Source organism: Lytechinus variegatus, chromosome 1 (genome assembly GCF_018143015.1).
Source record: "Lytechinus variegatus isolate NC3 chromosome 1, Lvar_3.0, whole genome shotgun sequence".
Taxonomy (NCBI): Eukaryota; Metazoa; Echinodermata; class Echinoidea; order Temnopleuroida; family Toxopneustidae; genus Lytechinus; species Lytechinus variegatus.
Window position 1 is genome coordinate 22905834 of NC_054740.1, and position 72089 is coordinate 22977922.

The 72089-nt window shown below is 36.4% G+C and overlaps 1 protein-coding gene and 1 long non-coding RNA gene across 2 annotated transcripts in view; one reads left to right on the plus strand and one right to left on the minus strand.

The window, feature by feature from the left end:
* The first annotated feature begins 496 nt into the window (after positions 1-496).
* Positions 497-52094, plus strand: LOC121409454 (TBC domain-containing protein kinase-like protein). The gene is made up of 21 exons (XM_041601388.1): positions 497-618; positions 6826-7045; positions 20875-20947; positions 22672-22786; positions 24866-24939; positions 27931-28222; positions 31212-31273; positions 31647-31798; positions 32419-32554; positions 33340-33489; positions 35321-35417; positions 36660-36794; positions 37617-37806; positions 38540-38590; positions 39563-39646; positions 41363-41485; positions 42741-42902; positions 44342-44523; positions 44812-44987; positions 48710-48869; positions 49934-52094. The coding sequence occupies exons 2-21, from the start codon at positions 6853-6855 to the stop codon at positions 50042-50044; spliced, it is 2718 nt and encodes a 905-aa protein (XP_041457322.1). The 5' UTR covers positions 497-618; positions 6826-6852; the 3' UTR covers positions 50045-52094.
* A 13306-nt stretch (positions 52095-65400) lies between these two features.
* Positions 65401-72089, minus strand: part of LOC121409464 — a 7092-nt gene continuing 403 nt past the window's right edge. Inside the window, exons 1-3 of the long non-coding RNA XR_005969160.1 lie at positions 71328-72089; positions 69807-69960; positions 65401-67897 (exon numbers count right to left, since the gene is read on the minus strand). The exon at positions 71328-72089 is cut by the window's right edge and continues 403 nt beyond it. This is a non-coding gene — a long non-coding RNA (uncharacterized LOC121409464). The remainder of the gene's footprint in view (positions 67898-69806; positions 69961-71327) is intronic.

The window sequence follows — 72089 nt, forward strand, 5'->3', positions numbered from 1 at the left end:
CGACCCCTCCCCCCCCCAAAAAAAAAAATATATATATATATAATAATTCATAATTATACATAAATAATAATAATGATAAATTAAAATGAAATAAAAAGGAAGAAAATACTGGAATATGATGGATCAATTATTAGTCCGACCAGGCTCCCATCAATTTACATTTAGCAGCCATATAAAATAGATTTAATACAGGAGGCCCGGACGGTAGGTCTAAATTACATTAAATGGTGTTTTAAACGTGTTTGTTTAATTAGTGCCTGTGTGCATGAGAGCGGATGTGATGCTCTGTCTCTAAATTTCGGCATCCAGTCAAGTTTAGCTCAGACACGCCCCTCTTGCTCTCCGCGCTCGAGCTCCTCCTCGGATCCGAGCTTGACTAGCTCTGGGGCGCTGGCTGGCATGGGCACGTCCGAGCATGGATGCTGGCCAATGGCCTCGGCCTACTCTACCGTCCGTGCCGGCGCGGCCGGCCGGCTAGCTTGTTGACCGATTTTTGCTGATCGAGCCAGCCTGGCGTTAACCTAGTGCTTCAAATGTCCAACAGAAAAAACGCTCATAAGCAAGCATAAAATCGAAGATCTTAGCTATTCTGACACTGATGAACTGAGAAAAATTGTGGTAAGAATTTAGAACTAAATACGCAACATATTTTGTGGTCAATCTGTACTTTTTCCCGTGTAAATGATGCATGTACCGGTCGTTGAGTTGTGCACACGGGAGGTCATTCAATATGAGTAGTCAGTACGGTGCCGGTGTACATGCGATTCTCATGCACATGTTTTCAAAGTGGGTCGTCACAATTATGTGATACAATCATTTGAATTGCACATGAGCTAAATCAGTGGATTTAGCATGTGTGTGCGTTGGAGAAGATAGTTTAGTAGCTCGCAGGAGTTTGGTGCACAAAAAAATTACCTAGCAGTTTTTTCTACCTTTGAGTTCGTAACACCAAGTGTCTACCTTATGTTGTAAATTGAATAAAAAATCAGATCGAAAATCGGATGGGCAGTTAATAAGCTTCTGAATCGAAATCGAACCGGCGATGTTTAAAAACAAAGGAATAAATCAAAATTTTGTTTGCGGTCGCGCGCATCTTCCTGATAAAGTTCCAAACAGTAGAGGCGCTGGTCCATAAATTGGGATTGTCCCAGAAAACAAGGATATCCTCATAAACCAAGACAAATTGTGTCTTGATAAATTGAGACTAGTGCTGCAAGTCAGGCGGCGTGTTCGGGTTAGGCAATTTTTTTCCGAATTTCGGTTCGGGGTTCGGCAATAAATGCCAAATTATATTTAACATATAAAAAAATAAAGATCGCCGACCCACAAACAAGTGATCTCCAGCATGATCTATCATATATTTATAATAAATTTTGTTTCTAAAAAGAATAGTTATGAAAATTGTTGAACTTTCTTTTGTTTTAATCTTTAAACAAAAAATAAGTCATTTCTACTTTCTTTTTTAAAATGAAAATTAAAAAAAAGAAAAAATATTGATAATGAGAGAATCAGGACAGAAACAGAATTACAAAGATCAGAATATTTTTTTCATGATTATTTCAAGTAGCTATGATCATGATCGATTACGATTAGGCCTGGGAGTAAACATCGATTGATCGAATGGTTCGATTGGCATGCCGCCAATCACCAATCGAAAAAAAAAATAGAAAAATTTACACTAATCGAATGTTCGGTAGATCCTGATTATGACATTGGGATAACTCGAATACCCAAGTAATAATAACAAAAACAAGAAAACAACGATGACAAAGGTTTTTTAATACTTCATACAGGTTTAAAAATTATAATGTTACCGAGGTAATTTTTCAAAAATGATCAATGATTGTATCACATTCACAGTTACACACCAACATGAAAGCGCTCCGAAAATTTTAATCCCACCCGACCTTGCCGTCGATACACAAAATAAGTCATTGTCTGCGTGCACAAAACAATAAGTAAACACACAACCAGCTCACTTGAGCTGATTGGACCTTCGGATAGCCAATGAAACTTTGGGAAACAAAGAAGAAGGCAGTGGTTCCCTTATCAGGAAAGGTCATGACTTCAGAAATGAATTGACCCCTCCCCCATCTGTGTGTGTGTGTGTGTGTGTGAGAGGGACAGAGAGAGAGAAAGATAGGGTGGGAGCCGGACAATTCCTTTCATGTTTCAAAACAATGCAACCTTTTTATATCCCCTCACACAATGAAAACGACATTCCAACATGCGCCCGTCTTCCCCAGTACTTTCTCGACTAGTCTCCAAAAATAGACCCAGTTATACATGTAGGTTCAAATGATAAAAAAATCGTAATTTTGAAGGTATTTCAAATGAAATATTTTGCAAATTCATGAAGTATTCTTTGAGATTGACCCCAGGTGAAGCATTTCACTTGAAAAATTTCATCCCTTGCCCACACCATTTTTTTTTTTAAATACATGTGTAGCATCGTGGACAGTGCCACAAGTGGGGGCGGAGAAATGGTGTGGGCAAGGGATGAAATTTTTCAAGTGAAATGCTTCACCTGGGGTCAATCTCAAAGAATACTTCATGAATGAGTTGTTTACGTCTTTGGGCTGATCTGGGCTGATTCATTCATATGAAGGGGTATGGCACTTGGAGGGATGTATGCATGATGCCAGAGTAACAGCATTGATTTAGGAAAGATAATCATTGGAACAATATACTGAAAGATTTAATCTCATTTCATGTAGTTTCTTTTGATATAAAAATCACGGAAACAAGGGAAAAGGGCCTACTTTCATTTATGCTAAACATGTGACTTTGATGGAGATTTCTTCATGGGGGGGTCACCATAAATTAGGTCACCTATTGTGACTTAAAAGACGTGATTCCCCAACGAACAATCGAATCATTCAATTATTTTTTCAGGAAATAATCGAATGGTGAAAATGACAATCGTCCCAGGCCTAATTACGATGTCATTGCCAACGCAGCTTCTCAAATTGGAAAGTGTTGGTCGGGAATGTCGAAACAGTAGACTTACAACCTCCACTCAACTGTTATACCAGTAAAATTCACGTTCCAAAGAATATGAGTGTTTTAGAAAGTCCCTATTTTCAAAACTGGAGAAATCTGGTCAATGAATTACTTTAAAAAGATAAAATATCAGTCCATTCTTTGTCCAGAAAGATCGACGCTACGTGACTTCAAACATATTTCCAACACGAAAATGAGTACATGGGACTACACTGTATTTTAGTGTTGTGAAATCACCCGGCGTTGATCGTCAGAACTAAGACGGAACTGATAATTTATCATTTCATTTTCAGTAATTGACCAGATTAAACCACTTTTAAGAAAATATTGACAATGGAAAAACGTTTCAAGTTCGGAATACGAATTTTACCTGTATAATAGCAACCGAGAGCAGGTTGTTTGGACTTCCTGTTTCAACTTTCCTTACCAACCATTTCCGGAACATCGATCAGGGAACATGCGTTGATTTGGTTTGAATTTTTATATTTTCTGTTTTTCACCCTCATTTCTTCATCTCTTATTTATTTATCTTTTATATTAATATGGAAATTTCAGAAGGTGGAATATATATACTTTACCATTACTTTGTCAGTCACAAGGAATTAATTTGTCTTGTCTTTTTCTTTTTTTTTAAATACAAAACAATTAAATGTACGTCCGATTACAGCAATACGTAATTCAACTACACTTTTTAACTGAGTTAAGCTTAAAATGTCCCCACATTTTATAAGGAAAAAAATATATTCATGTTTATAAAAAAAATTGAAAATGATAAAAATTTAATCAAACACGAGACCGAAACTGTCATACTTTGTCATTTACGAGGAATGAATTTATGTCTGGTTCTTTTTCTTTATTAAATACAAAATGATTAGGTCCGATTACGATCACGATCGATTATGGCAATACGTAATTACACCACACTTTTATACCGAGTTAAGCTTCAAAATGTCCCCTCATTTTATCAAGAAAAAATATATTTATGTTAATAAAATATTCTTAAGTTGATAACAGTTCAATCAAAGACGTGATGGGAGCTATCATAGTGGATTTTAAAAATATATTGAGTGGAATTCTCTTTGTGCACAATCACTAACCAATATTTTTTTGTTCAATTTTATACTTAAATCTAGTATGTAGTCATCACACTTACGCATTGCATGTTAACATTTTTTTTTTTACCGAACTTCCGAACCAGGCCTTTGTGTTCGGTTCGGTCCGGTTCGGAAGTGCCAAGTTCGGCGAACTTCCGTTCGGTTCGGCGGTTCGGCTGCAGCACTAATTGAGACTGGGTGGCTCCTTGTTTATGGGGACGTTTTTTTTTCACTTCGCCCTACGGGACAAAGACAGCAATTACGGAAATTGAGAGTGCTAAAAATAGATTCAGTGACCTCAATTCCCCCCAGTTCACCGTCTATTTTTCATGACTTACCGTCTTCCAATAATCTTGTCTTGAAACCTGATATGTTTACATTGACTAGCACTCTTGATTGGTGTCGGCACTTGACAGGTGATTGAACTTTCCTAGATTTCTTGTGTGAAGAAATCCTTATAAACTGAGACAGTCCCTGTAAACTGGGACGATCCCAATTTTCTGACCAGCGCCTCTACTGCCAAAGATGAATGCATTGGAATGGGAGTCGCCAACATGCGAGATCGTTTGAAACATGTTTTAAAAGGGGTTTGAGGTGTTACTGCTTTACAATAAAATGAGTGATTTTTATTGGAAAGATTAACGAATGTCTGACACATCTTCCGAGCAAAGACGCAAAGGAAAATAAAATGAAAATAATTCTCATAGATCACATGTCAATAATAAACGATCGGCGGGACCTCTTTTATAAGTATTTTTTTATGAGGTGCTAGCTATTTAGAATTATTGGAATGATCTTGTTCGATGTAAGAGTCGCGCAATGATGTCTATCAATAATACGACCTTGTTAAGTTCACAGCGGTGTCCGCTAACACCATGCATGCCATGAGGTTGACAAGAAGATGTCTATCATCATAGACGATGTAAGAGAGTAGCGCAGTGATGTCCGTCAATAAGAAGACTTTTTAAGTTCACGGCGGGGTCCGCTATCACCACGAGGTTGAAAAGAAGATGTATATCATCATAAACGATGTAAGATAGTAACGCAACGAGCTCCGTCAGTAATACGACCTTTAAAAATTTCACGGCGGCATCCGCTATCACAACATCGTCAGAGAAATAGCTAGCACCTCAAAAATAATCTTGAAATATGTTCTGAGCGATCATGCACTGTAACTAGATCTATGGCATATGCTGATTTTTTCCTTCAAGGGGCATGATCGAAGATCAGCAAGTGATCGCTGATTGTGGTGAAAATCGAATGGAATCGGTAGCCGGTTGCAAAATCGGTTACAAGCTTATGTCTACCGAGGGGACTACTAGGGCGTGAAACAGGCACAAAACGAACAACAACAACAGCAGGAGTTTGGGTGGCAGTGGATAGCCAGGACTGGAGGCTTCTACTTCTAGAGAGTAAAAATCATTTTACTAACATATGCTTACTCTCCATGAAGCTAGGAATTCCTTCCCATTCATCTGCACGTACCGGTACCGCCCCAAAACCTAAAATTTTCACCCCTGAGATTTGTACTTTCCTTCTTAAGTAAAACAATCTAAATCATGTATAGTCTGCATGACATATCATGGGATACAACTCATTTCCGACATTTCTACACTATCAATTTTATTTTTAAACAAGAATTCATCAAAAGAATGAGAAAAATATTGTGAAGAGATGGAAGAGACTTGCCTGATGTTTATGCCGCTATCTTGTTTCCTATTGTTCTTCCCCAACGTTACGCAACGCATAAAAAAGTTAGTAGTAGGCTACGGTTAACTTTTAGACGGTGAACTCGATTGGATATTCCGAGTGACAAAGTGACAAAAGTGGGATTTTATGGGGGAACTATAAAATGCATGCAACATCACAATCTTTAAAAACAAAACTAATATTCTTACTTTACACAAAGTTTCACTTCTTTCCCATGCTTCTATCAGTCTCAAAACTGGGGATTTAGAGCCAAAATGAAGTTCCTCACACACATAAATAAGTCGCTGCTGATTTCAAAACATTGCGTGCGGATGCGCGAGGTACCGGGTTCGGTCCAAGCTCAGACCCTCGCACCTTTGTCACTCGGAATATCCGATCGAGTTCACCGTCTCGAAGTTTGGATAGGTGGAGCGAAGTGTAGCGGTCGTGAAGTGGAGTGGAGCCTGCATGAACTTCGCTCGAGGTAGGTTAACGGTAGCTCTACAACACATGAAGGACATATTTTTCCTCATCTAGAACACGGTAGTCAGTCAGACTCTGTTATATTTTGTTACATATCAAAACATCAATTGAATGACTGGTTATGGTGGTACTAATTAGTTTTACATTATTGTTTTTGATACTGAAAATACATGTAATTCACTGCAACAACTTGCAAAACTGGGATTTGGTTTAAATAATTATCAGGGAATTTTATAACTTCATCAGGGAAAAATCAGGGAATTTGTTTTCTTGAAAAGCTGGGAACCCTGATTGCAGTCTATACTACAAGGGGAAGACTGGACAGTACATAGAACATGCAATGAAACGCTTGGGAAGAACGCCCTACAGCGTTGAGTAAGTAACAACCTTTTTTACCTTTGCGTATCGCGATCTGGTTGTGTACAAAACACGATTATGAGAGAAATGGTGAAGGGGTGAAGGAATAGATTTTCACATTTTAAGATTTTTTTTCTTCAAATATTTTTTCTTAAATTCGAACTATTTCAATATTTTCCTCTCTTTTTTTGTAACAAAGACTAGTGATCTTGACTGAGTGTTTGCCATGCAGCCAATCGGGGATGCAGAGATCGGAGTGTCAACATTCTATGCCTCTAGGTATGCTAATGACCAGTGTGGAGCGGATGGCCTCCCGCTCACTCCTAGTTCCATCAAGATTCTTGGGCGGTTCCAAGCCCTGAAGGTCCTTCACCACCCAAGACTTTGTCAGTACCTGGATGCTGTCAGGGGTAAACATGGTCAGTTGAGTGTCATATCTGATATCAGGGGCCGATTGCACGAAAGGGTCTTTGCAAGGACCGTCTTTCGTGTCGCCCATATTTTATGATGCGCCATGTGAAACGCATTTTAAATAAATCATCTGCAAACATATTTCATTCGTCCATTAAAATAAACAAATATTTGTTTATAAAATGATGTGATATATCATGAAATTGTATAAAATTTGATTTAAAAGCAAGCTAACGAATCTTATTCTTTATCATAAATTTCAGAAACACCCCGCTGATAGCGTATCATAAAAGATGGGCGACACGAAAGACGGTCCTTGGAAAGACCATTTCGTGCAATCGGCCCCAGCTCTTTATGTTTATTTAAGAATATTTATGATATTCCCGGGTGAATTGGCTCCAAATTTTTAACTGATAATGAAGGAAAATGTTGAAAAGGAAAGAGTAAAAAGTATTTTGAAAGGAAAAAGACATAGAGAGTAATATTCTTGTAGAATGAATTATTTAGAAAGGCTTATCTTGACTAATCTTGTCTTTGCAATGGTGCCTGTAAATAATGATGCAATATTGACATCAAACAAATAAAGGCACGCTGGCGTGTAGTGCAATTTAATAGGTTGAAGAAATCTAACTCCTTTGCCACACCTCATTGTGGAAATGATTTTCAATGGTTGAATGAGATGAGAGCGCTATTAGTCGGCCTTTCTTGCTATAAAAAATAGGTGTGTCTATGTGTTGGACAATGGTAATCAGAATATCAATTCAAAGAGATTTAAAGGGTATTTCCTAACTTTGACAGAGATATAATATTTTATTTTTATCTCAAAAAAATGGATCTTGGAATATTCGCATACATTCGTAATTCCGAAGGTTCGTATTTCCGAAGGTTCATAATTCCGAAGGTTCGTCAATCCGAAAACGAAATAAGGTTCGTAATTCCGAAGGTTCGTTAATCCGAAAACGAAATAAGGTTCGTAATTCCGAAGGTTCGTTAATCCGAAAACAAAATAAGGTTCGTAATTCCGAAGGTTCGTTAATCCGAAAACGAAATAAGGTTCTGTTACATATATGAATAATTGTAAAAGAATTTTAAAAGCAATTACATTTATCTATTAGTTATTTCCCTTTAAGGATAGCCAAGAATTGTAAAGAACATTCAAGAATGTCTTTTTATTATGCAGGCCTTGCCTATTTAAAAGGCCAAGGAGTTGTATTGTTATTTCTGAATAGAGATTAGGAACAATAGGCTTAGCTATGCTATTGACACTCTTGATTTCAATGAGGTCATTCAAGAGTGTTCTGGATTTTTACTGCTCCTGAAAGGAGAAAGTTCTTTTGGAAGAAGGGACTAGAACCTTCTATGGTGGTGACATTTTTTTTAGAAGCTTCTAGATTAGTTGAAACTTAGTATATATAGCTGCAGTTTCTTTAAGGACATCATCACATCATATTAGATCACACCATCACATCATATGAGAGCAGGAGATCACATCATATGAGATCACTTCACCAGATCAGATCAGAGCAGTTTATGCATCAATGAACTGTTTGCAGTTATTTTGAGAAATTATCAGTTCTCATCGAGATCATCAACATCATCAACCTGTTCAATGAACACGCTTCAACCCATGGATTGCTGAAATTGACTGTTAATCATCATCAACATCGTCTTCACGGACATTTCAACTCGTTGCAGTGACTCTTATTATTCATCGGACTTCAACCTCAGTTTCATCATCGCCATCATTGTGAATTTTCGCCAGTCAACTGGGATTTTTATCATTTGGATTATTACTTGGATATAGCATCATCACTTCGGGATTTTACATCGGACACTTCAAGAGATTTATGTAAGATCATTATTTGTTTTATTTTATGTATAATTATTTCCTGTAATAAAAAAAAGGAAAATTCAAACTTTATATTTAAAAATCTTCTGTTATTTGTTGCAGTATCGTAACAAATAATTTTGGGGGCTTGTCCGGGAAACGGAAACCAAATTTGTACAAGCCAAGGCAATTTGAAACGAAAACCAAATTTGAAAGCCAATTTGAGACGAAAGTCAATTTGAAACAAAAGCCAATTTGAATTGGAAACATTTTGGAAAGTTCTAGAATATACTGTACTGTGTTATTACGTGCTTGTATTTGTGTATATTCACTATGGCTACATTTGATGTTGAAGAATTTCTTGCGAGGACAGAATTGTCATATGATCATTTGAAGTCACTGAAGAAAGATGATTTGATAACAGTTTGTGATCATTTGGGTGTATCTCTAGCCCCAGGTTTAAAGAAGGCAGAGATAATTGACTTGTTAGCTAGTCACATGAAGCTTACAGAGGAGTCTGAAACTTCTATCAATATGTCAGAGGATGCTCAGATCCAACTGGCAAACATTGAATTAGAAAAAGAGAAAATCAACCTTAAAAAGGAAATAGAAATGGAGAAAATGAGATTAGAGTACCAGTTGAAATTGAAAGAAATGGAGTTAGCTCATGCAAATACTAACTCTACTCAAGATAAATCTCCCCAAGGCTTTGATGTGGCGAAAAATATTCGCCTTGTGCCAAAATTTGATGAAGAGGGAGTTGATACATATTTTGTGTCATTTGAAAAAGTGGCCAAGAGACTGAATTGGCCCGAGGAATACTGGACTCTTCTCCTCCAAAGTGTTTTTGTTGGAAAGGCTGCAAAAGTCTATTCTTCACTCTCTGAAACGCAATCATGTGACTATGCTACAGTAAAAGAAACAATTCTCAATGCATATGAGTTGGTACCAGAAGCGTACAGACATAAATTTAGGAACATGCAAAGACAAACAGGCCAGACGTATGTTGAATTTGCTAGGGAACAAGAAATGATGTTCGATAAGTGGTACAGATCACTGAAAGTTGACAAAGATTTTGTTCACCTTAGGGAAGTTGTCCTCCTAGAAGAATTCAAAAAGAGTCTTCCTTTTGGCATTAAATCTCACTTAGATGACCATAGAGTTACTGAAGTCAGTAAAGCAGCCATAGTAGCTGATGAATTTGAGGTCACACATAAAGGTAGTGGAGATAGGCCTCCTTTCAAGAATTATTGGAAAAAGAAAGGTAAAGGGTCATTTGAATCCCACAATAAACCTAGTGAGGGAAAATATGCAAGCAAGGACAAAGACGCTAATAAGGATCAGGCTAGTGGGGGCACAGAATCAACCAAACGGTCTGAGAGTCGTAGTTCCAAAATTTGTACTCATTGTCATAAATCGGGACATTTGAAAGAATCATGTTGGAAATTGGTTGGAATGCCAACCAAAACTAAGAAAGACATGGGTTTTGTCAAGCAAACAAGTGTTCCCTCGATGGAGTTTGTTCCATCAGAGCCCAATCAAGATGTTGAGAGTGTTTCTCTAGAATTTGCTGATAAAGTCAAACAGGTTGATGAAACTTTTAGAAGTTTTTTGCATGATGGTGAAGTATCCCCTTGTTCGACTGGTGCTGCTGGTAGGTCAGTGGTGATCCTTAGGGATACAGGGGCTGCACAGTCCCTGATGGTGCCAGGGGATTCGGCTCTTCCTCCGGAGAGTTCAGAGAATGCCAACGTCTTAGTTCAAGGTATTGGCCCAAATTTCATGTCGGTTCCTTTGCATAAGGTCGACTTAAAGTGTGACCTAGTTAGTGGTCCTGTGACTGTTGGTGTCGTTCCAGAATTACCCATGAAAGGTGTTGATTTCTTGTTAGGTAACGACTTGGCTGGAGATAAAGTTGTTGCATCTCCAGTGGTTTCGGAAAAGCCCGTTGAGGTAGCTGAAACTGAATTGTTGCAGGAAGATTTTCCAGGGATTTTCCCGGATTGTGTTGTTACTAGGTCTCAGACTCGTAGAGCTGAAAGGATGATGCGGAATCTGCTGATGTAGAGGAGAGTACTGATGTCTGGTTAGCTGAAACCTTTTTCAAGGATTTGAATGGGGATAGTGTTGAAGGCTCTGTTGCTAACAATGATAGTTTGTTTAGTAAATCCTCCCTTGTACAGGCACAACAGGCAGACCCAGAATTAAAAAGCTTGTCACAGAAAGCATGTTCTGAGGCTGAGGCTGATAAGGTTCCTGAGTGCTTTTATGTCAAAGATGACATTTTGATGAGGAAATGGAGACCTCCCCGGAGACCAGCTGATGAAGATTGGTGTATAATTCACCAGGTTGTAGTTCCTCCTTGTTACCGCACAGATATTCTGAAAATGGCTCATGAGTTACCTATGGCAGGTCATGTCGGTATTCGGAAGACAGAAGATAGAATTATGAGGCATTTCTACTGGCCTAAGATGCACAAAGATGTTGTGCATTTCTGTAAGACATGTCATACATGTCAGATTATTGGTAAGGCACAGCCTTCTATCAAGCCTGCTCCATTGATACCCATTCCTGCATTTGATGAACCTTTTACTAGGGTTCTTGTTGATTGTGTCGGACCCTTACCCAGAACTAGGTCGGGTCACAGATTTCTCCTGACGATTATGGACTTGTCTACACGGTTTCCAGAGGCGATACCTTTGAGAAGTATCACTGCAAAGACAGTGGTGCAGGCGTTAGTGCAGTTTTTCACTAGGTACGGTCTGCCGAAGGAAATTCAATCTGATCAAGGGTCAAATTTCATGTCAGGAATATTTCAGCAAGTTATGAAGGAGTTGGGAATAAAGCAGATCAAATCCTCTGCTTATCACCCACAGTCCCAAGGAGCGTTAGAACGCTATCATCAGACTTTGAAGACCATGATTAGGGCTTATTGTGAAGACTATCCCGATGACTGGGATAAAGGGATCTCATTCCTACTGTTTGCAACTAGGGATTCCCCGAATGAGTCCACAGGTTTCAGTCCATTTGAATTAGTCTATGGTCATGAGGTTAGGGGTCCTCTAAAGCTTATCAAAGAGAGGTTTATGGTTCAGGATGATGATGTAAACCTTCTAGACTATGTGTCAAAGTTTAGAGAAAGGCTCTCAAAAGCTTGTGATGTGGCTAAGGAACACTTGAAAGAGTCGCAGGGAAAAATGAAAGCTCAAGCTGACAAAAATGCAAAAGAGCGAAGTTTCAAGCCTGGAGACAAAGTATTAGTGTTGTTGCCTTTGCAAGGTGAGCCCTTGAAAGCTAGGTTTAGTGGTCCCTACATAGTCAAAAAGAAATTGAATGATGTCAACTATGTGATCAGTACCCCTGATCGAAGAAAGTCTCAAAGAGTTTGTCATGTAAACATGTTAAAAGAATACTTTGAGCGAGAGGCTAGTCAGCCAATAGGTACAACACAGGTCAAAGAAGAAGAAAAACATGTAGATGTACATGAAGAAGAATGCTATGGAAAGACAGATAATGAATTGTCTTATACAGATGTATCTAAGAACGAACCATGTGGTGTAAAGTTGTCTAACTCAGAGATGATAGAAAACATGGATGAGGCATTAAAACACCTGCCTGAATATCAGAGAAATGATATATCTGGCCTGTTAAGAGAATATGAGAATGTATGTAAAGACAAACCAGGTCGTACACCTTTAACTGTACATGATGTAGACGTAGGTGATGTAAGACCTATCAAACAGAATCCTTATAGGCTCAATCCAAGCAAGTTGGAAATGGTGAATAAGGAAATACAGTTTATGTTAGATAATGACATAATCGAACCGAGTCAGAGTAGTTGGAGTTCTCCCATTGTAATGGTTCCAAAGCCAGATGGCTCTCAGAGATTTTGCATTGATTACCGAAAGGTAAATGCAGTAACTAAGACTGACTCGTATCCAATTCCTAGGTTAGAAGATTGTATTGATAGGGTTGGAAATTCTGCCTATATCACAAAGATAGACTTGCTTAAAGGATATTGGCAAGTGCCACTGACTGACCGAGCCAAAGAGATATCAGCCTTTGTTACACCTGAAGGCTTGTTTCAATGCAAAGTCATGCCTTTTGGAATGAAAAATGCACCAGCAACCTTCCAAAGGTTGACAAATCAAGTGATTGCCGGACTTGACAATTGTGTCGTATACATAGACGACATCCTAGTATACAGTGATACTTGGAATGATCATCTGAATCATTTGAGAGCACTGTTTGACAGGCTGGACAAAGCCAATCTAGTAGTGAATCTGATGAAAAGTGAATTTGCCAAGGCAAAGGTCACATATCTTGGTCATGTGGTTGGTCAAGGGCAAGTGCTACCAAGAGAAGCCAAGATACAAGCTATCTTAGACTTCCCAATTCCCACAACTAAGAAAGAATTGCTCAGATTCTTAGGTATGAGTGGCTTCTACAGGAAATTTGTTCCAAATTTCAGTACAGTGGTTAGTCCTCTGACAAACCTGCTGAAGGCAAAAGTGAAGTATGTTTGGTCTGACGAATGTCAAAGATCATTTGAGAAATTAAAGGCCATTTTGGTAAATGAGCCTGTTTTGGCAGCTCCAAACTTCACAAAGCCATTCAAAGTAGCTATTGATGCATGTGATGTTGGAGTAGGAGCAGTATTGCTCCAAGAAGATGAAGAAGGCATCGAAAAACCAGTGTGCTACTTCTCTAAGAAACTCAATCGGTTTCAAAAGAAATACTCAACTATTGAAAAAGAGGCCCTGAGTCTCGTACTAGCCCTTCAGCAGTTTGAGGTGTATCTAACCAATGGAGAGATTACAGTCTATACAGACCACAATCCTCTTGTGTTTTTGGAGAAATTCAAAACAAAGAATCAAAGACTGTACAGATGGAGCCTAATGCTCCAACCATTCCCTTTGAAAATTGTACACATAAAGGGAAAGAATAATGTAATTGCTGATGCTCTATCAAGAGTATAAAAAGTGAAATTATTCATGATTTTGACCAAGTGTGTCATTTGAAGAAAACATCTTTGATGTTCATTTATTTTTAACATGTTCGTTAAGTACTATATCTTTGTACACGATAACTGTAAATGATTTATCAAGATGACTTTGAACAGTTAAAAGAAAAAATAATCATAAAGAAACCTTTACTACGGTAAAGCTTTCTTTTCCCCGGTGGGGGAGGTGTTACATATATGAATAATTGTAAAAGAATTTTAAAAGCAATTACATTTATCTATTAGTTATTTCCCTTTAAGGATAGCCAAGAATTGTAAAGAACATTCAAGAATGTCTTTTATTATGCAGGCCTTGCCTATTTAAAAGGCCAAGGAGTTGTATTGTTATTTCTGAATAGAGATTAGGAACAATAGGCTTAGCTATGCTATTGACACTGTTGATTTCAATGAGGTCATTCAAGAGTGTTCTGGATTTTTACTGCTCCTGAAAGGAGAAAGTTCTTTTGGAAGAAGGGACTAGAACCTTCTATGGTGGTGACATTTTTTTAGAAGCTTCTAGATTAGTTGAAACTTAGTATATATAGCTGCAGTTTCTTTAAGGACATCATCACATCATATTAGATCACACCATCACATCATATGAGAGCAGGAGATCACATCACATCATATGAGATCACTTCACCAGATCAGATCAGAGCAGTTTATGCATCAATGAACTGTTTGCAGTTATTTTGAGAAATTATCAGTTCTCATCGAGATCATCAACATCATCAACCTGTTCAATGAACACGCTTCAACCCATGGATTGCTGAAATTGACTGTTAATCATCATCAACATCGTCTTCACGGACATTTCAACTCGTTGCAGTGACTCTTATTATTCATCGGACTTCAACCTCAGTTTCATCATCGCCATCATTGTGAATTTTCGCCAGTCAACTGGGATTTTTATCATTTGGATTATTACTTGGATATAGCATCATCACTTCGGGATTTTACATTGGACACTTCAAGAGATTTATGTAAGATCATTATTTGTTTTATTTATGTATAATTATTTCCTGTAATAAAAAAAAGGAAAATTCAAACTTTATATTTAAAAATCTTCTGTTATTTGTTGCAGTATCGTAACAGTTCGTAATTCCGAAGGTTCATTAATCCGAAAACGAAATAAGGTTTGTTAATCCGAAAACGAAATAAGGTTCGTTAATCCGAAAATTAAATAAGGTTCGTATTTCCGAAAATAAAAATTCATTTTGGTAACAAAAACGATGTTGTCATTACAAGATTACACGATATTATGCAATGATAGTAATAACGATCGATGATGTGTGTTGGGGCCAAAGCATGTATTTCATTAAGAATATAGGCGCCCTGATCAAGCATAGGCTAATTTCGATTTTATCTGAGCAATTGCTGCCTATAAGCAAATGGTTTAATTAAAGATGCAGGGGATCAAGTGTGTTGGAAGCGTGTGGACAACCTCTAGATAATAGGATTTGTATTGGAGGGGATGTCATTTTTAATAACAGCTTCTGCTGGTAATAAAAATAATACTAATAATGATCCTTGTGAGATGTTGAAAGCGAATCGCAAGCTCAAACTAGTAGACATTTCATGTAACAAGACGTGAAGTGAGCATTCGGAGCATTTTTTGTAATCTTGAGAAAGATGTGTATCTTTCTAAAGAATTAATGCGAGGGCGAGCTGTAATTTGTTTATATACTGACCTGGGGCCCGTTGCATGAAACTTTTTACCTGAGAAAACTCAGGTTGTTTTTACAGGAGTTTTTGCCCTGTGCTAAAGTCAGTGGCGGAAATCAGACTAACCTTAGTTTTCATTTTTTACCAGAGTTTTCTCAGGTAAAAAGTTTTGTGCAACAGGCTTCAGAAAGTAATCTTTTAAGGACTGCATTAAGTGACTCATGAATAGAATACCGGTATATATCTTACGAACTAAATAATGAGAGCGTGAACCGCAAGCTTAAAATTTGTGATATTCCAACCTGAAAACTGGACATTTCATACTTCTTTTTTTGTAACCAGGAATAGAAAGAGTTCCTCAATAAACAATACTTGATGCGAGCGAGAAACGTGAGCCAAATTTTTCTGATTTTCCAACCTGAAAACTGGACATTCTAAGCATTCTTGTAAAAAAAAATAATAATAGCTGGGAGAATAGTTTTCAGAACTGAAGTGGCTTCCCTGGGTAAATGATATCTATATCAATATTATCATTCTAGGCCCACATGAAATTTCCAAAAGTTTGAGCACGTGATTCGCTCGCAACATCTCACAAGGATGCCCTTTTAACAGTAATTGACCAAAAAGGTGAATTTTACATCTTCAGATTTGACTTTTTCCCCCAAACCGCTTGCTCTCTACGCTCGCAGAAATGAAAAGTAAATATATAACTTTAGTGATCACTTAAAAAATTGCGCTCAATTTAGTTACTACAAAACACACAACCTCTTTACACAGATGATAATCTAATGGTGAAAATATCCGTTTGCACCAAATTGCCCCTATTGGCCCCTTTTTTTTGCTTTGCCCCCCCCCAAAAAAAAATATGTTCCGCCGCCATTGGTTAAAACACGCATCGTCTTCATGGCTAACTGCAAAAAGTTCTTAAAATGTCCCCTTTAGATCAGGTCGGGAGGGAGGCAGGGGGCATCAAAAATGAAATAAAAAACATGGAATTAATATTTTCCAAAATGGGAAAGTTCCTTCTTCAAAAATAAATATGCCGTTTTTCATGTTTTTTCGAAATAAAATACTCTTTTTAAAGTATACAAGTTAAGTTAAGTTTTCAGGCTGGAATATTGAAAATTTTCAGCTTGCGCTTCGCACTCTCATTCGATTGGTGAAATATGCATCCTAAAAAGGTCACTAAATGCTTTCTTTAACAGGTTCCTTTTCTGGTCAGTATGTTTAAGCTCGTGTTTTGCACTCGTGTTAATTCTTTAGTTACATGTAGATGCACATCTTTTTAATGACAGCAGAAATCTGCTCAGATTTTTAAAAACTAATTTTCATTTTTTATTGAAATAACCTAAAGTTTTAGCTTGTGATTCACGCTCGCAACACCTCGCAATAATGCCATTTTAAGAATAATTGACCACAAAAAACGTTATACAACTTCACCTTTGAATTTGTTTTACCAAGCCGCTCGCTCATTATACTCTCTCCCGAAAAATAAAGCCTAAATATACATTTTGCCATAATAAGAAGTCACTTCAAAAAAGGTTTGTCTCTACTTAATCACTATCAAACACGCAATGACTTTAAGCAGATGATAATCTTAAGGTGAAAATATCACCAAAGTGCCCATTTTGACGTATGAGTTTCATTTTTTGGCTTTACCCCCAACGAAAATTCGTTCGGCCGCCCTTACATTCCCATCCTCATAATAATTGAACGGCAAAAGTGTCCCCCACCCCCCTCCCCTTGCCTCTGCCTCTGCTTTCCCGGGTTTCATTTCTGTCTCACCTGCGAAGCAAAGTGAGACTATAGGCGCCGCTTTTCCGACGGCGACGGCAGCGGCGGCGTCAACATCAAATCTTAACCTGAGGTTAAGTTTTTGAAATGACGTCATAACTTAGAAAGTATATGGACCTAGTTAATAAAACTTGGCCATAAGGTTAATCAAGTATTACTGAACATCCTATTAGAGTTTCATGTCACATGACCAAGGTCAAAGGTCATTTAGGGTCAATGAACTTAGACCATGTTGGAGGAATCAACATCGATATCTTAACCTGAGGTTAAGTTTTTGAAATGTCATCATAACTTAAAAAATATATGGACCTAGTTCATGAAACTTGGACATAAGGTTAATCAAGTATCACTGAACATCCTGCATGAGTTTCACGTCACATGACCAAGGTCAAAGGTCATTTAGGGTCAAAGAACTTTGGCCGAATTGGGGATATCTGTTAAATTCCCATCATAACTTTGAAAGTTTATGGATCTGATTCATGAAACTTGGACATAATAGTAATCAAGCATCATTGAACATTTTTTGCAAGTTTCAGGTCTAATGATTAAGGTCAAAGGTCATTTAGGGTCAATGAACTTTGGCCGAATCGGGGTATCTGTTGAATTACCATCATAACTTTGAAAGTTTATTGTCTAGTTCATTAAACTTGGACATTAGAGTAATCAAGTATCACTGAACATCCTGTGCGCGTTTCAGGTCACATGTCCAAGGTCAAAGGTCAATGAACTTTGGCCGAATTGGGTGTATCTGTTGAATTACCATCATAACTTTGAAAGTTTATGGATCTGATTCATGAAACTTGTACATAGGAGTAATCAAGTATCACTGAACATCCTGTTCCAGTTTCAGGTCACATGATCAAGGTCAAAGGTCATGTAAGGTCAATGAACTTTGGCCATGTTGGGTTTTTTTTGTTGAATAACCATCATATCTCTGTAAGTTTATTGGTCTAGTTCATAAAAAGTGGACATAAGAGTAACCATGTATCACTGAACATCTTGTGCGAGTTAGAGTAGTATTCAAAGTCAGCACTGCTGCTATATTGAACCGCGTGATGCAGGTGAGACGGCCAGAGGCATTCCACTTGTTCGGATTAACGAACCTTATTTTTTTCGGATTAACGAACCTTATTTTGTTTTCGGATTAACGAGCCTTATTTCGTTTTCGGATTAACGAACCTTCGGAAAAACGAACCTTATTTCGTTTTGGGATTAACGAACCTTCGGAAAAATGAACCTTATTTCGTTTTCGGATCAACGAACCTTTTTTTCATTTTCGGATTAACGAACCTTCGGAACAACGAACCTTATTTCGTTTTCGGATTATCGAACCTTCGGAATAACGAATCGTCGGAATTACGCCACAAATGTTCGGATTAACAAACCCCTTTTCGTTTTTAGATTAACGAACATTGAGGTATAGGCAATTTACGTGTTTCGGAATTACGAACCTTCGGAATAAAGAACCTTCGGAATGACGAAGTGTAACCGGAATATTACCACATGAAGCCATGTCATAGATTCTTTCATGAAACATTAGAAAGCCTTTCTTTGTTTTAAAAGTATGAATTGATTTTCATGCCTGTCAGTATTTGCAAGTATAGCCCAACTGTGATTAGCTTTCGATGTAAGATTGAGTTAATAGTGAATTATAATAATCTGTTTAAATCATTCCAAATAGCACCAACACATGTTCATGTATGAACAGTTATTGTGTGAATGGACAGATTTATTCAGCGTTAGCATTTGGCAAATTCTTTTAGGTTCATTGCCACATATATTTCAGCATTTTCAACTTTTACCATGTTTACACTTTAATCGGCTTTTGCATCGGCTTTTTCATAGCGTGTAAACGCGATTAACTTGCATCGGCTCGCGGTTCAGAACCGGCAATTTTGCACCACCAAAGTAGTACATGTAGGTTCAGAACCGAGAGCCGATGCAGAATTAGCTTTTTTTACTATGTGTAAACAGAAAGCCAATTCTGCATCGGCAATTGGTGCGCATTTCATTTACTTTACCATTGTGACGTAATTGTAAATGCACGGATCCACCGTTGTCTTTATTATGACGTATATTGTTGGTGTGCATATCATTTCAGGGTTTTGCATCGGCTCGCAGTTCTGAACGGCAAGCTGTGACAGCGTGTAAACGCAAACCAAAAGCCGATTCTGCATCGGCTTTTGGTTCTGAACCAAAAGCCAATCAAGAGTACGCACAGTATTTATGTATATCATAAATAGTGAGTGTTCTCTGGGGAAAAACTATTAGGGGTGTGAATGAGCTTGATAAACAAAATTCAGTGCAAATTCTTAAGTTCTTTTCTCCGAAATGTATGCCCTATTTTGATGAGAAAAATTTTAATTACTGCAGTAGAACACAAAGCTTAGCAATTATTAGCAGTCATGTAAATGATTGATTGCATTGACTACAATGCACAATTAATCCTGAAAATTATGATTTAGCGTACGATTAATTGCTAACCTTACTGTTATGGGACCTAGATGATTTCCCTACTTTTTGTTATTAACTTTCTCAGTGGTATTCTTGCGTAATGCATGTTCATATTTAATCAGAATTTGTGAAATTGAAGAGCAGGGGATAAAATTGCATATGGGCTGGGAGCGATAAAGAGATCCGTGGAAATCCCATTCATTGCAATGTTAAAGCTCATCCAATGTTGCAGATTTAGGCAGTTAGTTGTGAAAAGTGACCCCCTGAAATAAAGTAAAGTTTTTGCCTGTTAACCCTAATTAGGCCAGGCTTTTTTGGCTGTTCTGTGGCCCCTCCCCCCCCCCCTGAGATGTCGGCCGCCAATCGCGCGAGTGCCGCAAAAATTTGTATGCTGGTAGTGTGCAATGTAATCTACATGGCTGTATGGTAAAAATTTTCCAAAATAATGGAATTCATAATGAATTAATTATGCTTATTTATGCATAAATCATACTTTTTGCTCTAATTCACTAAATAAAGCTCCTAGAATGCTATTCTTGGGTGAAAATATTCTTTGTAGCATCCTTAACAATTGCAATTGAAAAAAACTTCGTTTTGGGAATCGATTTTTTATGTGTTTTATTGTTTTATGAATTTTCTTATATATTTCTTTGTTTTTTAACCTTTTGTTTTTCTTTGTTTTTTCACCAGATTTATTGCGCAACCTCTTTGAATCATAATTATGCTAAAATCAATTGATTTCAGCTGTTTTAAGTAAAGATAATCACATCTTTATGAATAAGATGAGAAAACTCAATTTGCATTGACTTTGTACACAAAATCATGTTTTGGAACAATTGTTGGTCTGACATGCACTTATGAAATGTTGCGTAATTTCGGAATCGCGTACCCAGGTGTCATAAATTTGGTCTCAAAAGATGCGCGAGACTTTAAAGTATAAACTCTGTGAGTGGCGCGGTGAAAAAAATTTGCTTGACTGAATGATCGCAGAAAATGTTGAGGGGGGTTGATTCAACACCCCCCCCCCCCCCCCCCCCCGGTCATGCATTTGTTTTTATGACAGTAATTTTGCCAACAATATTATTTCTCTTCAGAACGCTTGATTATTGTTGCTGAACATTACAGCAATAACCTAGGACTTGAAGCCAAGAAAGAAACTTTCAAGGAGTAAGTATAAAAGAAAATTTGTTCTTCATAATTTTTTTATGACTTTTTGGATTCTACCAGGTATTGCCAGTAGTCTCTTATTTTGTAGCAAGACTCTTCACATTCATTACAGTCTCCATGAGGCACCCTACCAAAGTCGCCTGTGTCATTCATGCAGGATCCTACAAGTGGCCTTTCATTGCCAACCTTCACATTTGCGAGTGGAAATGTAGGAAAATTGGTGTGAGAAAACGCAAATTACATGTATATATTATAGTGGAATTCCCGTAGGCATTTGGTAAGGTGCCTCAGCCAACTCTGTTCTGACCACAAGAATCTGTTTGACGAAGTAAAAATTCATTTTCTCACTGTTGAATAAAAATGTTTTGTCAAATATACCCTGAAAATTTTAGACAACTTTAGGTGATTCTTCGACTTGTGTTATGTTGACAAAAGCAGACTTTATAATGATTTATAGATAATTTTATTCCGAATACTCCAAAACTTTAGTACAATTCTTAAAAATGGCTATTACAAAGTCTTTGATGTTTCAGAATTTGTGATGATTAGACGAAGTAGCATTTAGACCAAATAGACCAAGTGTGTTGGCCATGATTGTGTTTGTGTTGGCCATGATTGTGTTTGAAGATCTTAAACTCAATCCATCTGCTAGTAGACCAAGTTTTAGACAAATCTGATTGAGTGCATATAAAATGGGAGGATTGTCATTTACCATTAAATTTGTGATAATCAACCCACCAAATTGCCAATTTGAGATACTTATAGATTGTTATTGTTCTCATCAATTAACCCTAAATAGACTGGGCTATTTCGACGTCTAAGAAGACTGGGGACTTGCGATCGCGCAATCGATGGCCGAGATCATAAGGGGGGCTGAATGATCTCGGCCGTCGAGAGCGCGATCGCGACAAAAATTGGTACACGCGTTACTCATGGCATTATCTACAAAACTGTAAAATCTCATGTCTCAATTAATTATGCTAATTTATGCGTAAAATCATAAGTTTGTTCTAATTAATAAAATAATGTGCCTGAAATGCTAATTTTTATTTCACATACTCTAGATAGGCATCTGATCAAATTGATTTTAAAAAAATTTCAAAATCACATTTATTTTCTTATGTATTCTATTGTTTTCTAAATTTCTTATGTATTTCTTAGTTTTTCGACTTTTTGTTTTTTATTGTTTTTTCATTGGATATTGTGGGGGACTTTATTTTGTCCATAAAAAAGATAAAATTAATTGATTTTAAGCAGTAAAAGGGAAAATCATGATACATTTATGAATTTTGGCTAAGAACACTATTTGCATTGGATTTGTACACAAATTCACGTTTTTGAGTAATTTTTGGTCTGCATGATCTTATGAAACGTTGCGTAATTTTGGAACCGTTTACCCGGGGGTCACAATTTTGGTCTCAAAAGTTGCGCGAGACTTGAAAGTAAAAAGTCAGCAAGCGACGCAGTCAAAAAAATTCGCACGGCGAATTTATCGTCGAAAAATATCGAGGGGGGGGCTGATTCAGCCCCCCACCCCCCAGTCTTTTTAGGGTTAACAGTCCATATCCTTCCTTTACTTTCTTCAGGTATATTTCCACTTTCACAAATCATCAGCCCATTTTCTTCAGCCTTCGCATCATATCAATATCAAAGTTGGAATGCTCTTTAAAGGTCATCTATAGGTCTATTCATTTCCCGATTACTCTTTCCTTATTATTTTTCAGTCCAGGTCAAATTCTTTCTGTTATTCACGAGACGCTAGAAGGGCTGAGTTTTATGCACAGTCACGGCCTAGTTCACCGAGGTCTCAGTCCATCCAACATATTACTAAACCCACAGGTAAGATTGCATATCCAGGTGGTATTGGAATCACAGTTTTTAAAGACTTTAAAGGATAAATCCACCCCAACAAAAAGTTGATTTGAATAAAAAAATCCAACCAGCATTACACTGAAATTTCATCAAAATCGGATGAAAAATAAGAAAGTTATGATATTTTTAAGTTTCGCTCAAATTACAAAACAGTTCTATCCTGGTCGGTATGCTAATGAGGGGACTGAGGACATCGCTCACTTACTATTTCTCTTGTATTTCATTATATGATTTACTCCCATTTTCTCCTCATTGTCCTTGAAACAAAGTTTCATTCCTCCCTGAACATGTGGGATTACCATCGCCTAAACACTTCATGGTTCAGTCAAGTTGGTCCATATTATCAAATCTGTAAAAATTGAAATTCTATATTTCAAGCAATAAAAAAAGAAATAGTGAGTGAGGGACATCATCAACCGACTCATTTGCATGTCACTGAGTTGTGCATATAACTCTTTTGGGAATAATAAGCAAAACTTTAAAATGTCATAACTTCCTTATTTTATATCTGATTTTGATGACATTTTCAGCATTATGCTAGTTTGATTTTTCTCTTAATTCAAATCAACATTTTTCTGAGGTGGACTTGACCTTTAACACCAGTAGTTTGGAAGCGCTCACTGTTGTCAGTCTTGAAAAATGACAGATTTTAATCTGTTCAAGACGATTTAACATCACTACATGGACAGTGTACTGTAGGAGCTGTTATTTTCGCGGATTTCGCGAATTGCCGATCGGCCGCGAATTTAACAACACGCGAAAATATTGACACATTTCTTTGTCAGCGCCAATGCCCCCAACAGCAAAGCTTTGCTATAGAAAACATCCTGCATAGTGCAAAAAAGGCGATATGCACCTTTATATGTACAAAAAATAGGCTTAGAAAGTACAGTTAGTGATTCAAAAAAGTTAGCTAGAATTTCACTTTTTTTAATTTTTCAAACAAAATCAGGGCCTAAACTATTTTCTAACATTATTTTATCAATATTTATACACTCACTGTAATATTTAAATGTATTTTCCATGAAACAATTTGATTTTATTGTCATCTGATTGACTCTATACACACGTATTGGTAGCTATTTGCATACTCATTAATATTCATAAGTCACATGACCAGAATTTTGAAGGTGAACATTCTGTTCACAAAATTTCACAATTTTGCACTTTTTACCAACTTTTTGAAAAATGAATCGAACCAAACACAAATTCCAAAGATTGCTTAACCCTATAGATCCTGTGGCATGATGAATTTTTAGATCTAAAGGTTAAAAAAGTGAAATTTAAGCCACTTTTTCCACAATTTGTAACTGTTTTTACAGGGACATATTTATGTACAAAAGACATATCAGCATGGTGACTTTGAGGAGTGTAGATTTGCACATGAATTGCACTAGTTTTGCTTCTTTGAAATGCTGTGGAAATGTATCGTACATCTTCCGATCGCGAATTTAACAACCCGCGAAAAATTCTGTACGCGAAAATAACAGCTTTTACAGTATATCAAACATTTTCCATATAGACCCTAATTACTTAGTATATCAGGAGTAGGGATCAGTGGGTAATATTTGAACACACTGTGTGCGGAAAAGGTGATTTTATTTTTCATAATTCTGCTGGACCAAGATCGTCATTAACTTGCTTGAACTCAATAGAGCTCTCAATCATGATTCCGTGATGTCGGCTGTAATGCTGTGCTTTTAGTTTGGAATTGCCTTGCAACTTGTGCATACATGCATTCCAACTTGACATTCTACTATAAGGAAAAATTTTCAATTTTCTGTGTGCAAGAAGCAGAGTGGAAACTAAAGAGAATCGTCTTTAGTTAAAAAAAATCAATACCTTTCAAGGGAAACTAATTTTGTGATATTGTAATAATTATAATGGAATATAAGGCAACTGTATCGTGCACGTATCTGCCTTGTTAGGTGCTTAATGTGCTCCTACATGTACATGTGTAATTAGGGTGTTCTTCTGTAGAGGGTCATTAACACAAATTTGGCAGTATATCACAGTACTTGTTTTTGTTTGTTTTTTTTGTTATAGGGCCGGGTGAAGCTGGCAAAGTATGGACTCTATAACATCACCAACTGTGGAGCTGATGTACCCTTTCCCATTGGGTAAGAATAGAAACTACATGTATGGGTATTTCCTTGCTTAGAATTCATCCATTAAAATAAAATTAAAATAGTACAATAAATCATGTTTACTCATATTTTCTACATTTTCAGGTAAATGATCTTGTTTTACAGTTATAATCTTCATGCTTTAACCCTAAAAGACTGGGGGCTAATGATTAGCAACTGAAATCTCTCAGGGGCCCTATTGCCCTTCTCTCTCTCTCTCTCTCTCAAATCTTTCCAGTCCCAAATACTGGTAAAAATAAATCTGCCCATTTTCCTTCCTTATGCATATACCCTCATTTTTATCAAAAGTACCATTTTATAAAGTAGTAGTATTTAATCTGATTGATTTGATTTAATTTCTGATTTCATTCTATTCATCATCATCCACAGCAGCATCATAAGATATGATAGGAATAGTTTGAGATGCATTTTAAATAAAACATTAAAAAATTGAAAAGGGTCTATCAAATCTTTTAACCTTAATAAGACTTGACATTTTTTTGTGATAAATCTGTCGCGCAAATATTTTTTACCACTTCGCTCGCTGACTTTTACTTTCAAGTCTCGCGCAACTTTTGAGACCAAAATTGCAAACCCGTATACACGGTTACAAAATTATGCAACATTTTGTAAGTGCATGCAGACCTAAAATTCTCAAAAACATGGATTTGTGTACAAATCCAATGCAAATAGTGGTAATAGCCAAAATTCATAAATATATCATTTTATGTCCTTATACTGATTGAATTCAATTTATAATTTCATCTTTTTATGGCCAGAATAAAGTCCCAGATGAATTCTATTGAAAAACAATTTTTTGATAAACAAAAAGTCGAAAAACAAAGAAATACATTTATAAGAAATTTAACTAACAATAAAATATAAACATGTAAGAAATGTATTATGATATTGACATTTGATCAGAATGGTATCAAGATTCTGAAAAAAAAATCGCATTTTAGGCAAGGCTCCACATTAACTTTTTTTGGTGGTGGCCCGTTCGGGCCACCAAAACCTTCAAATAATTTTTTTTGGTGGCCCATTAGTAAAGTTTGGTGGCCCGAAAAATATAAAGAAAAACATTAATTTAAAATGAATAAAACAAATTGAAATATTCTGCAGTCACTAACATGTATCACTATTCTTTGTACATCTTGTATATAAATCGTGCTTGCTGTTATTTTACTTTGCTTATTTTGTGGTAATATATAAATTGTTCTATCATTGTAAATATGAAATTATTGAAAGAGAATAAAAGAATTGTATTGTTCCTAGGTTGTGGACTTTTAATCTCTGTATCGACACACACTCATAATGGTAAGTAAATAAATAGTGCATATAGCAAACTCAGATAGATTTACAAAACAATTATTTTTCCTTTCTTCCTTTTTGATAATAAAACCTAGATTATGCAGGCCCCTAATCCAGTTTATTTTCTCTTTTCCAGCATATTATAGCAGGAGAAAATCACAGAAAAATATGCTGCAGAATTAGAACAATGTGTAAAAGGGGGAAATAAACAAAAATCATTTTTAGAATAGTATACTGAAAAAAGAAATCAATAATTGTAAAAAATGAATAAGTGAAATAAAACAAAACAAAAAATGAAGAAAGAAAAAATGAAGAAAGAAAAAACAAAGAACAGGAAAAAAAAACATTTGAGAAAAAACAAAAGAAATGTAAGAAAAATGAATAAGACAAAATTATCAAAAAATGGGGAAAATTATCATTATTATTCAGTAGAAACATGTTCTTTAATCAGGCATATTCAATGGGAAGGGGTATAAATGGTTTAATCACTGTAAAAAAAATGAAAGAAAAAAATGAGAAAACGGCAAAAATTATTTGGAAAAAACAGTGAGAAAATTCCTTCCCTATATTCGACAAAATGATGGAAAATTCACATTTCATATCAATGAAATGCCTTCCCAAAGTATTTACTTCTTTAAGAGTGGTTTAAGAAGTCATTGGTAAACAAGAAAGAAACTGCTGATCATTTTTGGCTAGAAGAGACACAGCTTCGAAATAAACCAAATATCAACATACATACAAATGCACATACGGGACTGTGATGTACTCACCTATGTGTTTTATGTGTATTAATGCATTTGGAAATCGGTCTTTTTGAGTCAAAAGAGAGGTCATAATTCCTCCTTTTAATGCTTGCAGATAATCAGGTTTCAGTAATACGGACTGTAGAAGGGCATTTCATTGGTGTAAAATGTGACTTTGACGTACATTTTCAAAGTTCTGGGGAAGATTTCTTAGCAGTAACATTTCATATCGCAGCTCCCTGAGTCTGAGTAGTCTGCTCGCGCACAGCTAGCTGCAGTGGTTTCATGCACGCAAGCTCAGGCAGCCGGCCATGAATAATAGTTACTGTATGCTAGCGGTAGGCCTACGTACTGTCATGACTATGCAATCTTTGTGTGTGTGTATTTGTGTGTAGATTAACAAAAAAGGCGCATGACGAATTGGCTTGCAATTTGAACTGTAGAAAGTTGATAAATACATGCAAAATCGGGAGAAAAATTGCGCTACTTTGAAAATTATTGGTTGCCCGATTCGGGCCACCAAAACTTAACATTTTTTCAATAATGGTTGCCCGAGATGAATTTTTGGTGGCCCCGGGCCACCGGGCCACCGCTAATGTCGAGCCTTGTTTTAGGGGCCTTATTTAGTAAATTAGAGTAATCTTTTGATTTTAGGCATAAATTAGCAAAATTAATAAGATGAGATTTTCGAAGTATTTGATCATACTATTTTGTACATTACGCCATTGGCAACGCGCGTTTGGTTTTGATCACGCAAAATCTGGCCAAGATCATTAGGTCTCCTTAGGTGTTTAAAAAGCCCAGCCTAGTCTTCTTAGGGTTAAAGAGAATAGCATATCAAAGGTGAAAAAGACACAAATGCTATTACATGTTGATTCTTTAAAAATTAGTCACTAACAAGGTATTCCCATCTGTCTGTTATCTCTTGAAGCCAACCAAGATACATGGCACCAGAAGTGCTCGCCCCAGGCCCCATCGTACCTACCAACGGAGACACGCCCACCACGCCCCTCCCATCCAAGACCAACATCTCCTCCGGTCCCAAGGGGGATGTGTGGTCACTAGGAATGGTCATCCTAGAACTGTGCTTGGGTCAGACTCTCTGGCCAGTGGCCACCCTCCCACAGATATTGGCCAAGGTGATGCTGCTGGGGAAACATGGGGAACAGAAACACCCTCTGGACACCATACTCGATGAGCATGGGGGGCGGCAGATGCTTGAGGTGGGAACCATAGGGTTATTGTCATTCTGGTGGTCGATGGAACCTCCCAAGACTTGTGGTTCAAAGGTCAAGTCCACTCCAGTAAAGTGTTGATTTGAATAAATAAAGAAAAATCAAACTGGCATAATGCTGAAAATTTCATCAAAATCAGATGAAAGATAAGAAAGTTATGACAGTTTGTAGTTTTGCTTATCTTCACAAAACAGTGATATGCACAACTCGGTGACATGCAAATGAGACAGTCGATGATGTCCCTCACTATTTCTTTTGTGTTTATTGTTTGAATTATACAATAATTCATTTTTACAGATTTGACAATAAGGACAAGCTTGACTGAATCATATAATTTTAAACTCCACATGTTCATGGAGGAAATACCCATTGTTACACATGACAATGAAGAGAAAATTAGAATATTTCATATTTCATAAAATAAAATACAAAAGAAATAGTGAGTGGATGACCTCATCAGTTTTCTCATAATTTGCATACCGACCGGGATGTAAATGTAACTGTTTTGTGAAATCAAGCAAAACGTTAAAATGTCATAACTTTCTTATTTTACATCCGATTTCGATGAAATTTTCAGTGTTATGCTTCTTGGATTTTTCTATTTTCATTCATATCAACTTTTTGTTGGGGTGGACTTGTCCTTTAATGAGAGCTGTTAAGTAGTACTTATTTTCAGTGTTTAGTACTTACAAATGAGAAGAATACCGATGGTGTCATGCAAAATTGTCAGTTTTATATGTTGTCTTAATATGTTACAGTATATTTGTGAAAATCATGATTTCCTCACCAAGATACTGAAATTTTCTGGTTCAGATTGTGGCATCTCCGCTAAATGCCAGTGCCACATGATATTTGATTCACGCTCATGTAATAATTGGGATCTTTAGGTGTGACTCTGTAAAATCATTCTTAATATTTGTGAAAAACACCACTGGAGTCATGAGTTCGGAAGAAGTTTTTTGAGAACCATGATTGTATAAAGTGCAACTGTGAACTACCGTAAGTAGCGGTCTATTAACCACACTCTTTTCCTGGCGGGATAGAAACCTAGAGGCGGTTTATCCACGGTGATCAGTCTAAGCCAGTTTCAGCCTGAAAAAAAAAAACAAGTCCATTTCCCCCTGAACGAAGGTTTCACAGGGAAATCGGTTTTGGTTTATTTTATATGCTGTAGCAAACATGATATTTCATGTCTGTTATGATGATAAGGCTAGAGAAAGACTCAAGAAAATAATAATCAGCTGAGCTGCCCCTTTCCGAACATGTACCATAGACGTCTGCCAGTTCAAAACACATCGGCTGGCCAGTGTAGCCGCTTAGGGCAATGTCGTTTAGAGGGGTATGAGCCGTGGATAATGGGAAGCGATTCTTAACGATCTTCATCAAGAATTGTCCATCAATTTTGATTATCAACCGCACCTACCTTCATGAAACTAATTTCGACTTTCTTCTTAAGTCATTGATTCAAAGCAGCGAAATTCCCTGGAAAAGTCCAAACAGACATCAAGCATACTCGGTAATATTTTGTCACAGCCGAGCGAGAGTGAGAGCTTGCGTTGTGGTTATAGTGCGACTTAAGCTGGCACTATTCATTTTATCCCCCCCCCCCGAAGTGCCTTTGTGAAAATACTGCCCATGCGCCCCAGCTTATTTTTTTTTCCTATTTGCTTTTCATAAGTTACCACCGCACCACACAAGAGAGATCGAGACGGCATGAACGAAGCCGTAAAAAACAACTGAAAAATAGCCCATTTCTTGGTTTCTTGAACCTTCTTGTAATCACGCATCCATAATTCATGCTAAGACATCGAATACTAGACAAATTGGGAAAGTGATAGTGAGGTTGTGATGCAGGAAATGTTAATGTTTCTTCCTCTCCTATGCCGGGAAAGACAAGGTAGCATAATTTGATTATATCGTGATGTGATGTACCGGTACCATATCGTACTTTGTAATATACAAGAATGCAAGTGCTGTTAGGGTGTGTAACACTGTGAGGTGAGTGTGTAAGTGGCCAATAATGTCGGAACCTTTCTTCTTGCTATCATTTGTAGATGAAATGATCAAGAACAGCAGATTTCCGTATACCGGTAATCTCTTTGATACTTAGAAATCTTGAACGTTTACTTTCGTTTCTTGGTACCTCAAATATGCATGTAATTGTGAATAGTATTTACAGAAAATGTGATAATTTTTTTTTTATTAGTCCAAAGTTGGGGGTACAGTTTAAAGTCCATTACTTACAGTTATAGTCCTTGGTGGTATTTCACAAAGATTTAAGTTTGACTAAAACTGGCACTTTTTTTCTAATTGCGTGTGGTATACGCTATTGCTCATCACCATACTGGTCAAATTGGGTGATTCATACATGCACTACTGCTATATGCTCATACACCTGTAGCACCTCCCTCAACTCTCATGTTTTTTTAAGCCAACATGTTAATACATACTTGAGATGCAACAATCATGACCGGGGGAGGGGGTGTTTCACAAAGATTTTAGTATGAATTAGAGTCGTACTTAAATGTTGACGCGTACATGATATGCAACGGGCGATCTTATTGTTCAATACGCAGTATTGCGCATCCTCTCCGCATGATCTGACCAATGCATTCATGCCTTTTAGAACAAGCACAACCAGGCATTTAAGTGTAAGTCATACTTTGTGAAACACCCCCTAATGAGCTAAATCCGATATGGTTAAATTGCAAAAAGCACCTGAGTTGTGATCTAACGGGGTCTGACACCTAAGAGGGTCTAGATACACATTGTGCTGCATTCAAGCCAGGTGAGGTGAACGGTTACCCGGGAGGATTAATTCCTTGAATGGGCGTTAAGCAGCTTGAGCTGAAGCTCGGGTAATGTATAATGCGCTATTGAATAGGCAACTAGATTATTTATGCGTATAAATGCTTTATATTATTATTATGATTAAAATGATACTCATACACTAATTCTTTTGTATTGAATTTTACAGATGTATCCATCTGGTCTGCAGTCATTTTTGAGAGCATGCCTGTCAGCGTCTCCTCTAGAAAGGTAGCCTTTGACATTGCACTCTTGCAGTTGCATTAAACCCTATATAGACCGGGTTATTTTATTTTAAATTTACATAGCCGGGGGCTCCCCCCCCCCCCCCCCCCCGATCTTGGCCGTTGATTTACACATTCGGGTCAAAAATAGGCACACATGTCACCTATGACGTAACCTCCTAGATTGGATAGTTAATACCAAAGTTCTTAAAATTTTAAGTGATGAATAATGCTAATAAATGCATGATATCATAATTTGGCTGTAAATCTTTTTTTATATATAGCTCCAAAACTGCTATTTATTGTTCTGGATTCTGTTCATATATCAGCCTGGAGAACCCCAATAACAATGAATATGATCTATTACCATTCCTTTCCAGACCCAGTACCGCCAAGCTGCTCGAGAGCGATATGCTGGTTGGTATGAAGCCTTCTGAGCTTCTTCCGCCCAGCAGTCTGACCATGTTCAGATACCAGGGATTGAGATGCAAAGACCTTCAACTGGACACTGACCAGGATGATAGCCAGGAAGGTAAGGGCTACAACATTGAACTTTGAAGAATAGTGCCTTTCCATTCAATTCAATTTCAATCTGTCAGTCTATGATATACATAGAAGCATTTCCTTCACTGGATTTTACATGTACATTGAAAATTGCACACGTTGACGTGACTTTACACATATTAAGTAAAAGAATTAAAATAAACATTATAGAAAAATACACTGGTAGACATGACAAATAAAGTGATGATATGTATGGGAAAAAAAGAGAAGGCCAATGGTTCGGCATGTAATCAATCCGGAAAATACATGCTTGAAAAGGGCTAAGCCCCGTGTTTTTAAAAAAAAACACAGTGAAATTAGAATTTGCCTCTTGGTTTACTATAGTTAGGGCTAAAAGATAAGCCAATTTGTTATTTTGCTCGGCTGCCATTAAATGAATGGAAGCATGAGTGAGTGAGTGAGTGAGTTTAGTGAGTGAGTGAGTGAGCGAGTGGATAACTGGATTGATTGATTGATTGATGGATGGATGATTTGATTGATTAATTGATTATTGGATGAATGAATGCATGAATCTATGAATAAATAGATAGATAAATAAATTAATGAATGAATTAATTGATCAATTGATTAATTATGTTTGGTCAATAGAGGATGAGGACCACATGGCCGAGAGACCAATGAAAGAGGTTTACTATCTGTGGACGCTAGCAGGAGGAGACTTGGAAGGAGAACTTAAGAAGAAAGGCTTGCTCAGAAGTCAGCCTCCGCTATGCGCCCTCGCCAAGTAAGCATCTCAAGATGGGTTTTACCGAGGAGTCCCAAGTTTTCCGCAATACAGAAAACTGGAAAAAAAAATCACAGAATTTAGGAAGAAGCGTAATTCGATGGGAACTCACTCATTCAGACCAAGAAATTTGAATTACGAAAAATAGTGGAAATCCCACAAAAAAATGAAACTAAGTTGTGCATTAGCGAATAATCAGCCAATCAAACCTGCTAACTATGTTTGATATTTGTATGTCAAGCTTTATTTCCATGTAAATTTAAATTTTCTAATATTTTCACTATTCATAATTGCTTCATCATTTGTTAAGTAGTTATCATCAACAAACACGGAATGTGATGTTTAGAATGCCAAAAAAGACGGAATGGGCAATTTTAAAGTGTAAAATTTGGATCAGTATATATTTACTGTTGATAGTAGAATTCGTCACAACCTGATAAGCCAAAAGATGTGTGCTTCGCAAGGGGGGCATATTTTAGCCAATGAAAAAAAAAGAGTGTAAATTTTGAAAAGAAAACCAAGGTGTGAGAGAATAAGCACCTTTAAAAAACATTGATAGGTGTACAGATCTTAAATTTGAATATGTTTAGAAAAAAAGGGAATTTATAACAAGATATAACAGAATATATGAACAAAGACACGACAAATATCCAAGGCAAGTGAAGGGATATTGAGGCCAATCGAAAGGAGGCGAGTGTTCTCATTGTCAGACTGTACTTACCCCCACCACGCCATTATCTCTCTCTTTAGTTTCTCTGTTATACCCTCCTATATTTTCTCTACAGTATTGTAACGGATGATGGCGATATGCACGGCAAGGAGAGAGATACAAGCTCTCTGAATGATGACACGGTAGTCATATTATCCTTGGAGCAGCTGAAGAAAAGGCTAGAAAACATAGAGGAAGAGGCCTACTATCCTCTTCTTGGAGAGAAGTAAGTTAGACCCTTTTCTTTAATGTTCTTTTTTTAATATTAATGCATCTTGCCATTGTATGTTTTTACCTATATGGGCATACATATCCTCCTACGAAGTTGTTAGGCATTACTTTTCATCAGGGTGTAGTGAAGATGAACATCATGGCCCGAATTCACAAAAGTGGTTTTGAAAACCCACGGTTGAGTCCATGGTCTATGCAGATTTCCTCTGTACGCTTATTTTACCGCGTACAGTATATTAAAAAATGTCCAATGCTGATGCGCGCTTTTGTCACAGTGCTTCAAATTGATGCCTGTTGCCGTGGTTATCCACGCTATTTTATTCATGAGTCCACCCTTCAAACAGTGGACTCATGAATAAAATAGCGTATCTAACCATGGTAACAGGCGTCAATTTGGCGCACTGTGACAAAGGCACGCATCAGCATTGGAATTTTCTATACACGCGCCCGATACGCGCTAAATTAAGCGTAATTTATACAGGAAATCTGCATAAACCATGGATTCAATCGTGGGTTTTCAAAACCCCCTATATGAACAAAATTTTGAGTAAAATCAGACAAATAAATCACTGAAAATATTATCAAAATTGTATAAGTTATAACAAAGTTATCAAAATTTAGTGGAGAAGAAACAGTTCTATGCATGCCCTCATGGATATGGAATGAGTGAGCTAATAATGCCATCTTCCCATTCATCTTCTTTTGTATTTTATTAAATGAAATACTGTTTATTCATTTTTTTTTCTCCAAGAACATAAAAATAGGATGGATTTCTGATTTACTTTGTAACTTAACCCTAAAAAGACTGGGGGGGGGGCTGATTCAGCCCCCCCTTGACATTTTTCTCGATAAATTCGCTGTTCGAAATTTTTTGAATGCGTCACTCGCTGACTTTTTACTTTCAAGTCTCGCGCAACTTTTGAGACCAAAATTGTGACCCCCGGTACGCGGTTCCGAAATTACGCAACATTTCGTAAGTGCATGCAGACCCAAATTACTAAAAAAAGCGTGAATTTGTGTACAAATTCAATGAAAAAGGTGTTTTTAACCAAAATTCATAAATGTATCATTATTTTTCCTTTCACTGCTTGAAATCAATTAATTTTATCTTTTTTATGGTAAAAATAAAGTCCCCAACAATGTCCATTCAAAAAAACAATAAAAAACAAAGTCGAAAAACAAAGAAATACATATGAAATTTAGAAAACAATAGAATACATAAGAAAATACATGTTTTTTTTAAATATAAATTTGATCAGATGCCTATCTAGAGTATGTGAAACAAAAATTAGCATTTTAGGGGCATTATTTTATTAATTAGAGCAAACTTATGATTTTACGCATAAATTAGCATAATTAATGAGCAATGAGATTTTTTGCAGAAATTGATATTATAGTTTTGTAGATAATGCCATGGGTAACATGCATGCCAATTTTTGTCGCGATCGCACAATCGACGGTGAAATAGCCCAGTCTATTTAGGGTTAATACTGAAATGTATGTTGTTTCAAGGAGACACATTTTTACACACATGTATGAAAATATGAAATGATTTTCATTCCATGAAATTTAACAAGAAAAATAAAGGAATTGGATATAACATCATCATTAGCCCACCTATTGCATATTCATGATGGCATGTCTATGTCAGTTTTCACAAACTATTGCTGATCTTTAAGATAAAAAAACATGTTTTCAGCATGGAGTAACCTTTTTAATTTTGTGTTTATTTAATGGGGTAGAATACTTCAAAATTCATGTTTCCTTGAATTTGTAAAAGCTTTCTCTAAAAATGATTTCTCTCTGTGACTTCTTGTTTTCCACAGTCCAAATGAAGGTCTGCCGACATCTCAAAGCAGTTCTGATCTCTCCCAAGTAGCTAGTCTTCCACTCGTGATCAGAGAAAGAGATATAGAATACCAGGTGAAGGATCAAACCTTTTCTGTCTTTCAAGGCACAGTTGATGTCAAGTCATTTAATTCTCCTTAAAGGGGAAGTTCACTCTGTCTTTTTTTCTTTCAAGGCACATTTGATTTCAAGTCATTTGATTCCCCTTAACCCTATCTAGCCGGGGTATTTTGGGAGTTCATATGTCGGGGGGGCTCTCAGCCCCCCCCTCCCCGAGATCTTGACCGCGCTATCGCGCCAAAAATTGGCACGCGTGTTGCCTGAGACATAATGTAATGTATAGTAATTTATTTCATGCGAATCGCTTTTAAGTGATTATGCTAATTTATGCATAATTAGTATGCGAAATCATACTTTTTCCTCTAACTCCGTAAATAAAGCTACAAATGTACTAATTGTTGGTATAGAAACTCTTTGTGGTGTTCTTAGCAAGTGTACATGAAAAAAATTGCGATATCAAATCATTTTCTTATGTATTCTTTTTTGCAATTTCTTATGTACAGTATTTCTTTGTTTTTTTTACCTTTCGTTTTTCAGTGTTTTTTCAATGAAATTTGTTGGGGACTCTTCTGAGATCATAAAAAGCATAAAATAATCACACATTTATGAATTTTGATTGAAAACACAATTTGCATTGACTTTGTACACAAAACCACGTTTTTGAGCACATTTTGGTCTGACATGCACTTACATAATGTTGCGTTATTTCGGAACCACGTACCCGGGTGAAGCAAAATTGGTCTTGAAAGTAAAAAGTCAGCGGGTGGCGCGGTAAGAAAATATGCGCGGCGAAAATTTCGCGCGATTCATTGATGGAAATCCATCAATGTCAAAATTCTTCATAAAGAAAATGTACATGAATTCTCTTTAGAAACAAAGACGACCACACTGATTCATAGTTGCAATTAATGGGATCAATTGCAACTGTTTCTAAGATAGAACCGTGGACCCCGTCTTACAGAGAATTGTTATTGATCTGATTAACCACAACTATGGAAAGCCAGCAACATCAAATCTTAAATGCATGTTCATAATACTTTCTAGAAATGTATTCATACATTCATAGTTTTCTTGAAATTCAGTATGCTTCTCTTTGTTTACAAGGGGCATTGTGCAAATATCCTGTAGCAAAAGTTATGCCATTGAAGGATTTCCATGTAGTTGAGGTCGATCAGATCAATCGCAGCTCTCAGAATCCAGGTCTGCACTTCAATACTACATGTATAGCTTCCACTTTCTCTTTTCCTTTTGTATCAGTTCCACCGTGTGGTGTTGTTTGACCGTCTGTTGAAGGGTTATCCGTTCACGATAGGGAGGATATGGAAGGAAGCAAGGACTGATATTCCTACCATGTATAGAGATGAAACATGGGCAGCTTTACTGGGGGTTGAGGTTAGTTTTTAATGGTTTGATGATGATGTTTATGATGATGATGATGATGATGATGGTGGTGGTGGTGGTGGTGGTGGTGATGATGATGACGATGATGATGATGATGTTTATGATGATGATGATGATGATTATGTTTATGATGATGATGATTGTGATGATGATGATGATGATAATGATGATGATGATGATGATGATGTTTATGATGATGTTCATGATGATGATTTTGATGATGATGATTGATGATGATGGTGCTGGATGGTAGGGTAGTAGTGGTGGTAGTGGCAATAGTGGTGGTGTGTGTGGTGTTTTCTGGGGGGAGACAACGAAGAAAATTATGAGGTTGATGATAATGATGGTGATGAGGTTGGTGATGATTGTATTGATGATGAGGATGATGGATGATGTTCTTGATGATTATCTTTGTAACAGTTAGTAATCATGGTCAGTAATAATGGAAATAGTAATGGTTGTAATGCGGATACTGTAGCTGTTGATGTATATTTCAATAATGCCCCCCCCAAAAAAAAAAAATAATAATAATAATAATAATAATAAATAGATAAATGAATAAATAAATAAGTAAAAAATATTTTTTTTAAATGAAAAATAAATGAATGAATGAATAAATAAATAAATAGATAGAAAATGAAATAATATAATAATGAAAAAGAAATAAATAATCATAATCATGACAATAATAATGATAAAATGATAATAAATGAATATATCAATATGTTATGAATAATAGAAATGAATTAAGATTTTAAACAACAAGAAAATGATGAGCATTTAAATGTGTACCATGACTGTTTTTTAATGCAGGGCGATATTCAAGCAAACTATGATGCCATAGACAAGGAGACCCCTACAGCAATGGATAGGCAGATAGAGGTAGATATACCAAGATGTCATCAGTACAATGAGCTACTCTCATCAGACGTGGCACATAATAAATTCAAAAGGATACTCAAGGCTTGGGTTGTTTCTCATCCAGAACTCACATATTGGCAAGGTATGCTATTAAGGTTTATAAAGAATTCACAATTACAGTAGCCCTACAAAGACAAGAGTTTTCTCATCCATAGCTCATATATATTGGCAAGGTATGCTATTAAGGTTTATAAAGAATTTGCAATTAGTCATAAAAAGACAGGATTTTCTCATTCAGAACTTAAGTATTATCAAGTTATGCTTTAAAGATTTATAAAAAACACTGGGCATTTTGATGCCCAAGAAGGCGCGGGGGTGCTGATATAACGCCCCCACCCTCCATGATCTCAGCCATTGACCTCACGATAGCACAAAAATTGTCTTTTTATGAGAGGACATGAGATACAGGTTTCACAACACTATTATGAATGAATTGTTTGTCCTCTCATTATAATAAGCAGAAAAGAGATGTTTGGGATATGTGTCCTAAGGAGAGTTGTATGTGTTTGACATCACAGGCCTTGTTTGCATTTCCTTTAAGCGGATCTTCATAGCTTTAGTTTCTTATTGTTTTTCCATTTCAACTCAAACTGTCGTTGATCTTGTTCTTTCATACTTCAGCTTTCACACAAGCTATGTTCCTCCACTGCTTTTATTCTCCTTGAAGTCCATTTTACTTAATTTGGAATTAAAGTTTTAATTTTGATAGATAAAGCTTTATTTTAGAACTTTTAGCATGTTGTACAAAAAAAACTATTCATCCTAAGATTTAGCGGGGTAAGATTATAAAATAATTCACATCGATTATTTTTCAGGATTGGATTCGCTCTGTGCTCCTTTCCTCTACCTCAATTTCAACAATGAAGGTAAGACTGTTATGCATTTGTTTTGAATTTTCCTGTGATTGATATAGATATGTTCTTCACTGTATAATTAAATTGTTCAATTAAAATATTTTCTTGGGACAAGAAAATTGCCCCTCTATTGTTCTGTTGTGACAGTAAAATTCCTTTGTGAGGTCACGATAAATCGTGCTGGAACAAGATCTAAATGTTTGCCCGCACAGTTTTACGCACTTGTGTTAAAACAAGCATAATCTTGATTTTTTTTTTAATCAAAATTATTCTTGTAGAAGCGTATGGCTATCGGTTTCTTTGTTTATAGGTGGCTCTCGATGTGGAATATAAAGCATATAATAACCTCCTGATTTCAGGTGATGGGGTAAACTATCACTTCGTCAGCAAGTTGGATGTACTCGATCTGTTTCCTCTGCTTTGCCTCGGAAAGATAGCTACATCTACATGTAGCTTGTTGAGGAATGTAACAGCTATCTTTCGGCAGCTTCAGATTCGGAAAGATAACTACATCCAGCTTGCCTCAAAAGTGTTAGTCTCCCCATCTGCCTCACCAACGGTGGTTATTTGCTTATCAGTGTACTAAATGCACCAAATAATTCTACATAAAGAGTGTGCTCATTTTGTAATATTCAAAAGAATTGATTTGTTTATACTGTACTCCTAGTATTCAGCTTGAATTAAGTGCCCTGTGACTTAGTGGGCTGTATTTCAATGCATAAGATATGCATACATGTAGGCATTATTTTGGATAGTAGATTCAAAACTACCACTGAGAATGTGTGTTTAAAATTTGTTTGGCATCTTAAATATAAAAGATATATTTTCAAAACGGTAGCCCTGATTTTCAGGTGTTTTTCATTACTTGATCACGTAATACGTGTAATTGATCGGATTTGTGTAAATGTATAAATGTATCTCTAAAGGGAAAATCATTCAATGTGCATGTCAAAGTGACATGATTTTTTATGCCTTTTATTTCAGCATTAGCCTATGCTTGCCTGAAGGCCTTCATCCCCAAATATCTCTACAAGTTCTTTATGAAAGACAATTCTCCAGTAATCCAAGGTAAGAAAACAGGCAATAGTATTAAAATAATACATGTCACAGAGGGCATTAGTGAGAAATATCTGCACAAGGCAATGTACCTTTAGAACAGTTCTAACACACCCAAGGCATACATGTATCTGAACGTGTTTGGACTGTTGCATAGATATCAAGGGCTGGTGATAAATTAATTTCCAAGCAAAATGATATGTAGTATATGTTTTTTATAAGATAGTGATATGAATCCTCGTTATTTGATGAACCATCTTAATTTCAAAACCATTACCACTCATTATTATACAAATAATGCACTTAATCGCGTGCATGCAGGGCCAAATAATGAACGATGTGCGAGAAGTTAGAGCCAATGGATATTCCGCACCGAGGTCCACAGGACCGAGTGCGGTATATCCATTTGGCGAGTCGAGCACAGAGTTCATTATTTAGGTCCTCTATGCACAAGAATGCGTGCATTGTTTGTTTTATACAATCCCTATGCTACTGAGTTGCCCCAAATGCTATATTTTATCTAAATTCTAGATAATTATAGATAATTCCAGACCTCGCACTATCCTGCACTCTGACGTCAGAATGCAGGATAGTGCATTTGGTATGACTTCAGAGTGCAGGATAGTACTTTTGGTATGACTGCAGAGTGCAAGATAGTGCATTTTGGATGAAATAGTGCAATTTGCTGAATATCATGTGATCCGATTTGGACCAATCAGATTACAGAACATTCTTGGGGGTTGTATAAATTTTACTTACAGCCACTTATCACTGCCTGTCATTAGTACTTGTTTCGCTGTCTATTTCAAAATGTCATATGAAGAAATAGTCATTACAATACACATTCATGTAACTAAACATTTTTTAAGGTTTCTCAGTAATATATCATGCCTTCAAGAAAAAAAGAAAAGAAAGAGTAATACAAACAAAATTATATATTGAAGTAAAGCAAAAAAGGAAACTATGGAGTAAAGCCATGCAAGTATACTGTGCACTACAATTTAATGCTCAGAATATTTTTATATTGACAAGCATGTTTAAAAAGCGTTCGTACGGAGAGTTGTACTTGTGGAGCGTTGTGGCCCAGTGGATTCGTCTTCTGACTTTGACACAGGGTCGTGGGTTCGAATCCCAGCCATGGAGTAATTTCTTTCAACAAGAAATTTATCTACGTTGTGCTGCACTCAACCAAGGGGAACGTTTCATAAAGCTGTTTGTAAGTTAAGAGCGACTTTAAGAATGACTGGTGATCCTTTCTTACGTGCTAAACATTGCCAATGAATATACCATTTACAACAAGAAGGGATCACCAGTCTTTCTTAAAGTCACTCTTAACTTACCAACAGCTTTATGAAACACCCACCAAGTGAGGTGAATGGATACCCAACAGGAATAATTCCTTGAATGCGTGAGCGCTGGAAGGCAGCTCGAGCTAAAGCCGGGGTAATAATAATAATAACAATGCGCCCCGGAATAGAATATTTCTACATAGATGGCGCTATATAAATGCCTGGTATTGTTATTATTATTACTTTTGTGCCATCACAAATGCATCACAAAAAAATTCAGCATTGCACATGCTATCAGCACAGTACTCTGTCATGAGGATTCCTGCCTATTTTGATGAAGCTGCCTGTCGTTACACATTTGAACTATCATGAGATACGTGATGATGTCCAGAAAAATAATTATTCTCCTATATTTTTTCTTTTTGTTTTGTTCTTTTAGAATACCTTGCAGTGTTTTCCCACATGATTGCATTCCATGATCCTGAGCTGAGTAATCACCTGCAAAGTATAGGTTTCATCCCTGAACTCTTTGCAATCCCTTGGTTTCTGACCATGTTCTCACGTGAGTATCTCATCTCAGGATTTTGAATAAAACTTTGGTGTGAATAGTTTGAAATGGGGAGGGTCCACTACTAGGCCAAGGGTTCATCCACTACTAGGCCAAGGGTTCATGAGGCCAGTTTTCTCATGTTGCATTTTGTTCTATATATAAAGATGTTTTTGTGTAGGTAAATTGAAGAAGACGTCTGGTTTAGTGTATTCTTAAATGTAAACTGAATACATCCTCAATCGCTGATGTGGTTTATGGTACACCATGTGGAGTGTCATAGAAACAGTGGATAGAAGAAGAAAAGAAATGGATAGGCGAGAAAGTGGAAATTTGAGAGTAGAGTAATCTTTCTTGAATGTAGTCCTGAAAAGGACTGTAAACCAGAAGATATTGATGAGTTGAAAACAGCTTGAGTAGTAGAATGGATAAGGAGATGTTGGCTTGAGTTGGCGAGTAGAGATGATGAGTAGAAGCAGTAGAGAGACTTGACGTTTCTGGCTGGTTGACTGTCCATCATCCTACTACTCAAGCTGGTTAACGTTTTCTAAGATTTTGTTCCCTTATTGCTTACAGTCCCGATTTTACACTCTGAGAATTCTTTTATTGATTTTGTATTGAATGCATTTGTACGTGTATGCAATTTCTCCTAGTGTGTTGTAGACGTACATGTTTCCTCTCCATTACATCTTGCATTTCTGGGACACCCTCCTATTTGGTACATTTTCATGTAAAGCCTGGGCTATTTTTAAATTGCAAAGCCCAGGGGGGAGCAAAAACACCCCCCTCCGATAGTTGATCGTGCAATCGCGATGAAAATTGGTGCACTCGTCTCAAATGACGTAATCTCTACAATTTGATTTGTCAATTGTACCCAAATCATTCAAATTTATTTTTAATTCATTGATTATGCTAATTAATGGATAAAATCATATTTTGCTTTAAATCTTTAAAAACAGCCCCAAAACTGCTAGATTTTGGTCTGGATACCTTTTAAGGATTATTATCAAATGAATATAAAACAAAATGGCAATGCGTTACAGATTGGCAGTTTTTGCCCCCCCCCCCTCCTCGGCTGGATAGGGTTTAAAAGAAATCTTAATTTTTTTTTTTTAATCCAGTTTTTGCACCATGATTCCTCCTGTATTGCAGATTTGTTAGCTCTTCATAAAATCTTCCATCTATGGGACACCCTCCTGATTACATCATAGTTAAATTCTTAATTAACTTTATAATTGTTTTTTTTTTCACACCCCCTTCTGTATCGTAGATGTGTTTCCCCTTCATAAGATCTTCCATCTATGGGACACCCTCCTGTTGGGCACATCGTCTTTCCCTCTGTGTATAGGAGTAGCAATTTTACAGCAGCTCAGAGCAAGCTTACTCATTGCTGGTTTCAATGAGTGCATCCTTCTCTTCTCAGACATGCCTGGTAAGTGTTGTATAACAAATAATGCACAGATGAGAATGTGTTTAGTGGTGATTCAGTGCACTCAAGTATTTTCAGTGAGAGATGCTTGTATCGCCGCATTAACAATCGGTCTTTTCTTCCAGTGCCGCATCCGAAATGCGGAGCTAGATGAATAAGTAAAATTGAAGCGTTTTCAAGTGACTTACATATATATTTGCTATTTGGTAGATCTTTGTATTTAGTATAACAATGGGTAGTAGTTTCTTTAACCCTATATAGCCCGGGAGGGCCTAAAAGGCCCCCCCTCCACATTTTTCGCAATAATTTCTAAATGCAAAAAATAATACGCTGAAATTTCATGACTTTTTTCTTTCACATCTCCCGCACATTTTGAGACCCTGTTTGCGAAAATCGGGGGTGTACTTGCGGAGATATAGCACATATTCGTGACCAATGTCACTGAAAATGGCAATTTCCATTGACTTTTGTGTGTACAATGTATGGGTTTTACAAGAAATGTTGTCAGATGAATGTTTTTTTTCTGTTTTTTCCTCACATAACCTTCTTTTGGGCTATCACCAACTATTCTAGATTTAAAAAAACAATAAAAAATAGAGATTTCAAAACAAAGAAATACATAATAAATTAAAAACAAAGAAATACATAAGAATTTGGAAACACGGAAGGAAACAAGAATATTATCGCGAAAAATTAGCATATGCGCATAATTAATTACTATTATAATCTAATAATTATACAATTTCAATACAGTTGAGTGAGCTGTCTTTTAGATTACATGACTGGCTACTAACATGCTTGATTCCATTGCATTTTCTCAAAAAATGGGGGGAAAACTACAAAAAAATGAAAATTCCTTGAAAAAATTTGAATATTTGCATAATTAATTAGATGAATAAAAAATGATAATAAATATCACAAATTTGACAATGCAGTCTTGTAAAATACATAATGAGACACTTACACACCAAATTTGGTCGCAATCGGTCGATAAACGGCCGAGATCTGACGGGGGGTGCCTAATAGGCCCCCCCCCTCCCCGGGCTATGCAATTTCAAAATAGCCCGGGCTATATAGGGTTAATTCTTTATAGTGTATATCAGATTTTAATAAAAGAGGGGCCACAGCATACAAAAAATAGTGCTGTGAATTACAATTTTTTTATCAATACATATTTCTTCTCATATGTTTTGATGCATTATGCATTTGAAACAATTGTTTTTACCATTTGGAATTTCCAAGTTAAAAGACATTAGCAGTCATCATTAACCAAATTTTAGGAACAAAAATAGTTGTTGACTAAAATGTATTTTGACTTCTGCTGAAAAGGTTACATAAAAATTTCATTTTTTCATGAGTTTGTGGCGAAAAGTCTTGTTAATTATTGTTCATGTATTTACCCATAAATGAATTTTGGATGACAATTTATTTTGCAATGACAGAGATTGACATAGAGAAATGTGTGAGGGATTCCATCCGCATCTTTTGCAACACTCCCAAGAGTGCCACCTATAGGAAGTATGCACACCCGCCCAAGAAGGTAGATCGGATAACGGCAACGTCTCAGATCAAACCTGTCTCGTACTACAGCACAGACTACCACGATCAGCCTAGATCGGAACTGGTGAGTGCATCTTTCACAATTTTTGTATCACTGTTGAATTTCATCTGCTTGTCAGTTGTAGTACACATTCATTCAACATGAAAGGGGAATTTCACATTCATTGAAAGATTTTCATCAAATTTTAACTAATATTTTTTCTGAATTGTTTCTGCTTTTATTAGAACCAGCTTAGTGTCAGGCTGAACTACCCCTGTAAACATTTTGAAATCATTACCACAGCTGGCCTTTTTAAAGTTTTTGAATTCTTATTTACCAACGTAATTCAATCTTTACATATTTTCTTTGAAGTCAAGAGAAGCCCTTTCGCAGAAAGACCTGAAAGAAGAAGTGGCTCCTCGAATCTCTGCTGAAGATCTTCTTGAACTCTGTGACCTTCGTGGCTCCAACTCTTCTCATAGTCCAACCAAGAAGAATAAGAACAGCAAGCCAATCATCCTCATCGTTGACATCCGGTCTAGTGACGAGTATCCTTGTAAATGAAACAATGTGATTATAATCTGTTCATTAGCCATCCAGCTCGTCGTCAACCTGGCAATTTCTAGAGTTCGAACGACTGGAGCCGAAAGTGAAATAAAACAAATCATATACCAATCTTATCCTTCAAAACAAAACCATGCTAGGTTTATGCATTTTCTCTGCTTTCCAGCAGCTGAGTATTTTGTTTGAGAATAACCCGTATTAGCCTGCTTCAAAAATAGACTGGTTTTTTTTTTCAAACTCTTGTTTTTATTGTTTTTACAATGGAAATCGTTGCAGACTTTATTCTGACCATAAACAAGATTAAATCGATTGAGCTTTATCCTTGAAATTCGAAATAAGGATACATCCATGAATTTCGGCTAAAAACACAATTCACATTGGATATGCACACATATTCATGTGTTTTTCAGTGACGTGCACTTATGTAATGTTTTGTAATTTCTGAACCATACACCGGGGCATTGCTAATTGGTATTGAAAGTTGCATAAGATTTCAAAGAAAAAATAGGCCTGGTCAAAAAATTTGGCACAGCGGATTTATCTTGAAAAGTGTTGAGTGGCAGCTGAATCTACCCCCCCCCCCCTTGGTCATATTAGTGTTTAAAGGACAAGTCCACTCCAACAAAGAGTTGATTTAAATAAAAAGAGTAAAATCCAATAAGCAAAACACTGAAAATTTTAACAAAAGGATGTAAAAAAAGAAAGCTATTCACCAGTTTTAAGTTTCGCTTAATTTCACAAAACAGCTATATGCACATCCCGGTCAGTATGCACATGAGGGAACTGATGACATTTCTCACTATTTCTTTTGCATTTTATCATATAAAATATAAAATATTATAATTTTCTTCCCATTGTCCTGTGAAACAAAGGTTTATTTCTCCCTGAACATGTGGAATTACCATTAACATTTAATTATTCAGTCAAGTTGGTCCTTATTGTCATATCTGTAAAAATTGAAATATTGTATAATTCACACAAAAACAAAAATAGTAAGGGGCATCATCTATTCTCTCATTTGCATTTGACTATAAAATAAGCAAAACTTGAAAATGCCATAACTTGATTTTGATAAAATTTTCAGCGTTACTCTTGAGTGATTTTTCTCTATTGATTTAACTCAACGTTTTTTCTGAGGTGGACTTGACCTTTATTAAGCAAAATATTCAGCTGGCAAGCAGTTAAAGGAAACCAAAACCCAAGAAAAGAAGTAATCTTATTGGAAAGAGTAAAATGAGAGGAACAATTTAAAAAAAGTTTCATCAAAATCGGTTACGAAATAAGCAAGTTATGAGCATTTAAAAACTCTTGTTATACTTTCTATGGGCATCCTCAAATTGGCAAACGTGCTTCAAAAAGGCTGATTTTGTGGACAACTCTCCATTTGTTTTGTACACAAATTTTCAGATTTTCCTCATTATCTTTCAAATTGCATCTTGCTTCCTTCTGAGCACAACATATGTCATGGGAAAATATAATCCACACCATATATGTCAAGGTCAGGAGGAGATAATGTGAAATATGTAAAATAAAGGGGAAAATCTGAAAATATGTGTACAAAACAAATGGAGAGTTGTCCACAAAATCAGCCATTTTGAAGCACGTTTGCCAATTAGAGGATCCACATAGTAAGTACAACAAGACTTTTTAATTGTCCATAACTTGCTTATTTCATAACCGATTTTGATGAAACTTTTTTTAAATTGTTCCTCTCATTTTACTCTTTCCAATAAGATTGCTTCTCTTCTTGGGTTTTGGTTTCCTTTAATATGCATGAAACTTGTATTGGTGTGCTTTGTAGCTTATAGCATTTCACTTTGTGAATTTCACCTTTAGCTCTTCGTAGGGTCTTTTTGGAGTGCACACTTTTCTGTCTGGGGCATTCAGGATATTTTCTGAGACACTTTACTTCCTAGACCACAGGGCTCCCACATGGGATTAACACAACATTTGCTCCTGCAACAATTCCTCTGGGCATTATTTTGTCTTGGGTTTAGGGTCGTGCTTAGTTGGGTAGGGTTTAATGTTAAATCCAGGGTTGACATTAGCCATTTTATAAGGGTCCCTAGCCCATCAGGGAAAATTATTTTACTTTTTTCCAGTCAGGAAAAAATGAGGGAATTTGATTTTAAAAAATACCTCAAATCACAGAATTTTGATTAGCCCAAAAGTCAAAAGCACGGTAGTCAGTCAGACTCTGTTATATTTTGTTGCATATCAAAACAACATCCATTGAATGTCTGGTTGTGGTGGTACTAATTAGTTTGAAATTATTGCTTTTATACTGAATATACATGTAATTTACTGCAACAACTTAGAAAACATGCACAACTGGGAATGCAGGGCTCGAATTAAAAATTGAGAGGGTCAAGGCCATTTTTAAAATGGCACTTTCAGCTTGGGGTAAAGTGGCCTTGGATGCCCCAAAATTTCTAGGGGCATGAAGGCCACTTTTATTCTGGTCAAAAGGGCACAAAGGCAAATTTTTCTAAAGGGCATGAAGGCCACTTTTTGTCTCACCTGCATAGCAGAGTGAGACTATAGGCGCCGCTTTTCCGACGGCGGCGGCGTCAACATCAAATCTTAACCTGAGGTTAAGTTTTTGAAATGACATCATAACTTAGAAAGTATATGGACCTAGTTCATGAAACTTGGCCATAAGGTTAATCAAGTATTACTGAACATCCTATCAGAGTTTCATGTCACATGACCAAGGTCAAAGGTCATTTAGGGTCAATGAACTTAGACCATGTTGGAGGAATCAACATCAAAATCTTAACCTGAGGTTAAGTTTTTGAAATGTCATCATAACTTAGAAAATATATGGACCTAGTTCATGAAACTTGGACATAAGGTTAATCAAGTATCACTGAACATCCTGCATGGGTTTTATGTCACATGACCAAGGTCAAAGGTCATTTAGGGTCAATGAACTTTGGCCGAATTGGGGGTATCTGTTGAATTCCCATCATAACTTTGAAAGTTTATGGATCTGATTCATGAAACTTGGACATAATAGTAATCAAGCATCACTGAACATTTTGTGCAAGTTTCAGGTCTCATGATTTAGGTCAAAGGTCATTTAGGGTCAATGAACTTTGGCCGAATTGGGGGTATCTGTTGAATTACCATCATAACTTTGAAAGTTTATGGATCTGATTCATGAACCTTGGACATAAGAGCAATCAAGTATCACTGAACATAGGGAATTACCCTACCCATCACTGAGGTATTGGTAAAATGACATTTTTGACATTATTTAATATCATAAAATAATAAATTCATCGTATATATCAAATTATTGAGAGAAAAGGGCATGGCAGCCAAAGGAAAAAAGGCATTTTTTTTTACCAAAGGGCATGACGGCCAAAGGAAAAGGGCAGGTAAGAATATGGCCGTGACTGAATAACTTTTCTGGAGGGCATAACGGCCAAGCAAAGAGGCATCCATGGACATGGCCGTCGATTAATTCGAGCCCTGGGGAATGGGTTTAAATAATTATCAGGGAATTTTTAAACTTCATAAGGGAAAAATCAGGGAATTATGTTTTCGTGAAAAGCCAGGAACCCTGTTGATTGGTGTGTGGAATTTTTGGAGCAATTGTTCCAAAAGTAATTGTCATGGAACCCCCCCTCCCCCTGGACACGATAACCTGAAAGCTGAATGTCCGTATGAATGTTCCTTGACTGATAAACCTTGTTAACAGCTTCTCAAGAGGACATATACCAGCCAGTGTGAACATTCCATTCAACTCGGCTTTCTCACCCGAAGGGGACTTGATCCCCTGTCCTGCAGTGACGCAGCTGTATAACCACAGGGGCAGGGTGGTGACGGTGGTAGGACACAAGGGAAAGAATGCACCCAATGTGAGTATGATTCAAAATCATTTCAATTCAGGTTTATTGCAAAACAAACATAATTGGCAATCACAGACTGAATTGAATTGTACATGCTTACACGAAGCCAGTAAAATGTGATGAAAGAAGAATTGAAACTAACATAACAAATATTAAAAAATGCAGATCTCGGCGATTGATCACGCGATTGCGACGTAAATTGGCACGTGCGTTACCCATGGTTTAACCCTAAAAGGACTGGGCTATTTGAGATGTATTGAGGACTGCCCCCCCCCTTCTGATCTTGGCCCCTGTTCCCGCAGAAATTTGGCATGCACATTCTTTAGCACATAAGCTATTTTGATCTCAAAATTTGCAGGAGACTTGAAAAAAAAGTTAATGAGCGACGCGGTCAAAAATTTGCGCGGCGAATTAATCGCAAATAATGATGATGGATGCTGAATCAGCACCCCCCCCCCCCCCAGTCTTATTAGGGTTAAAGAAATAATCCTCCAGTTTATTCTGAGACTAAAGAATTGAGAATAGGGAGAGCAGTGTCTGGGAAATCATGCAACAAAGCTAATAGACACAGCTTGTGTTGATTTAGCTAAAATAAAAAGCCTATTGTCTTGTACACCTTGCATAGGCTATATATTCATAAATGTATTTTTGTTAAAGGTTATCATAGGAATTTTTTTAACACACTTATTTCCCCAGAAGTTAATACATTTGCAATACTTCTTATTAATACAAACTACATACAGTATTCCTCTAAATATTATTGATGATTCTATTCTGTGTCTGTTTCTGTTTATGGTAACTCCTGTAGGAACTCGGCAGGACAGCATTTTTTGCTGGTAAACGCTAAGCCCTTATATAACCAATTACCTAGGAAACATTTTTACGTGTTGGTTAATCAGTCACAGTGTCAGTCACAGTGGCTGACCTTATAGATGACAGATATTACTCTCGGGCCTTTTTATCAAAGTGGAGACAATGGCAGTGAGGATTTGAACTCACAACCTTGCAATTATGAGTCCCATGCTCTAACCACTAGATCGTCCAACTTTCCTTTTCATTTTTTTCATATCAAGTTTGCAAGAGAGCTGGTCAAGCTTGGCTTCAGCAAGGTATGTGTGATGCATGGTGGGATCGATTGCCTCCGCTCGACTGGACTCCTCACCGTCTCTTCACCCGACCTTTGACCCGATCCTGTCTCCGTAGTGCGAGCAACTTCACGGCCTGTGACGGTAAAGCAATAGTGAGAGAAATTTGTCGTAGTATCCAAAATATTCATCAACAATGACCTCTTTACATTTGTATTGTGTATATGAAATAAATTCTGATATATACGTATTGGGTTAAATTCTGATAGCCATGGTTTATTAAAACTTGGGTTAACTTACACCACAGTTTTATGGAGTGCCACTTCTTGTCAACTTATTCACCAATTAACAATTATTCCTATCCTACTGCAAAAATGTTATTAATCAAAAAAATGTTAAGTCCCGAAATATTACAAATATCAAAATGCAGTACTCTAATTAATTCTAATTGATGTGTATATTTTAATTGCCATGAATATGGAAGCCATGGAATACTATGAAGCCAGCATTCTAGTTAGACTGGGATTAAACCTAGGTATAATTACCAGTATACCACCCATTATGTATTAGACACACCATCGTTATTTGCATCAGTGTAGAGAAATTACACATCTCATCAAAATTATTCTACTGCATTGAAAAACCATTACTGTGAAAATAGATTTTTTTTCTTTACAGATTTAAAATGATACTCCAGGCTGAAAATGAAAGTGTGTAATAAATGAAATTCAACGAGCAAAATGCTGAAAATTTCATCAAAATCTGTTCGTTGAGTTATTGAATATTTAAGTTTTGCATTATTTTGCTTCCGCTCATTAGTACGCAATAGATGGGCTGATGATGTCATGTCTCCATTTTCTCTTAATTACTTGTTTCATTTATGAAATCTAAATTATTTCATATGTTTATACATTATGTGCATTAACATTCCTCTCTTGTAGCGAAACAGGTTTCAGCAGTGATTATCTTGCACAATATTTTCATTCTTGGAGGATGAAATTCAATAAACATAATTCCATTTAGTTAAGTACTAAAGAATATTAAGTGGAGAGATGACATCATCAGCTTGCTCATTGCATATTCATCTGGACACACACAGAACACTTTCAAGAAATAACACAAAACTTTGAATTGCCATAACTTTGCATTTCCTCATCCAATTTTTATGAAATTGTCAAATGTTTTGTCCATTAATTTTTTGTTGTTGATATTTTTCAAACCACATGATTTTCAGCCGGGGTACCCTTTTAAACAATTAAAATGGTTTAAAGATAGAAGCTATGCATTGATTATCAGCAAGGAATATCAATGACTTTATTGACACCAAGTGGTGTCTTGGATGTACATGTACAACAGTACATGTAGATATATTTTTATAGTCCCTCTTTAGTGTATGTATTGATCTGCACCTGGCGCATCTCCGACAACTCAGTTTACACGTGTTCCTATATCCTCTGAGGGAGGGTGCCATGAGATTATGTCATGCGTAAGGTTTTTACTGTATTCCGATCAATATCCAACAAAATTCCATACCACTATTTTCATAGATGTAAGCAAGAAAATCTATTTTTTCGTCTTTTTTTTGTCTCACTAGTAAATTGATGGAGAGTTCAGCGATAATTGTCAATAATGTTTACCTTATGAACACAAAAATTTGTATTGTCAATTAGTCCACTTTTTCCTTGTATCTTGCCAATTACGTCATGTTTGTTCATCTTTTTTTCTTTTTTTTTTCTTAGATGTAACTTCGCGATTAGCTGACATATAATTCTCACTAATCCTCTTTTCTTTTACCTGTGGGTGTTTATTTTATTGCTATATAATGTCAGTAGTTGGATTTTCTTCACTTGTTTTTAAAATGTAAGAAATCAGCATAAGTGCATGTGGGATCGGATAAGAATGATTATTGCTTGGAAAAATCAACTCTCAGGAATGATATAACTCTCAACAAATACTACTGAATTGTCATTTAATAGAGCATATTCCAATTCAGTATTATAGCGCTATAGCAATTAGGTCTTTTCTACCTGAATAATTTAGCTTAATTTATATTCAAACAATCAAACACTTGGTTGGTCATTTCATCAAGTTGTGTTTGAACATATTTTGAGACGGTAACCACAACTAACATCGTAATTAAACCCAACATCCTCATGTGAATACGTGCAACAATTGATGAAGGCCCAGTATCTGTAAGCATATCACAATTCAAAATAAGTAATGTGTTCAGAGAGGTGGGTAACCAGTGCCCAAAGTATCATCAGGGATCTGGCGGCAACCTCCAAGAATATAGCACACTTTTCTTGCCACCACTTAATGAGATAGTCGCCCAATGAACGTCCTTCTCCCCGATATGCATCCAGCTCTTGAATGCGAACCTCTTTGGTCCACTCCTCTATCCATTACCACCATTACACTGTATCTCTTCATCCGAAAACCCCGTCCTTGTTTGGCTGGAGTCCTGCTAAGGAAGTTGGTCCCGCTGTCCTGCCTCTTTGATCTCCAACGCCTCCTGCTCAATTTCACAGTAGGCGTCTTCCCTTACTTCACCACAGACCGCACCTGAATTTTTACACATATGCAGTTTGTACAAATGTAACAAAGTAGTATAGGTAATTTGTTTTTCCTATTAATAAAGAAAGTCACTTGTTATCCTGTGTTGCTACATCAACTCACAACTGGGCGCTGATCCTGGTTTATTGTCATTCACAGTATATATACATAAAAGTTCAAAAGGAAATGTTTTCCTGTTGCAATAATCACAATATATCAGAGCTCTGTAAAAATGGTCCTCCAATCAAAAGTAATGATATTCGCGAAGTCCACGAATGCAAAATAAATGTGTAGAAATACTATTGAGCGATGTCCGCAAGGTGAAAATAGTAGTAAGATGAAGTCAAATGAATAACACAAAATGCTTGAAAGATAAGGAGAGGTGGTGTGGTACATCCAAGTGTTATGGAAGTTGGGAGCACACTGGCTGAAAAATAAAGATTTCATCCTGAAAGAAGATTTCACAAGTCAGCAATACAGGCTTGTATTATGAGAAAGAAACCCAGTAATTGTTCAGAGTTTAATGAGCCATGTTGGCAAAAGATGGGTTGAGGCAGGAAAAGTTGAAAACAAGTTTGGAGTTACAGAGGAGAGTGTGATTAGAGATGTTAATAACAGGAAAGATAACTTTTCTCACAAAAGTTATTTCCTGGGTGGTGAAATGTTATCACTAAAATTTTAATTAAGTTTTTAAAGGGATGCTACAGTAGCATACACATGTATGCATTGCAATAGAGGGAAATGAAATTTTTGCCAGATTGATTGTGAAAGTGTATGTTCATTTTTATTTCTTCTTTCTTTTTATTGCATAACAAGGTCTCATCAAATTCTTCTTAAATGCACAAATGAGACAGAGCTAATGTTCACACCTTTCGCATTGAAACATTTTGTACCCTGACTTAGGAACCACCTTGTCACGCCGGTGTCGGTGTTAAAACGTATTTTGTTATGATTTAACAAGGGAATTGTACTATGCGTCAGCCTATCAATCTTCTCGTTCAGCTCCTTATTGGTGCTCCTCAGAGCAACCTTCCTTCTTCTTGGACATCACCATACATGTACTTTCACAGTCTACTTTCTGTGTTTCTTCATCAATATCCACTTTTGACTCTTCTGGCACTTTTCCTTACTCTCCTTAGTCCTCTTTAATGAAACATGAAGATGGTCAATGGAAGTCCCCCCCCCCCCCCCCCCGATGCATGCAGTAATTTGTAATTCTCATATTACTAGATCAATGTACATGTAATATGTGAAACCCAAAATACTGGATTGCTATTACATACATGTATTGTTTGTACATGAAGCCTACATGTATATAAATTTATACAACTGAATTTTAGATACATGTACTCCTTTGGATGACAATCTGTATTTGTTGATTGGATTTACAAGATGTATGTGTATGCCAACTTGCCTTCCTATTGGTCATTGAAACTCAACCTCCCTATTTTTTCCATACTGTGCTTAAACTACTGCCACACAGGAATGCCTATAAACATGCATGCTACTGTCCTTCTGCAAACCAGGCGACGATAACATACATGTACCCATAAGAAAGGATAACATACCTTTTTCTTCTTTCTCCGGTGAGCTGTCCTATCTTTCCTTCTCTGTCTTCCAGAGCTTTTCCTCTTGACATTTACTGCTTTCTTTGTGCTGGGAGTGACACATTGCTGACATTTGCTTTGCAAATAGTATGTACCGGTACTTGTGTATGCTTATATGGAATCCATCCAACAATTTTTTGCCAATGTGTTATCCTGGGGGTAGCTTCGGTGATGGTTTTATGTTTATGACCTGTGGATGAATAAAGCCATCTGATGCGATGTATGTTCGACTTCTCCTTCTAGGCTGCCACTTTCTTTTTCCTATTATTTACAAAGGAATGAGCGATTGTCTCTTTTTGATCATTTTGTCTTTATAACCTTCTGTGGATGAATAAAGCCATCTGATGTGATGTATGTTCGACTTCTCCTTCTAGGCCGTCACTTTCTTTGTTCTCTTTCCTATTATTTACAAAGGAATGAGCGATTGTCTCTTTTTGATCATTTTGTCTTTATAACCTTCTGTGGATGAATAAAGCCATCTGATGTGATGTATGTTCGACGTCTCCTTCTAGGCTGTCACTTTCTTTGTTCTTTTTCCTATTATTTACAAAGGAATGAGCGATTGTCTCTTTTTGATCATTTTGTCTTCATAACCTTCTGTGGATGAATAAAGCCATCTGATGTGATGTATGTTCGACGTCTCCTAGGCTGTCACTTTCTTTGTTCTTTTTCCTATTATTTACAAAGGAATGAGCAATTGTCTCTTTCTGATCATTTCGCTTCTGTCGTTTTGGTGTCCAAATCCTTTTTAGTTCTTTAGGAATCCATGTTCTCGAGGAATGTGTAAAGTACGTAGAAGCTTTTTGACTTTGTCTTGCAAAAAATGAGAATAAAAACAAATCCAAGGAGTATGAAAAAAAAGCTTCACCTAATGCTTTTTTCAAGTCGCTCACTTTCGCTCCCGGAAAACAAAGAAAATTGTAGTCGTAGTCCAAATTCAAATGATACAAATAATCCTTTAAGTTTATGATAATAGAATCTACAAAAAAGGACTTTCTTATCCTAGTGGGACATGGTGGCAATGCCATGCTGAATCCATTTCCTGACACTGAAAATGATGAAAGAATGAGTTATCTGTAATTAGTTCAGCACACTGCACACAACTCTTCCCCTATTCCTTCTTTTCTTAACAAGATACAATCTTCCATGTAGATCTAATGTTAATTGAAACTTAATAATTCCCAAACATTTTTACAATTCTTTGAGTTTGGATTACACATGCATTTGTACCTCCCTTTTAGGTAGTTCCACGTGATAGAATTCTCTAGCTTCCCCTCATGGATCCTGCTCTTCTTCGAATAAAAGTTAAACATTGTAAACTTGTTGAGCAAACTGAAAAATGTGACTCATCTAATTTAGACATTACTTCATCAAAGTATTTATCTACCTTTTCTGACCATTCTAGCCACATACAATCTTCGTGATCCTTTTGAATTGGATAATTTTGACTACAGCCGATGCAGGACTTATTTACAAGTTCCTTTATGATGCCAGCTAATGATTAGTACTGATGCAACTGGTAAATTTTCAATTCTCACCCAACTGTCTTAGAAAAGTTAAATTTTGGCGATGAATTTCGCAATTGGATCTGTGTCCTTTACAGTCAAATAGTAAGTTCAGTAATTTTAAATGGCATGATAACAGAAGAATTTCAAGTGTAAAGAGGATTACGGCAAGGCTGTCCTCTTTCGGCACTCCTGTTTGTGATTGCAGCTGTCTTTCTGATGCCAAGTTTTCTGCCTAAGTCTTGCACTAGTCTGGACTCAATCTTGTCTTCCCTGATCTGTATGGAGGGTTTCAGGTACACAATGTACTTTGATTTAGTCCTTGAAGAGATGCTGGGCTATGGTCGGTGCTGTTTGATCTTTCATCGGGTAGATATTTTTAACAAGCATTAATGCATATTTTCCCGAAAAATTGTGATGTGAAATTTGGTCTTAAAAGATGATTGTGCCCAAATATTTTGGTAGATTTATCCCTAACAAGTTATATATCACTGGAAAGGTCTCACTCTAAAGAGTTGAAATATGCATGTTATTTCTCTGTAGGGTGTAAAGTTTTTCTGATTCTCAGATTTATTGGGAAGTATTTTTTTTTTCACAGTTTCCACATATTTTGACCTTTAACTATTTATGACATTACCTTATGCCTTTTCTGATTGCATTTTTGAATCCCTCGGACAATTTCGTTTCAGAATATGTATACTTTTCTGGGTATAGGATGTCAAACAAACGGGAAAAAATACAATTGTATAGAATAGAATTCTGTATACATTATGTTCTCTTCAAGTGACAAAAAGTGTCTTTCGTGAAGATATTTTTGGTGGTCACTTTCTATTCAAGAATCAAATAACTTTTTTTTTGGGGGGGGGCAAGTGCCCCCTGACCCCCCGGCTCCGCGGCCCCTGAGTGTGTCCATCGATTAATTTCAGCTATTTAGCTTCATAAACTAATGCAACTTATCTGCTCTTTTAAGAGTGTAGATTATGGGGAAAATCAGCTGATACCTACAGCTGATTAATCATTATTTTGTTCATTGTGACGTCATTGCACAGTTTATAAAGAATTCGCAGATCTTAAAAGTGCGTTGACCCGACACACTTCCCATGACCCGATTTATTTACAACGACATTGAAGTGCTTGAATTCCTTTCAGTGTAAACGAAGCACTTTCTCCCATCATGCAAACACACACACAGAAATCAGTCTCGGGATTGTACAAATTTGCATTGTTTTATGACACAACGATCGTACTAGGCCCATTACGGGTACACATGTACACGCACGGTCAAGTCAGTGCACGTGTACTAAATTCCATCACCGTGTACACGGTAGCATCTGCATAAAGCTTGCGTGGGACTGTAAAGTCAGTGAACAAGCTCACAGCCTCACATTAATTCTTATTTCTCAGACACTGCACATGTTTTAATCACTAATATGTCAATATATTTCAATTAACCTAGAGTGAGTTTACTTCCAAAATCGCAGATTTAATCCACATTTATTCTGGAGACTCAAGTTTTTGTACCACACGAAATGGGTATGCTCCGGTCAGTGCAGGGCCCTAGTTAGCGCCGACGTTCGTTGGATGCGCATTTTGCATACTGTACCGTACATGCATGCACAGATCGCTGCAGAATTGAGTGTAACTGAAGTTATCGATTGATTTTCATTATTTTATTGCCAATTTGAGGAGCGTGTGTTTGTAGGCTTGTAGCACATGTTTATGAGCATATAACACGTAACTGGAGCAATGATCGCTGTTGCAATTGGTGATTCTCGAATTGGCTCTAAAAGTGATTGAAGAATGCTTTTGAGAGTTTCCAGTTACGTGTTATACGCTCATACACATGTGCTACAAGCCTACAAACACACGCTCCTCAAATTGGCAATAAAATAATGAAAATCAATCGATAACTTCAGTTACACTCAATTCTGCAGCGATTGTGCATGCATGTACGGTACAGTATGCAAAATGCGCATCCAACGAACGTCGGCGCTAACTAGGGCCCTGCACTGATTTACTTTTGCATTCTTTATTAATTTAATGCACTGCTAAGCTGAGTTAACTTTTTAATTGCACCAATTTTTGTGGATTGATACTTCTAACTTCTCATGTAAGCTTTAAAACCGTGACTTAGGCCACATGTAGGAAACAGGAATATCCCTAAACTATAAGTATAGTGTAAGACACTGCAAGTACACCACTTAAATTATTTCCTTTGCAAACATACTGCCTCACATACAGTGAATTGAGGGGTACTATTTTTTTCCTTTCACATTGCTCTGAGTCTGTGTACCCCACATGCCAAATTCAAAATGTACATGTACATGTAGGACCTTTTGAGGCTGTGCATTCAAACACACAGATTGTGGGGAATTAATAGAAAGTTATCACTTGTAGTAAATATGGAGTATATTACATGCGTGCAAGACCCTACAAATAAGGACTGTATCAGGCACAAACATACTGACACATGCAACTGAACAAACCTGTTTACTAAAATATTCATTTCTCTGGATTAAAAAAAACAAAAAAAACAAGGTTGTTCGTGACAATGAGAATGCTTGCTATATGATTTCCAGACATAGCATCAAGTAATATACACAGACTTGATGCTTAGTATTGTATTTCATTCATTAACAACAGCATAATGGAATACATGCAACTTGCCATTAGGTCCCCAGGAAAGAAAATCCATATTACAATTTGAATCAGTAAACAGGTTCATTGTGTGCATTTATTTTCCCCTTGTTGTTCTGCTTTACCAATCAAGATGGAGCACTACCAGGGTAAACTAATTTGATCACTTTCTTTCACTTTGATTTGGAGAATTCATCTGAATAAAACTACCTTTGACATAAAATTGACTTCTACTGAAGAAATATCTAAATTCAAGTCTGTGAGTTGTATAAGAAATTATCAACAAGATTGTTTTTGTTTAATCTCTTGTAGAAAAAATACAGGAGAAAGAAGAAAACATGCGCTGTAAGTGTGAAAACACATACAGCTGGATTGCAATAGAAACACAAACGATATTTGGCATAAAACAGAACGAAAAGGGGAACAATGAGCCCTCCTTGGGCTCTATAGGGTTGATAAATACAGTGCAGATCAATTGAACAATTTAAAGCGGTAGATAAACAGTGGCATGTGGAATTAACTGAACAACAAATGCCATTACCAGAGATGCCAACCCTCCCGATTTCATCGGGAGGCTCCCGAAAATTCATCCCAACTCCCGCCCTTACGATTACCATCCTTATCCTCCCGAATTTACGATTTTTTTGCATTGATCAAATTGGATTGGAAGGACATGTATCGTCTGCTAACTTTAGCATGTAGTAACTCCATTACGTTCGCTGCTACTAAATTCTGTGTGAAAAGTAGACAAATAAGGAGCAGTGAAAAGCTGGTGCATGTGATATGCCCGACGGGAATCCACTGTGCACCAGGCCGGTAGGCCCGGCTAGCTTTGCGAGGCGTGTGCGCTCGCGGCCACTGGATTTTTCGAGTCGTGCGGTGGAATATCGGTGTGTGATTTCGGCGTATTGATGGGTTGATATTGACACGAAATGGCGGAAAATCAACAAAAGAAGACCAAGAAATGGTCTCAGAAGTATAAGACTGAATACAGTCTCCAGTACCTGTGTGTTCGGAAGTCGGAAAGAGGAATTTACCATGCATTTTGCGCAATTTGCAGCGTGGACATTTCAGTTTAGCAGGGAGGTCATGATGATAATTCAGAAGCACTTTCGTTCGGGAGCAAACGGCATAGGCCTACGGACATTGCGATGACAAGATCTTCGAGCTCCACTAGTACCCTGTTGTCTTTATTTCACCAAGCAAGGGACCAGCGCTGAGCTTTTCTTTACTGGATTTATAGTGGAACATAACCTGCCTATAGCCGATAGTGATAATTCATCCTTATTGTTGTTGAACAGGTACTTCTTTTGTCCCCTCATTTTTTATTTACATGTGAAAATGCATATTTGATATATTTAATGTTAAAAAAGAGGGATTAATGTTCATTTCAAAACATGTGAAATGTCCCAAAATAAGGGTCAGATTGCACCAGAGAGCATCTAGAAACCCAGAGCTTCCAGGGCCCTAAGGCGGGCCCTGGACCCATCTCCATGATTCGTCCGCAGGGTCGAGCGCAAATGTGCGCTAAGCGCACATAATTTGGTGGCGGTTGCAAATCCTCCCTAATTCTGATTTCCAAAAGTTGGCATTTCTGCATTACTGTCTGAAATACTTGTGACGACCACTGCCCTAAAATCTCATATCATTGCCAGTCAAGTGCACATAAACATTTTAACCTTCTAAATAATTTGCTCTCAAAATATTACTAACACTGCCACCATTTCATTCATACAATGAAATCAATTACTTTGGACTCATTACCCCAACATGTTATATATTGAACTCTCCATACAGCACTTTTAGCTTTGGAATTTAATTCAATTCAATTCAAAATGGTATTTATTAAAAAACAATCATGCATCGCAACATAAATGTTAAATTGTACATAATTTACATCAATAATAAAATACAAATACATTTAACAATTATACAAATAATATACGCTGATAAATATATATATATATTTACACTGGTGGCCAAAATTATTAGAACACCAAGTAAATTTAAATAATTTGAGTTGTTTTCATTCAGTTGACCATTTAAATACCTATGAAATGACTGGAATGTCTACGAAAATCATCATTATACTTTAAAAACTAAATAACATAGTCATGAGTTTGGAACTCGCCCCCAATTTGCCCTAACTCGCCCTTTTTTGTGTTAAGCTACCAATTGTAAAATCTAAAAATCTTACTCCTATCAAGGTTAAAGCGTCATAACGTTAAATATATCAGGTCTCTACCTACAAAAGTATACCTTTTCGCAAAGGAAAATTCATGATAATGTCAAAAATGGCATTAACGATAAGGAAGGGTGAAGTAGTAACAAATTATGTGGGGGCTTTTTGAATTATTTGTGAGGGCTGGGCCCCAAATTCTTAATTTGGAGCCCCTATTTTAGTATTTCTTTCCTCTGACCCTTAATTATTCAACATATTTGAATTGCTCATGAAATTTGCTCTAAACAAATTTCATTTATAAGGAATGTCTTCATTTCATAAAAAAAGATAATCTTAACCTCACAAGGGGCATGGTTATTTTGGTCATCTCACCACCAAAGGAGGGGGCCAATCCACCCCTTCTTGTATGATCAAATTTTCTGAAACTTCGCATGTATTTGAGGTATATTAAAATAAATAATCCTGCATAGTTTCAAACTTATATCTCAAACACTTTTTTTAGCAATCGGCACATGTAATGGCATTTTACTTTTTTGGCATTTGAGAAGATGTTTAATACACAAGTCTATGGGGGAACCAAAAGTACATAGCGCAACGATTTTTAATGCTGTGCATTACTTGATGGTAAAAACTATACAAATTTGGTATCAAAATATATGTAAGACCCTATGCTAAACGGTCATGAAAGCTAGTGGCACACAAAAGATATCTTTTATCATACTTCGGCAAATGAAATAGGGCATTTAAATTCCCATAGACTTTGCGTAGGTTCAGGTGTTCTAATAATTTTGGCCACCACTGTACATACCGGTATGCATACAGTTGAGGCCAAAAGTTTACATACACCAGGTAAGAAAACATAGACATGATTTTTTACCACCATAAGAACATTGGGGATCCTTTATTTTGATGAAGATGGTTGGGTATGGTATCTACTTTAGTTTCAAAAAGTATGTTTTAATATTTAGAAACATATACGGTATATGGTTGATTGAACTTCAATTTGGATAAATTCAGTGGGTCAAAAGTTTACATACACTAACCAAAATTGGTGATGGTGTTGCCTGAATTTAGCCTTATTTTTCATTTTTTCACTAGTTGAAACAGCCAACAAGCTTCATGTATACTTCTTATGAGATTATTGTCCATTCCTCCAGCAAGACTGCAACAATTCAGTCATATTTCCAGGTTTCCTTGGGTGAATACCATGTTTGGGGTCTGCCCATATGGTTTCTACAGGGATTTGGTCTAGACATGTGACAACCCCTCCTCATTCCCCCTTTGCTCAGTTTATCCACTCTAAAAAATAATTTAAATGAATGTTTGGGTTAATGTGGTAATTAAGGAGTTAATATTATTATATTTCCAACTTTAGACTGGCTTATTAACATGATGCTACATGGTTCATCATCCGATTTTACAATCAATAGGGTTTATCAATGGAGATTACACATTGTTTGTGTATTGAGATGTTGGAGCATGTAGCATCATATTAATACACCAGCCTAAAAGTAGTAACCATGTTAAAATTGTGTCTTCGGTCACCACAAAAACCCAAACATTCATTTTAATTAGTTTACAAAGGGGTGAAACAGAGAAAGGGGGAGATTATGGAGGGTTGTCAAATTTCCAGACCAGATCTCTGTAGAAACCATATGGACAGACTAAAAGTACAATGGTATTCGACCAATTAAATCTGCAAATGGGACTGGATTGTTGCAATCTTGCTGGAGGAATTGACAATAAACTCAGGAGTAGTATACAGAAAGCTTATTGACAACTCCAACAAGTGAAAAAATAAAAGAAGAAAAAAATACTTAGGGTAATACAGGTACCACCATCATCAATTTTTGTTAGTGTATGTAAACTTCTGACCCACTGAATTTATCCAAACTGAAGTACGATCAACCATATATATATTTCTATATATTTTCTATTTAAAAAAATACTCTTCGAAAGTCAAGAAGATACTATAACTACCCATCTCCATCAAAATAAAGGATCCCAAATGTTCTTATGGTGGCAAAAATCACATTTATATGTTTTCTCACCAGGTGTATGTAAACTTTTGGCCTCGACTGTATTTATATATAATCAACAGTTAACACCTCTTTGATAGAGGCTGAGCTGTTGATTTAAAAATGCTTCCAATTATTCCATTGAGTATACAAGCATAATTCACCTAACATTAGGTCAGTACAATGTAAAGATAATTAATTTTGAATTGCAATTCTAGATCTGGCAATAAAATCATTTATGTTGCCTGACAGTATTTGTCCTGATCGTGTGACTTCAGGCACAATAAGATTCTTTGATAGATCAAGAAGGAAGTGATCCAGTTAGTGTATGGTGTATACCTATTTCGATGGATCAGAAAAAAAAAACTTGAAAATTGACTAGTAAGCAAGACATAAAAAGTATTCACCCTCAGGTCATTCAAACTGAGTGCAAAGAAAAAGTATGCCTTTTAAGGGGGGAGGTCACTCAAAGACAAATGTGCTACCTATGCGTGTCCCCAGTCCCTGAATGGACCCTATTCGACCGCTCACTGACTTTTTACTTTCAGGTCTTACGCATCTTTTGAGACCAAATTTGCGATGCCCGGGTACGCGGTTCCGAAATTACGCAACATTTTGTACGTGCATGTCAGACCCAAAATCGCTCAAAAACGTGATTTTGTGTACAAAGTCAATGCAAATTGTGTTTTCACCCATAAATCATAAATGAATGATTATTTTTACATTTGCTGGTTTAAATGAATTTATTTTATGCTGTTTATGGTCGCAAAAGAATCCTCAACAAAATTCACTGAAAAAACAATGAAAAACATAAGGTCAAAAAAACAGAGAAATACATAAGAAATTCACAAAACAATAAAATACATAGGAAAAAGATTATGTTTTGGCTATTTTTTTTGCAGATCTTTGTTAGAAATGTCAAAATAGATATTTTCACCAAAAATTAGCATTCTACTAGCCTTTTAAAATGAGTTAAAGGCAAAAGCACAATTTCATACACTAATTTGCATAATTAATTACTTAAAGAATATAAAAAATGATTTTTTTGAAAATTTTACTATACAGTCTTGTAGTTTACATCTGGCTGTACGCACGTGCAAATTTTCACGTGGATCACGCGATCAACGGCCGAGATCTGAAGGGGGGTCAAATTGACCCCCCCCCCCAGTATATGTTGGTCCAAAATAGCCCAGTTAAAATAGGGTTAAAGGGGAATCCAGCCTTGGCCATAAAATGTTATGTTGGGAAGGAGAAAAATAAATTAAACAGAATGGTGAAAGTTTGAAAGAAATCAGACAAGCAATGAGAAAGTTATAGCTGCTTTAAAATTGAGATCACTAATACTATGTAGATTTCAAATTGGCAACTGTGTAAGTAAATTATGACAAGGGGCAAGGACAACTTTCCCATAGGCCATGTACTTTATTATCAGGGATTTGTGGTTTTCTCCTAAGTACCCATTCCCCTGGGGCAGTAATCTAAATATAACCCAGGTAGTATATTGTAGTATGTCCTCATGGAAGAAAAATATAATTTGAAATAAAACTTTTGGGAAAAATGACATTTTAGCCATAATATGTACTGGAGTACATGGAAGAGTAGTCCTTGCCTTACATCACTATGACATCCCATACGCGGCCAATTTGAAGTCTCCATGGGTATAGTGATTACCAATATTTACAACTTTTAAAAATTCATAACTTTCTTGTTGTTTGTCCAATTTTGTTCAAACTTTCACCTATCAACTTGTCTGATTTTTCTTTTCCTTATAAAAACAAGTTTTTATTTGGGTTGGATTCCCCTTTAAGTCGATCTCGAAAACATTCACCCTTTTATCAAGTTTACATGTGCCATATTCACAAAATACACAATAAACATTCAAACTGCAATTTCTTTAGTAGTGATCAAAAACATAAAATGGTTTGCGCAGTTCTAATATTTTGCCAATACCAGTGAGATTTTGTTTAACCCTAAAACTCCCGGGGTATTTTTATTCTTGTCATTCCCGGGGGGGCCCATTATGGCCCCCCCCTTAAGATCTCGGTCGCGGATCGCGCGATCACAACGAAAATTGGCATGATGGTAGAGAATGACGTAATCTACACAATTGCATTGGTAAATATCACGAAATTCATATATTTAATTTTATATGAATTAATTATGCTAATTTATTCATGAAATCATATTTTTTGCTCTGATTCACTAAATAAAGCTCCTAAAATGCTATTTTTTGGTGAAAATATTCCTTTTAGCATTCCTAACAATTGTGAATGAAAAAAACTCTGGTACCGAGACCGATTTCTTATGTATTTTATTGTTTTTTTTAATTTCTTATGTATTTCTTTGTTTTTTTACTTTTGTTTTTTATTGTTTTTTTGATGGAAATTGTTCCAGACTTAATTCTGATCATAAACAAGACAAAATCGATTAAGTTTAACCATTAAAATTAGAAATAATGATAATTTACGAATTTTGGCTAAATACACAATTTGCATTGGATTTGTACATGAATTCACGTTTTTGAGCAATTTTGGGTCTGACATGCACTTACATAATGTTGCGTAATTTCGCAACCGCATAGCCGGGCATCACAAATTTGGTCTCAAAAGTTGCGCGAGACTTGAAAGTAAAGTCAGCGAGCGGCGCGGTCAAAAAATTTCACGCGGTGGATTTATCGCGAAAAATGTCTAGGGGGGGCCATTATAGCCCCCCCCCCCAGGAGAATTAGGGTTAATACCAAAATTGCTATGTTGTTTCAATATCTCACAAATATGTAAATATTCAGTACGTCAGTGAAGTATATGCAATTATGTACATGTACTTCTTATGTGCAAGCAGAGCATGATTAATGTGCAAAGTAAGTTTGTTGGAGCCAAAAGTTGACATTCACATGACTGTGCATTTCCATAGAAAAGTTCTCTTGGAATGCCCTTTGGAGAAGAGTAGCACATAAATTAATGTTTATCTAACGGTTCAAAAGCACACATCCAGGTATTTCACTGGTACTGAATCCCATAACATTTATCTTAGAGTTATCCTATGCAACAGAATGTTATCAATGTTACAGACAAAAGGTTTTTCAATAAATTTCCTCTAATCGCATTACATCTACACACATGTAGCAAGGAGGCCAAGGTCCTGAGTGTGTACATCACCCAGAAATCAGGTTTACAAGACAGTGCAGCCAATAAAGGCAAAACTGAACTGCAAGGTTGTACAACATGCTTCATCCTATTTATGGGAATGACAAGCTTAATTCATTTTGGGAACTTGAATTAGTATCAAAAAACAAAAACAAATAGTAACACATTTTAAAATGCTATTTCATGAAAAATCCCACATCCTGATTTTGTATCAAGACTAGACCAGGGGCAGACTAACGGTGTTCTAAAATTTGAAATCGATTATTAAAACCGAAGTGTAAGTTTGTGAGTTCTCTACATTGTACTGTATGACACGCTTTCAGATTTTAAGCAGGTTTGACTGACAAAAATCCAAAAATATAAAGTTTCAAAACAAAGGATGTTAAATATGTTTTCTAGACTGAAATTTAGTGTAAAATTAATTTCTGAAGTTGGAAATGCAAAATCTTGAACCCTTTTTGTGATACGGGTATTATGCAATATGGGTGTGCTTAAAGCTGTATGCAAAGAAAATCAAAATATCACATATCAGTCTTTTTTGCTTGTAAGGGCTCTTCAAAATCAACCTAATTGCTTTTTTGAGATTATAAATTGTGTTCTTTTGCAAAATTGACAGCTAGTATGTGTCTAAACAGCATTTTGGTTGAACGATTGCGCAATACTGGCTTATGATTGCACAATACCTTCTGAGGATTGTCACTAACTTTGTAAAAAAAAATAATTCAAAAGAAATATGAGCATTTTGCCAATTTTGTGAATTTTACCTTGTAGTAATATTTTCTGGGAATTACTCATTAACTTTTCAACCATATTGGCCTTGTAATTTTTTTAATGAGCCCTCAAAATGGCAAATTTTTGTCTAAATTTTGGATGACAAAAATTGTAAAAAAAAAATAAATAGAAAGAAATAGTTGAAATATTAAAACAATTTATCCTATGCCCAAGTAGAGACTTATAATGAGCATAACTGATTAAATTTTTAAGCCTATAGGTCCTATACTTTTGCATACTTGCCCGTTTTGTAAATTTCTTTATTTTTTACACAAATTAAAAAATTAGGGAGTGGGAATAACTTTTTATCATTTTTATATCATTCTCCTCCCAGAAATACATTAAATTAGGCACCAAATTAAAGCTTATTAAATTCTGCATATTTTGGTATGTAAATTATTAATGTAGCCCCTTGGACTGAAGAGATATGATTTTTCAAATCAATTTTTTTTGTCCGAAACTGCTAAATTTTGAAAGTCAATTGTCACAGGATGCGTCATTTTTGAATGGCTGTTGCACAAAAAGTATGAAACCAATTTCAAAACAAATAAAAGAATCCATCAGACTGTTTACTGGGCTGATACAGAAACATTAAAAATGGCCGTATGTATGCATATTGTTGAGCCTACAGGTATTTAAAGATAGGAAGTAAATTTTTTTGTCACTGAAAAAGTGCCGTTTTCAGGCAAAATTGGCCATAAATCCATGATTTGTGGCGAAATGCTGTATAAAACAAGGTTTTGGACTAAAAATTCACAATCTACATCCATTTTTACCCTAGAAAACGTACTTTTGATGTATAGCATGGCTATAATTACTCTGCTGTGATTTTTTACACACTTTGTCAGTGAAACCTGCTTAAAACCTGAAATGGTGTCGTATATAGACTGAACAACTTCTAGTAAAAAAAAAAATGTAATAAAATATGATACCATACGATAATAATTATACCCTTGTGGTCACAAAGCACTCAACATATTGGGTGGTATATGTATGTTCGGCGCGAATGGGTGTCTTTTTTGGCCTTCCCAGATCTTCCCAATCGCTCCTAAGGGTATACTTTTTGATAATTTTGAAAAAAATTCAGTTCTTAAGGGTATACTTTTGGCCAAATACCCGTTTTTAAAGCCCACATTTTCCAAAATTTTCTAAAGTTGTGTAAAATTTTGCCGAAAATAGAGAAAATTTGCGAAAAAACAAGTTCTTATGGATATCAGTTAAAATAATAAATGATCTCTTTAAAATTATTTAATTAAATTTTTCTTAGTATTTTGACCAGAACACTAACAACCTGGGTTTTGTTTTGTAGTGTTGAACAAAACTGGACTAGCTACAGTATAAATACTTGTTTCTCCTTTATCATATTGTTTGCTCTTGATCTTATTTGAGCAACAGTCCTTGAATGAGCCAGTTGCACAACAACCCTGTCAAGAACAATCCTTGGAGGCATGACCTTTCTTTCAATGTAAACTGCAACGTTCTTACTAAATACCTCCAACTTCTTTTGTGACCATCGCCGTTTTTGCTTAGTACCATCTGAAAAAAATACACAAGGTGATTTTTATAAATACACAAGGTGACTTTTTTAATTTGAACATCTGCCAAAAACAAACTAGAGCATCAGTGGTGCAAAAGCTCATCCACCTTATGACAATTATGTCACACTGGGCCAAGGAAATTAAAAAGGGGAATCCAGACTCTTTTTAACCCCTTAGTTAATCCTATTGGATGGCGGCCATCTAATTCTTGTTGCTTATGGAGGGTGAGTAATGGTACCTCAGGCATTTTATGGCTGTACGTTCACACTTCGATTCTCATCGCAACAGAATTGCTAAGAAAATTGGCGCATCTGGCTCAGAGCAAGTCACAACACACGCTGCTGGAAACGCGGACATGGTTACCACATGAAATAAAATGCACACAAATGCACACATTATCTGTGCGACAAGTCAATATTTAATGCAATAGCTATGGGCTTATTTACGGATAATAAATCTGGAGGTACCATATTTCTTCACCATGAGCGACAACAAAATGTTGGCAAATCCAGATTCCCCTTTTTAATTTGCTTGCATTTGGCACAACTCTTGTTCATGATCACCTACAATGCAGAATGCATTCAAATATTATAAGAAACACTCTGGAAAGATTCTGATTTACACTTTTTAAAACGAGAACTAGAACGTGACCTAAATAAAGAATAAGTGATATGGAGTGGAGATCTATATGGCTACATTATTTTGAAAGACGAGGACTTGTAGACCTAATTGTGGTCTTTGAAAAAAAAATCTGGCAAATGATGGGAGCGAAGTGACTAGAGTCTCGCCCCTCACAGGCGGGTGTCCAGGGTGGAGCAACGCCCTGGCGGGGATTGAGGGGGCAAACCCCACCCCCCCCTCCTTAAAGCTCCTGGGGTTAAGCTGTATCAGAGGGTAAAAATTGGGTTTCTGAGGCATATAATTTTTTTTTCTAAAATCGTTTTGCATTTTCATTGCATGCAGCCCCTTGAAAGTTTATAACATTTTTTTAATTTCAAACAAACACATACACGGTAAGTATCATGGCACTGCTGACATTTTCCCTATTTTGCGTAAGCATTCACTCGCAATTCTCTTATCGACCGTCTTCTGGCCATTTCCAGTTCCACTTTTCACAAACTGAATAGTCAATTTCTTTCACCTTTCCCTCGTCCTTCCAATCTAAAAATTTTAGTTGAAATGCCATAATAATGCAATATTTATATATTGAATCAGTGGTAGCTGCAAAGTTACTAAGCGTTTACAGATTGAGACACCATTTTTGTTGTTGTTGAATTCATAGATCCCTCCTTTAAAGGAGTTTGACGAAGCCAGAAACAATACGGCCGACAGTATTGGACTAACAGGCAATATCGCTGTTACATCGACCAATCGAGTTTGCAAGTTACCTACAGTTGCTAGAATTTTTGAGGAATTGGGTGAAATTATATATAATTAGCAATCGTAATAAAACTCGTGCTATTGGGTGAAATTATATATAATTAGCAATCGTAATAAAACTCATGCTATTGGGTGCTACATGGGCTGTTGTTTTCCACCTAAATTGTAGGGATACACGTACATCATGAAAAATGACACCCTACCCCCCAAAAAAAAAAAAAATTAAAACCAGATTTATTTCGATCTCAGAGACCACTTATTTCTGTAAAAAAAAATCTAGAAACCGATTAAATCGAAGAATCAGGCCTGGACGTGCAAGAATTGTGACTGTTCTACGAGTAATCGGTTGTTAAAACTCCCCGTTTTTCATTGAGGCTGGTTATCTTAGTGGTTAGAGCATCTGCCAAGAAAGCAGAATGTCTAGGGTTTGAACCAAATTAGGTAAATGACAGATAATGCCAACAATTACTTCAATCCTTTCCCATAAGTTTAGTTTTAAAAAGTACGTAATCAAAAATAATACTTACTATCTGACCGCATCAGACGTTTCTTTTTCTTCTTTCTTCATCCAAATCAATGTCTGAATCACAATCACTATCTGACGCTATCGGACGCTTCTTTTCTTTGACTGCATCAGACGCTTCTTTTTCTTTTCCATGCCAATGTCTGAATCAGATTCATCTGAAAACAAATACAAAAAAAAAACTCTTACAATAAAGCTTTCGGTGACAAATACCTTGACTGTTTTATTGTAAGACATACAGACTAAGAGATGTAAATGACAAATAATGCATTGGAACATATGCAGCCATTTTGATTATTTACCATCTCCTTGACCTGGCTTGAAATGTTTTTCAATAGACCCCCCGGGATTAGACCCCAAACAAGTGTGTTGTGTTTGGTGCTCAATCCAGCTTGCAATGAAGAAGATGTGTCCAAAATAGGTTAGACTAATAAAAAAGGTCTGGATATAGCAGCCATATTGGATTTATGCAAACAAAGAGTTTTCTGAATATTAATGGGAATGTCATTTTTTGTTTGAATAGCCATAGTTTTATCAATATGACCAGAAGTGGTATTCATTTTAAATAGGAAATTGTCGGTAGAATGGTGCCTTTCATTGTATTACATTGAACTTTCAATCTACATTGTAGAGTAGCATATATTTTCCCTATCTTACATCCATCCCACTTGTAACATATACATCATCAATCAAGAAGATTACACTCATTTTTGAAAACTGCTGGACCCAAGCCAGTTGGTACTGCCACAGTGTACATGGTAGGTAAACAAACTAGGTTATTGTAAGTTTTCTAGTGCATGTCCTCGGATGTTGGTGTTTTCAAGTTCAAATATACATGGGGTGTGTTTCACAAAGGTCTACGATGCGTTACAAGTAATAACTCATCGTACAATCTGCGAACTGATAGGTGATTCGCGAACTGTTCTTGAGAAAGTGTTCGTACGAGTCGCAGATTTGAATTGAATTGAATTGAATTGAAAAGGTTTTATTCAAAATCATTGCACGTTGCAGCCAAAAGGCTGAATTGTGTACAATTTACAGGTATATACATGTATAAATAGGTGATTTAAAAACGTCAAAACTTGAAATGATTAAGAGAATATAATGCAACTTAACAAAAGAACAGATAGAAGACTGAAAGGTGGTGGTGGTGGAAGAATGCTTATTGACAAACATCGCCACTCGAATTCAAACAATAAAAACATAGATTTAAGCAAGTAACAAAAGAACTAAAGACAGGAGGGTGTCTGGGGACGAGCGAGCAGTCAAGTTCAATGCGCAGCTCCAGCCAGGGAATGCCAACCCCTCAACAACACAATTCAACCTGGGCAATGGAATTGGTTATTCAAATCCATCGCTCAGCTTAGTGAAACACGCCCCTGGTGTGTGTAATGTCCTCAGTTGCCTGTGAAAACACACACCACACATCCCCTCCCACACACACACACACACTACAGATGAAGATCCCTTTCCCAAACTTTTGAGTTTTAGTTTTACAAAGTAAATAATCAAAAATTACAATTACCATCAGGCAGCCTGAGACACTTCTTTCGCTTGAAATCTAGGTCAGAATCGGATGAATCTGGAGAAAAAAAAAACAACTTATGATTAGAGGTGGGCTATAGAGGGTCATATTTGGGTCATTGTCTCAGATCACCCTGAGCACCAAATAAAATAATTATTTTGATAGTCCCGATGCAATTTCTGAAAAAAAAAATGAAAAAGTGTGAAAATCAGGGTGCCCTGACGAAATATCCAAAATGGCCGCCAAATTGTCGAAAATTCAATTTTTGACCATAACTTTTTTTATTCTTTGTTCAATTTACTTGATTTTGGTGGCAATACCCATGTTTTGGGGTATTGGGAGTCATTTTGTGCAACTTTCATCTCACCACAGGTTTCCGTTTTCCAGAAAATGTTGTTTTTGCTTAAAAATGGACTGCGAGGGCACTATCCTCAAAAGCACGTACTCAATCGTAAATTTTGGTTTTTAAGTAATTGGTCATCATCAGGATTATCAACTCAATATATCATGAAGATTACATCTGTGGAACATTAACAGTTTTCTTGTGGCATCAATTTAAAGTTCGCAAAATTCTCCCATTGAATTATACAGGGGTCAACAAACTTTGTATACTTAGGCCCGTATTCTGAAGTCGGGTTTAACTTAGACCATGGTCTAACTCTGTGCTAAAATTATTGGAAGCCAAAAATATCAAAAGTTCGTTTATAATGTTTGTTTCCAATGTTTATTTTGCTCTTTCCTAGTGCTTTAATTGTGAATAAA

Coding starts and splice junctions, on each gene's coding strand:
- LOC121409454 (XM_041601388.1), top strand. CDS start 6,853: ATGCAGCCAATCGGGGATGCAGAGATCGGAGTGTCAACATTCTATGCC. Junction 31,799..32,418: donor CCAGGATGATAGCCAGGAAG/GTAAGGGCTACA, acceptor TTTGGTCAATAG/AGGATGAGGACCACATGGCC. Junction 44,524..44,811: donor ATCAGCCTAGATCGGAACTG/GTGAGTGCATCT, acceptor TTTTCTTTGAAG/TCAAGAGAAGCCCTTTCGCA.